The 62,813-nt window shown below is 39.6% G+C and overlaps 2 protein-coding genes across 2 annotated transcripts in view; one reads left to right on the forward strand and one right to left on the reverse strand.

Annotated features, from left to right (window-relative positions):
• GCM1 (glial cells missing transcription factor 1) overlaps nt 1-11,347 on the forward strand; it is a gene marked incomplete at its 5' end in the record, with an annotated part of 13,872 nt that extends 2,525 nt beyond the window's left edge. The window contains 4 exons of the mRNA XM_084228833.1: nt 5,904-6,156; nt 7,425-7,537; nt 8,635-8,763; nt 10,542-11,347. Of these exons, the coding sequence (XP_084084959.1) occupies nt 5,904-6,156; nt 7,425-7,537; nt 8,635-8,763; nt 10,542-11,282 (1,236 nt within the window). The 3' untranslated portion in view covers nt 11,283-11,347. The remainder of the gene's footprint in view (nt 1-5,903; nt 6,157-7,424; nt 7,538-8,634; nt 8,764-10,541) is intronic.
• A 22,319-nt stretch (nt 11,348-33,666) lies between these two features.
• Nucleotides 33,667-59,784, reverse strand: FBXO9 (F-box protein 9; the record flags this gene model as incomplete). The annotated part of the gene is made up of 12 exons (XM_084257484.1): nt 59,698-59,784; nt 57,299-57,454; nt 53,034-53,091; nt 51,587-51,686; nt 49,497-49,627; nt 48,615-48,729; nt 38,644-38,762; nt 38,363-38,453; nt 37,717-37,812; nt 37,314-37,407; nt 35,507-35,658; nt 33,667-33,775 (listed from the first exon to the last, which is right to left on the reverse strand). The coding sequence occupies exons 2-12, from the start codon at nt 57,440-57,442 to the stop codon at nt 33,667-33,669; spliced, it is 1,209 nt and encodes a 402-aa protein (XP_084113610.1). The 5' UTR covers nt 57,443-57,454; nt 59,698-59,784.
• Between the last annotated feature and the right edge of the window lie 3,029 nt (nt 59,785-62,813).

Raw genomic sequence — 62,813 nt, forward strand, 5'->3', positions numbered from 1 at the left:
GGCTTACCAGGCTGGAAAGTGTCATGATCAGATGTAGGGCTAAGAAAGGCCCTGATCCTTCTCATTCTATCTGGCTTCTGTAAATCATCCCTCCCCTGTATTTGTTTCATGTATTTTTCTCCTTTCAGCTGTATATATGTCTTTATAAACTTCATTTCATATGCTTCTGGTCACTCCTCTAACTTGTGGTTATGTTCATGCCATTTCTACCTTAATCCAGCCTCCAGGTAGCTAGCCCAGAACCCCAGGCATTTAACTTATCAAAATCATCACTGATATGTCTCTTTTTGCCCAGGCCAATGTCATATACCCACTTTGCTATCCCTTCCTATTTCTCTTAAATTACATTTGCATTTTAAAAATTCAAATGTGAGTGCTTAGGGTTGAATGGCCCAAGCAGCAAGTGTCTAGTGTTGGTTTTGTCCTATCTTCATTAAATATGTTCATGACATGGCCCCATCAAGTGGTATACTCTCATTAACACGACTGTGATACACGAAAGAGTCTTGAATCCCTAAGAAGTTTCTTTTTCTTTTCTGATTGAAAATTGGGGGAACAAAAATCTTTTTTCTCTTCTCCTAAATAGTACCCATTTCAGCAGAGAGAAGAGAGCACCACTCTACACTAAGCAGACTACTGGCTATTCTGATGGCACCACCACAGATAGACATGCTGAATCATTTTGTTCCTAAGTACAAGTTGCTATCAGACTCAACCTATGAGAAAAACCACACTTGAGTCACTAACTCACAAAATTCTAAGGTCTAAGTACATTATTTTTGTAGAGAAAACATAAAAATATCCATAGGTTAAACATAAAAGCAGACCAACTTAAAACCTGGTTAATCAACCACAAAGAGGTCAAATCTCCAATCAGTTAATTTCCTGGATCATGATTTTAACGAGTAAAATATCCTTTCCTCTGAAGGGCAGTGAACCCCAAGTTATGAGCAAAGGTGAATCTTCAAGCTCTTTCTGCAAATTTCTGTGACTAAATTGTAATCAGAGCGAGTCAGTTGTAGTAATCTGTGTTTTGGTGCTAGGGAACTAACAGGTAAACCAGATTCTGAATTGCTTGTCAATTATTATCTGACTGCATGATCAGGTCACATTGTTGTTGAGTTAACTCCTTAGGCTTAACTCTGGTGTAATGAGGATGAGAGCTTTACTGCATCTGTGGTAGCAGATTCTCTTCTGGGCACCCACTGGCAGGTTCCCTGCTTGTTGGGTGGGGAGAGGGGAAAAAAGAGGTGATAAGAGAGTTTGAAAGCCAAGGTACCCTGGCTCCTCTTAGTGTTGTATGAACAAATAAGAACTTTTTGTCCTTAGTCTTCATCGCTTACCAAAGGTAGCAAACTGCAGGGTTAGCCTAAGGAGTAACTCAAAAGCATTTTGTAGAATTAAATTGTTTTCTTTGATGTCATTTGGAGTTTGGTTTCCAGTTGGGTCAAAAGAGAGATGTACCTGAAAAGCTGTGTGTAAATCAAAATGTTAGTTGAATATTTTTTTCTGTGTTCTATTAGCAACATCTGACTTTTCTTCATCTATTTGATTTACTTAAAGGTGTGCCTGCTTGCTGTCCCTATTTTACTTGGGAGCAAATGTATACAAGAAATTGATGTGCTTTTCTTATTAAGGAGAATCTGGCAGATAATTGCTTTAAATGAGGGTAAACGATATTCCAAATGGAAATCAACTGTAATATAATAACATGATAATGTAGATTTTTAAAATATTTTATTTTTTAGAATTTTTATTTTAATTGATTAATTTTATATAATAGTATATACTTTATTCTTAAGGTAGTTACCCTATTAAAACCTCAAGTAGTTAAATAAATAGAATGAAGTTAGGGTGAGAAGTTTCAAAGATTTTGAGTGAATTCAAGGATAAAGTCTTAGTAAACCATACACACAGAAGTCATAAAAATATTAAACTGCCAGGTCCTCCCCGGTGGCGCAGCGGTTGAGCGCTGGGTTGCGAGGCTGCCCATGGCCTCTGTGGCGCCGGTTCAATCCCCGGCTGCTCCCCGGCCACCAGAGGAGGGTCCCACATGGCGCGCAGACCTCTCCTGCCGCCCGCTGCTCCCCTCAGCAGTGTACTTCGGTCCTTCTGCCTGTTCTGCTCCCCGCTCTGGCTCTGGTGAATTCTCTCACCCTCCCGCGCTTCTGACTGTACCGAGTGCATGTATAAACAAACAAACAAACAAACAAATAAAACATGCCTCTATAAAAAAAAATTTAAACTGCCAATGATGTTACTTATGAGATTATAAAATATAACCTGGTTAGATTTACATCTTGGAAACCGTAAGAGTACTCCCTTTAAATCACAAACTTCTTAACCAAGACAAAAAATAAAGAGTTACTCATGAAAAGTTAGAAATTAAAATAAACAAAAGATCTAAAAAGAAGAAAATATTTTGTGGGGATTCACTAAACAAGATTAAGAAATGATTATTCTTTCTTTTTAAATTTTACCTCCCCAGTGCCTTCAAATTTCAATGTCAAAAAAATCCCACTAAGTATCCAGGACAAATGACTGAGCACAAATAAGACAAGAGAACAGCCCTATGTAAACATATTACTCTTAGTAAATACATTTAGGCCTAGTGGTCTTCTTACTCCATACGTTATCAAAATTATCACTACGTTAGTAACAGCAGTGGAAAACTAGGGTATCAGTGGAAGAGGCTACTGGGGAAAAAAAAAAAGCTGGAAAGACAGTGTAATGTAGAACATATTGTGACCCCCAAATCCATCCCAACAATGTTGAAATAATTGAAAACACAGAGTGCCTTCTCCAACTATGGTGGAATCAAAGTAGAAATTAATAGCAAAAGGCAACAGGAAAGTCTGTGAATATATGGGAACAAGACAAGCTATTTCTAAATAATTCATGGACCAAAGTGGAGGCCTCAAAAAGAGATCAAAACATTCCATTAAATTGAGTGAAAATGAAAGAAGACAGCAGTGCGCATCTCCTCTGCCACAGGCAGAGAGCCTGCTGGAAGCAGAACTTCTTGAGACGCCCTCACAGATACTCCCTTCTTGTGGTTCAAGGGATCGATGTTACTGAATAGCCTTGAACAGATCACTTACATTTAAAACATGAAAATTAGCTTTTTCAAGTCCACTTTACTCTTTGCTCTGCTAGTCTGACTTAATATTTGAATAATTCCAATCCACCAGTAGATTCACAGCCCATATTTTAACATTTTAACCAGCATTTGTATTATTTCCAAGATCAAATATCATGCTTTCTATGGCATTTCTGTGATAGAAAACAAGAGAGCATTGTTTGGAGCTTTAGGTCAGAAGGAAAAGAAGGTGAGAGGAGAAAGTAGGAGGAGGCCTGCCTGCAGTGCCCCACCTGCCTGGATGCTGAGTCTTTTTTTTTTTAAGATTTATTTTATTTATTTATGCATACAATAACTGGAATGTAGGACAGAGTTGTGAGGGGTAAGAGGATTTACCAGAGAGAGTGGGGAACAGAACAGGCAGACTGACTGAAATACACTGCTGAGGGAAGCAGTGGGCGAGACAGGAGAGGTCTGCCTCACCATGTGGGCTAGACCCCCAGCTGGGGATCGAACTGGTGCTGCAGTGGATGCTGATAGCTTCATGGTGTTAAGACTTAACCCCTTGTGCCACCAGGGAGGTCCCCTGGACACTGAATGTTACTGAAGTTTTGGGAGGCAGAAGGAAAGACCTGGAAAAAGCAGACAGCCCCTTGAGCATCTCAGCCTGCCTGATGGAGCAGAGGGACTTCTCCAGATGCCAGCTCCTATGATTTATACCTCTCCATTCACCTCTCCATTCTCTTCTTGGGCACATTCCCCTTCCCATGCCAGTTACTCTGCCATATGTGAGGGGTCAGTCGTCACTGCTCTGAGAAGGAAGGTCATAGAACAAGAGCTGCACACATGAAGTTTTTGTTTTATAGGGACTGGACGCTTGCCGTGCAATTGGCTTGGCAAGGTTTAAAGCATGAAGGGACGGTTTCAGGTTCTTCTCTCTCCTAAAAGCCAATGGCTCTTACAATCGCATTGGCTGGCTATGTGTGTTTCCAGATCTAGTAAAATATTTGGAACCTGCTATGTGCCAGGCACTGATTCAAATACTTTGTGTATGTTAGCTCATTCGACCTTCATAACATCCCAGTGAGGTAGGTACTTCCGTCATCTCCATTTTAAAGAGCTGGATGCAGGCACTGAGAGGTCAAGGAATTTCCTTAAGACCCACACCCAGGTCATCTGCCTCACCAGCTGTGCCCTTCTGCAGGAGTCACCGAATTTTCCATAAAGGGGTAGATGGTAAATATTTTAGTCTTTGTGGGCCATGCAGTCTCTGCCATAACTACTCAGCTTTGCAGAAGTTGTATAAAATTATCCAGACAGCACCCAAATGAACAAAAACGGTTGTGATTTTACCCATGTAATTTGCCTATGTAATTTGCAGATCCCGGCTCCAACTCTGACCCCCCAGCCTTGCAGTTACACAAAATCTCTCATTCATACTTCCTCAGTATCACCTCAGTTCCCATGGCATCCCAATTCAAGCAACAACTATCATTATACAAGATTTCAAGTTTATAGCACATCACTTTGGAGCACTTCTGTGAGGCATGATTTATCAATATCCGTATTTTAGAAAAGAGCAAAGCAAGGCTGCGGAGACAAAGTCATTTGCCCAGAATCTCCTGTTACAAAGTTCTTTAGCTCATTCTAAACTTGAAATCTCAAGAGTTACCAAACTTCCCGTGCTGCCCTTCCATCGTGATGCTGACATTAGCCTTTTTTCCTTCTAAAACGTCTTATCTTTCTTGACTCGAACTCTATGCTGTGTTTTCATGTTGGAGAAACAAAAAAAAAGCACTCTGCCCCTTTTTTGGCCCTTCTAGATTCTTCTATTCTTCTATCTTATTCTAGACCCTTCTAAAATCATCCAGGCAAAAAATGGTCTTATACCATGTCAGGTCTTTGGATGATGTGGGGATGGACACCAACTAAGATTGACTGAGACTGCTGAATTATTCTCCCTCTATGAACTATTCTGTCAAATGCAGCACTTGTACCCCTAAGGACCTCAGGATGTAAGCCACACCATTCATTAGCCACTAACATTTATTGAGAGCTCACTCCATGCCAGGTGTTGTGCAAGTTTACAATATATTTAATTTTCAGAATCGCTCTTAAGATAGGCAGGTCTTATGGCTCCTGTAAAACAGGTGAAAACAGGCGGTATAGATGCTGTAAGGATTGAGTACTGTGTCCCCTGTTAAAGCACACTTTAGTTTAACTAGATGCTCATGTGCAGGGAATAGTATCAATCCTGGGCAAGAACATAGAAACTTCTAGCTAAAGTTAATTCTTCCTGACTCCTCTGCCCTGTCTAAGGTGCATGAATCTGGGAGTAGAGCAAAAGCAAGAGCAGGTCTGCGGGAGAGAAGTGCCTCCCGGAGCCCTCCCACACCAGGCTCTCCAGCTTGCCCACTGTTTATCTCAGTATTCTCAATGAGCTAACCAGAGTGCGCTATGAGGCACAATCTCCACGCCACAATATTTTCCACAGGGGTTGCGCAACGGCACAAAAATATTACTTCACTCTCAAAAATTCCAATGAGAAATGATCGAAGCTCTTATCACCATGAGCTAGAGAAACATCAGTTGGGTGGAACTCGTAGAAACTAACGTACTTTTGGTCCAGGCCGCGCACAGTCCCTAAGCGCAGTCCTGTGGGTGGCGCTGCGCCCTGTTCTCAGCGCGCCCCTTCAGAATGACAGCCAGGCTAGCCTATGCCAAGGGTTCTTGCCCTGCTCTCCAATGGCAAAACAACCCTCACATCTCTGGGCATTGGTATTTTCTAAGCTTAAAATAGAGTAATTGGCTCTGATTCTATCAGGACGTGAAAAAGACCGACTGGTTCCAGGAGTGGCCAGATTCCTACGAGAAGTACATCTACAGCTCAGAGGACAGGAACGCGCAGCGGCACCTGAGCAGCTGGGCCATGCGCAACACCAACAACCACAACTCGCGGATCCTCAAGAAGTCCTGCCTGGGCGTGGTGGTGTGCAGCCTGGACTGCTCCGTGGACGAGGGGCGCAAGATCTACCTGAGACCTGCCATCTGTGACAAAGCCCGGCAGAAGCAGCAGAGTGAGTGGGCTTCCGGGCCCTGGCCCCCCAGGAAGCTCGTGTGCCTTCAGATTGCCCTGCCCAGAAGGGCCACTACTACCCAGCCCATCCCCAGGGCCCAGCTGCTCACTGGCCTGGGATGGCGACTAAGGCCCTTCCTAGGTTGAGCTAGTCCCTCATTTCCAAGTACCTGCCTATGGTTCTGTCATCCCCAGGGCACCTGCCATTAAAGTGACTCCCTTGGGTTCCTGACCCAAGATCCCTCTTTAAAAGGAAGATACACCACTTGGGGAACTCACATTAATTCATCAGGGCATCCACATAAAGTCTAGGAGAAAGATCTTAACAAGTGCTTTGGAGTGGGAGCAATGACACCAAATCTGAGGTTAGACTAAATTCCTTGCTGTGTAGGTTTTATGTCATAATCACATGTTATTTGTGCATTTTGGTGTTGGTTTGTTTTTTTTTTTTATCATATTCATCAGATTGTAAAATAGATACATTCAGCATTTCCTGCACCTGGTCCACTTGAGACCTCAAATTGCTTCATGTTCTTTCCTTGAAATCTGTCCTCAAAACTTGCTCTAGGGCAGGATCTGGTATTAGTCATTTACACTTTGGTGAACATTAGTAACTGTTTTCCCATATGGTTTGTCCCTTAAGCCTTAGTTTTAATTTTTTTTTTAAGAATTATTCTTCTATTGTAGTTGTTTTTTATTTTGTGTGTGTGTGTGAAGAGTTGGGGTGCAGGCCAGAGGTTTGGGAGATGAGAGGATTCACCAGAGACAGTGTGGGGAACAGAACAGGCAGATCGACTGAAATACACTGCTGAGGGGAGCAGGAGAGCTCTGCTGCACCATGTGGGTTAGCTTCCTGGCCGGGGATCAAACTCAGGCCATTGAGGCGATAACACTGAGATTTAACCTGCAGGCCACCAGGAAGGCCTCTTAGTTCTACTCTTAAAGTGAAAGAAGTTAACCCTCTTCTTTATGAAGAATTTTAAGTATCAGTAAATAGGTAGGGAGGAGAGAAACGCTCTCCCATGTCGTGTGATATGTTCCATTCTACAAGTAACCCTTACTCTACGCATGTGTGAGACTAGGCAGGCCCATTATGGTGGCCAGGCCCAGGCTCAGGGGTAATGCCCAGTGCAGGAAATTCACCAAACTGTGCCCAGGTGTATTCCTTACTCTCCTGAACTTCAGGCTAAAACCTTCAGCACCATGTAGACTCGGGAGTCAGCTGGCATTACTCAGCCAGGCTTGGTCACTTTCCTCTGCTTTTTGTAGGGAAACGCTGCCCCAACTGTGACGGGCCACTGAAGCTAATTCCTTGCCGAGGCCACGGGGGCTTCCCGGTCACCAACTTCTGGCGGCATGATGGGCGCTTCATATTTTTCCAGGTTGGTTTTGAAAAAGTTATGATACCATTTTTCTTTAATTTAAAAGACTGTCTGCAGAGCGTGAGGAAGAGTTCTGTACAGGAGATGCACAGGTGGCTGAGGATCCACATAAACCCTGAGGCACACTCTGGATCAGGAGGTGGAAGATGGGAGCTATGCATGCACCCCACACCTCCACAGAGCTGCCTGCTGACTCTACCTCAATCTCCCTTGAGGACACAGTAATCTGGTCATGCTCAGCTTAGCACAGGACTTCAGTAGCCTTCCACAAACCCAGAATTGAATACCAGCTCTGATTTTTAACTAGCTCTTTAAACCTGAATATATTTCCTTACTCCCCCAAGCCTCCGTTTTCTTTGGATGTACTAACTGGGCCAGTGGTGTAAATAGTCATGGAAAGTGGCCTTTGATTGTGGACTGCCTGGGTTTGAATCAGTGGTGTGATAGCAAATCCACTCTTTAAAATGTCCCAATTTGTTGGGTTTGCCCATTTTTGTGATATAACTATTCCCACTGTGGTTGATTTCAAAATACCGGCTGTTTTGTTGTGTTGTTTGTTTTGTTTGTTTGTTTTGTTTTGTTTTGTTTTGTTTTGTTTTTAGCGAAAAAGCTCACAAAATTCCTGAATGTCTAACAATTGGTTCTCAGGGTGGCCAGTTCCAGCACACTTTGAATTCTGGCTCCCCTCACTCACTATTAAGGAACTGACACAGGTGGTATAATTTTTCCATGCCTTAGTTTCCTATTTTGTAAAATGGCATGACAGTAATGTGACTAGGGTTGTGCTGAAGATTAAAGAGATCATGTGTTTATCGCAACCTTTTATATACATACGATAGGCAGCATTTAATAAATGTTATTTGCTATCACCATGAGTATACCAAGTGGGTGAGAGGCTGCATGGGAAGAAGGAACACTATAAATAAGGCAGGCAGGGAGGAAAGTGCATGGCGGGCTTGGAACTTTAGAGGTTTATCCAATCTGGTTACAATAGTCAACTGCAGCTATACCCAGGCATACGGCAGGGCACAAGATAAAATTTTACACACCATGAAGTATAATCTAGTTACTCATTTTACTTCCTCGACTCCTTTAAGTCAAAGGGAGAGCATGATCATCCCAAACCAGAAACCAAATTGGAAGCTGAGGCAAGAAGAGCAATGAAGAAAGCACATGCAGCATCTTCCTCCGCCTCTTTAAAGCTGAAGGGAGGCCGAGAGACAAAGGTAACCTTTTCCACATATGTTTAATATATACAACAACTTAACACCCTTGTGGTCAGAGCAGAAGAGTTCTCCGATCCTTTGCCTACAAAAGTCATACTAACAGACTCATCTACAAGCAAAAATCTGCCAGCAAAACTGAATCTGGGTTTTAGTCATCCATTCGGCCATCTGTGTAGCACGCTGTCAACCATAAACGCCATATAATATTAGATTTTTCTTACCCACTACTATTCAAAACAGAGACTTCAATTAGTACTTATATCTAGGACTCTGTATTTTCGTCTGGCAGAGCCAAAATTAACTGAAACAAATTTCACAAAATATTGACCCTTTATTCCTCCCATACCCCAAATTTCCATTCTTTCCCAGGACAGATTATTTCTTAGCACACTCGACAAGAGGACATAACCAGACAGTTTCTGGAAACAAGGGTCACTCTGGGGATGAGGGATGGAGGTTACTGCCTATAGCCAAACTGTGATGTGAAATCCATGCATTTATTGGCATTATACCATTGATTTGTGTGTGGATTTGCTTGCTTAACAGTGGTTGTAATTCTTACATTTTTTTCTACCATTCAATGCTCTGGATTTCTTCTGAGGAGAACAAAGATGGAGTTGGTCCATCTGTGGAGGCTGTAAATGTACCTTACATGGAAAAATACATGAGTCTGTTATAGGACAATGTAAGCCCTCAAACTCCAATGGCTGTTGCTCATCCCTTCTCCCAGCCATGGGACAAAGCTGAAGGGTATTTTCACCCATTCACTGACCAGGTCACAGTTCCTACCCCATTTCTTATTGGTCAGCAGGTTCACATAAACAAGAGGATAACTTAATTCTCAACCATATCCCTTTGCTATGATTAATTGGAAGAAATCTAGAGGTCCCGTTCAGGATTCAGCAAAATTCCCATGTGTTCCAAGAGGTGTGTTGTGGGGGAAAAAAAAAAACACAACAAACTCTGGTCTATTAGACTCTGAATCCACTAAAAATGGAAAAATCCAGGAGGGAAATGATGAGAGAGAGAGGAGGGTGAGAGGAGCATGATAAGGAGGAAGAGGGCCCCCAAGAGTTATATTGAGTATAATATAAATCTTTAAAGTTGTAACTTGATTTTTCCTAAATAGCCCCTTCCAAGTTTCTCACAGATAGATAAATATCAGGTTTACTTTTTTTTTTTAATTTTTTTTTTTATAGAGGCATGTTTTATTTATTTATTATTTGTTTGTTTGTTTTGTTTATACATGCACTGGGTACAGTCAGAAGCGCGGGAGGGTGAGAGAATTCACCAGAGCCAGAGCGGGGAGCAGAGCAGGCAGAAGGACCCAAGTACACTGCTGAGGGGAGCAGCGGGCGGCAGGAGAGGTCTGCGCGCCATGTGGGACCCTCCTCTGGTGGCCGGGGAGCAGCCGGGGATCGAACCGGCGCCGCAGAGGCCATGGGCAGCTTCGCAACCCAGCGCTCAACCACTGCGCCACCCGGGAGGCCCCAGGTTTACTTTTGATGGTAAAACACTTCAAACACACTAGCTCTCCTCAGAATAAATGGAAAGCCAGCCCTTACTGATTAGTAAGTTTTCAAATGGAAATGGAAGCAGCCTTCTCTTCTTTTGGGTTTTGACTGTTTGTGGTACAGCTGCCCTGTGTGTTGGTGCTTCAAGTATGTGAGGAATGAGGAAACAGAGTACTTATTTGTACAGAGTAACTTGTGGGTGTCTTGGGCAGTTGTGCCCATTAGTTTAACTTATTAACATGAGCATTTCGTTTTCTTTTCCAGTCTCTTCCAGGTGAAATACAAAGTTGGGGGAGTTTACCTTTAACCTGGCCTTCCCAAGAAGGTGTCCAGTTGCCTGGTAGTTATAGTGGACATTTAATAGCTAATGCTCCCCAGCAGAAGTCACTGAATGATTGCTTACCCTTCTCCAAGAGTTATGGTTTTGGGGCAGCCAGTGATCTGGCAGACCCCGCTTCCACCATGGGCCCCGTTAAGCTCTATGAGAAATGCAAATTGTCCAGCAGTAGGATCTACAATAGCAGTGACCTACTCCAACCTTCTGTCTCTGGAGCTTTCTCTGACTACAGTGATCTGCAAACATGGAATAAAAATGCTGCTTTTGGAAGAAACCCTCTCAGTGACAACTGTTGCCCCAGTTATCCGTTTCCTCTGACCGGCTGGCCTTACGACTTCACCCCTTCCCAGAACTCTTCAGAACACTTTTCTCAGCAGATTCCAGTGGAACCCCCTGCAACCAAAACTAGTTGCCACTCATTATGGCCAAATCCAGGGGGTGATCTTTATGAAGAGAAGGTGCATGTGGATTTTAACAGCTACTTCTCATCTACCACATGCCATTCACCCCAGGAAGACCCCTTTCTCCTCACCTATACCTCTCATCCTCACCATCCATATTCACTGCCAGGCAAGAGCAACAAATGGGGTTTTGATGAAGAAATGAGATGCATGGGTTTGGATCACTGCAATAATGAGATGCTTCTAAACCTCTGTCCTTTAAGATGACCCAAATCTGAACCCTATTGGTGGACTGTATCTTGGTGCAGCCTCTATGAAAACACAGTATGGAGAGTCCTCAAAACAAAAAAACAAACAAAAAAAAAAACCCTACCATATGATCCAGCAATTCTACTTAGGGGTGTTTTTTCCCTACAAATTTATTTATTCATGCATACCAGAGTAGGGGTGTACACCAGAGGTGCGGAAGGGGAGAGGGGATGGTTGAAAGGATTCACCAGAGACAAAGCAGGGAGCAGAACATGCAGCTTGACTGAAATACACTGCTGAGGAGACCAGCTCGCCATATGTGTCAACTCTCTGGCCGGGCATCAAACTTGTGCTATAGTGGCTGCGACAGCCTCATGGTGCTGAGACTTAACCCCCTGTGCCACCAGGAAGGTTCTCTACTTCAGGGTATTTATCTGAAGAAAATGAAAACACTAACTCAAAAAGATATGCACCCCAATATTCACGGCAGCATTATTTACAATAACTGAGACAAGGAAAAATGCAAAACACCTAAGTGCCCATTGGCAGACAAATATATAAAGAAAAAAGTGTGTGTGTGTGTGTGTGTGTGTGTGTGTGTGTGTAGTCATGTATCACATAATGATATTTTCTTCAACAACAGACTACATATGTGACTGTGGTCACAGAGGCCACACCATAGAGTGGAGGTGTGTAGTGGGCTGTATCATCTAGGTTTTTGTGTGCACACTCTCTGATGTTCATACAGTAACACACTTGCCTAACAATGTATTTCTCAGAACTTGTCCCTGTCATAAAGCAATGCATAATACACACACACACACACACACACAGAATACTATTTAATCCTATAGAAGAAAGGAATCCTATTATTTGTGATATGATGGGTGACTTTGAAGACATTATGCTTAGTGAAATAAGTCAGACAGAAAGAAAAATGCTGCAGATCTCACTTGTATGTGGAATATATATAGATATATATATAAACTCAGAAATAGCAGTTTTGTGGTTTCCACAGGGGCAGGTGGGTGGTAGGCAATACGTGGTCCAAAGGTATGCATAAACTTGGAATTTTAAAGATCTGGAGATGTAATATTTAACACGGTGTCTATAGTTAAACAATACTATATTGTATATTTGAAAGTTGCTAAGGGAGTAGTTCTTAAAAGTTCTCATCACAAGGAAAAGAATTATGAATTATAACTGTGGTGATGGATGGTACCTAATCTTACTATGGCAATCATTTTGTAGTGTACATGTATATATATTAAATCATTATGTTATAAACCTGAAACCGCACAATATTAATGTCAATTATATTTCAATAAAACCAATAAAAAACTAGAAAACCCAATTCTTTTATCTTTTTCTTAAAGATTTATTTTTTATTTATTTATGCATACAAGAATGGGGGTGAGAGGATTCACCAGAGACAGAGTGGGGAGCAGAACAGGCAGATCTACTGAAATACACTGCTGAGGGGAGCAGCGGGTAAGACAGGAGAGGCATGGTTGGGATCTCCAGCCTCCCTGGTTGGGGATCGAACTTGTACTGCAGTAGCTGCTGATAGCTTCATAGTGCTAAGACTTAACAGCTTGCACCACCTGGGAGGCCCCAGTTTTTTTTTCTATTCTTTCAGAGATTAGAGATTTTCTCTGAATATAAACAGTATCATACTAGATTCATTTCTAACATGACTTGTGTCATTTCAGGACACAATTTGGGCATCAGGTCTTATAAGAATATAAGATGAGAGCTACCTCATTTTTAATGATGCATAATATATTGTGTGACTATATTATAGTAAATTTTGAAAGTCCCTTACTGATAGTCATTTAAATTGGTTTGATCTAATAAATTATTTGTCTACATGTACGAAACTTAAAAATTTGGTTTTGCTGAGTTATAAATACTTATAAAAGTGCTATCCAGTCTGTGAAATAGAATTTACTGGTACTTCTGAAAATCTCCAGATTGTAGCCCCCAATTCCACCCACTCCTGATCACATTCCCCTTCCTGCATCCTGAAAGTGACTGCAAGATTGGCTCTTTATATCTTTATCACCTTTGTATGTATTATTAAACAAAAGTTTGGTTATGACATTTATTGTAAACAATTACTGAAACATAACAAACATACAGAAGCATGCACAAGCCACAGCTCAGTAAATTCTCACAAGAACATACCAGTCTAGTCACCACCTAACTAGTGTACATTCTTTCATAACTTTTCCACTCAACATCAGTCCATAAAAACCATCATATTGAGTATCACTTAATTTTTTGTTATTTTCGTTGCTGCATTAGACTTATTCTCACCCCAACTGTCTTTCTTCCATGGTCTAAGATGCATCTGCTTCTTAAAAAATTTGACGCAAAATTCTAGGACGTAGTTATCTAATGAAATTCAGCTTCTTTTTGAGATCTTCAGGATTTTGTATCTCCTCTCTCTGCATGGTCCTGGAGTATAAATAGCCAATTATAGAACCATGGTTTGAACAAAGTTTAAAGGTCACTTGTGCAAATATCTGGCCCTGGATCGCCCTTACAGTTTTCCCAATAAAACCTTATCTAGCATGTATTAGTTTCTTTGCACAGAATTCCAATTTTTTTCTTCTAGAACATAATCAGGTGTTTTATATTCAGGTCATTTCAAGGATACCTTACTGTTCCCTGTGAACAAGGACTCAGTCTTCACTTGAAAAATATTAAATATCCAAAAAATGGAATTTAGACCAACAACATGGTGAAATAATTTTTGATAAATCTCTCCCCTAAGACCAACCAGAAGGAAACAAATATACACAGAAAATTTCACTGGCTTGTTGCCAGCAATGAGGACTGACCCACAGATAATTTACGGAGGTTAGCTTATTGTGGTAGCAAGGAAAGGAGTTGCAGTTGAGGGGATGACCATTTCAGTCAGCTGAACAAGCTGGGGATTGGGCACAGACAGTGCTGCACAGACCATATATGGGGAAGCTTTTCAGTGAGGATGGCATGCAAACTTTCGTGCATGTGGGAGCTGGGGCCTTTGGTTCAGTGTCAGAGAACCTGGCTGCCAACAATATGAGTAGTGGAGACCCAACCTCCAGCCCTAGGGAAACGAGAGAGACCTGCTACACGCTGCATGGAGGGAGCAGGAAGGAGGTAGGAACCTGGAATCTGGGCTCTGTGCAGCAGTGATCAGCGCTTGCTCTGAGGCTAGGAGAAAAGAGGCATAAACCTGCCTGAAATAGCGCTCCCTCCCAACCAAGACTCACACTGAGCCTTTGGACTCCAGCTTCCCCTCCCTCCTTTGCCTACTGCCAAATTAAACAAAGAAGATAAACAAACAAAACTACAGCTACATTGCCCCAACCAAAAAAAAACCAAATGAGGCAAAATGCTTGTCCAGGAGACAAAGAACGTTTGAACACAAAATGGAAAGAGAAGAATAAAAGACTTATACACTGAAAACTACAGGACACTGCTTAAGAAAATGAAAGGTGCAAAGATATGTAAAGATACCCCATGCTCATGGATTGGAAGAATATATATTGTCAAAATATTGTAAAGATGGCCATATTACGTAAAGCAATTTATAGATTCAATGCCATACCTATTAAAATCTCAAAGAGATTTTTCAAGGAGCTAGAATAAACTATATTAACAGTCATGTGAAATCACGAAATACCCTGAATAGCCAAAGCACTCCAGAGAGAAAAGGAGAAAAATGTAGGTATCACACTTTCTGACTTCAAACTATATACATGTGATAGTAATCAAAACAGTAGAGCAGAATAAGAATAGAATAAGAATGGAATGGAATGGAATGGAATGGAATGGAATGGAATGGAATGGAATGGAATGGAATGGAATGGAATAGAATAGAATAGAATAGAATAGAATAGAATAGAATAGAATAGAATAGAATAGAATAGAATAGAATAGAATAGAATAGAATAGAATAGAATAGAATAGGACAAATCTTTGACAAAGAAGCTTTGACAAAGAAGGAAAGCTTCTTTAACAAATGGTGCTGAGAAACTTGGATACCCAACTGCAAAAAATGAAATTAGATCATCATTTAGCTTCATGAAAATAAGTTAATTCAAATTGGATTAAATATTTGGATGTGAGACCTGAAACCATAAAATACACTGAAGAAAAACAAAGGTGATATACTCCTAGAAACCCACCACAGAGATGTATTTGGGAACCCAACTCCAATGACAAGGGAAACAAAAGCAAAGATAAACAAATGGGACTATACCAAACTAAGAAGTATTTGTACTCCAAAGAAGCCATCACAAAATTAAAAAGGGTGGCACAAGGGATTAAGTCTCAGCACTATCAAGCTATGATAGCCACTGCAGCATGAGTTCAATCCCTGGCCAGGGAGCTAACCCACATGGTGCAGCAGACCTCTCCTGTCTCGCCCGCTGCTCCCCTCAGCAGTGTATTTCAGTCAGTCTGCCTGTTCTATTCCCCATTCTGTCTCTGGCGAATCCTCTCACTCCTTGTACCTCTGCTCTGCACCCCTGTTCTTGTATGCATAAATAAATAAAAATAATTTTAAAAAATTTTAAAGGCAGTCTAAGAGCTAGAAGAAAATATTTGCACACCACTCCCCTGGAGTTAATTTCCAAAATATATAGAGAACTCATACAAATTATCAACAAAACACCACCCAATCAGAAAAATAATAGGCAAAAGACCTAAATAGACACTTTTCCAAAGAAAATATTCAAATGACTTACAGGTTCATGAAAAAATGTCCAGTGGTACTGTTATAAATAAAGGAAATGCAAATCAAAGCCACAATGAGATATCACCTTATTCCTGTGAGAATGACCTATATAAAAACAACAAAACACAACAACAGCCAACAAACAAACCTGGAAACAACAAATATTGGCAAGCGTGTGGAGAAAAGGACCACTTACTCACTTGTGGAGAGAATGTAATTTGGTAAACCCTTATGGAAAACAATATGGAGCAGTATGGAGACTACTCCAAAAAAAAAAAAATACACACACACACACATATATATATATATATGGAAATATCATATGATCTAGCAATGCCACTTTTTGGTATTTACCCAAGAATTTGAAAACACTAATATGGAAAGTTTTATGCACTCCTTTGTTCATAGAAACACTGTTAACAATAGCCAAGACATGAACCAACTTAAACACCTATTGACAAATGACTAAAGAAATTGTGGTCTATATACTCAATGAAATACCACTCTGCTATTGAAAAAGATTAGATAGAGCCTTCTGGGTTAAAATAGATGGATCTTGAGGTGATTATAGTGAGTAAATTAAGTCAGAAAGTGAAAGACAATTACTGGCTAATTTCATTTATTTGTATACCATAAATAACCAAAGACAACAAACTGGCAAGACACAACAAAAATAGCTTAGCATCTGGGGCCTCCCCAGTGGCGCAGCGGTTGAGCGCTGGGTTGCGAAGCTGCCCGCTGTCTCAGTAGCACCGGTTCGACCCCCCCGGGCACCAGGCGAGGGTCCCACATGGCGCGCAGACCTCTCCTGCCGCCCGCTGCTCCCCTCAGCAGTGTACTTGGGTCCTTCTGCCTGCTCTGCTCCCCGCTCTGGCTCTGGTGAATTCTCTCACCCTCCCGCGCTTCTGACTGTACCCAGTGCATGTATAAACAAAACAAACAAACAAATAAATAAAACATGCCTCTATTAAAAAAAAAATAGAAAAAAAAATTTTAGGGTAAATGACAATAAAGAGCATGGGCAGACTGAAGAATTATATGCCTACATAGATGGGAAGCTAGGGCTAATGCACAGCATTATTAACCAGAGCAGAATACACAGGAATGTTCACAGACCCCACCCCATGAATCACCTGGCAACAGTGAGCTTTCAGCATCCCAACTTTATTCAACCCACCAAAAACATCAACCAGGACACAGCATCACCTTAGCAGAGTCTGAAAATGCTATTTAATCAACTGGTGTAGATAGAGAGGAACAGATTAGAAACAAAACACCTAGAAGAGTGTCTAAGCACTATTAGAATATTTAAATTCTGGTGTGTTTGCTTTGGCAGCACATATGCTAAAATTGGAACAATACAGAGAAGATTTGCATAGACTGCTCAAGGATGACACACAAATTCATGAAGCATTCCATATTTGGGGGATAGTTAAGTAGAAGTAAAAAAATAATAATAATTTTAAAAAAGTAAATAATAGACCAACATTTAGGAGAAATAATTGAGCTTGTCTTTTGTCCTGAGAAAAATAAACAAAACCAGACCTAACAGCAAAAAAACAATAATGTAGGAACGAAACCCAAAGCTGTGATATTGCTGCTTTATATACATTTACACTGGAAGTTTGGCCTGTGATTCATATTCTCTCTCTCTCTCTTTCTCTCTCATACGCAAACCAGAGCAGAAAGACAATGCTAAATTATAAATGTGGATGAAGTCATATCCACGCAACATGAAAATGGCGGGGGAGAGGTGATGCAGTAGTTGTTCTCAATAGAACTAAGCAGTCTTAAAAACAGTCCAGGCTGCAACGTAGGAGAGTTCCTTTTTCACCACATCCTCGCCAACATTTGTTGTTGCTTGTTTTTTTGATATGTCCCATTCTCACTGGTGTAAGGTGTGGTTTCAAAGATTTGCACTTCCCTGATGATAAGGGATGTTGAACATTTTTTCATATGCCTGTTGGCATTTCCTCTTTGGAGAAATGTTTTTTAAGTTCTTCTGCCCATTCCTTGACTGGATTGTTTATTTTGTTTTTGTTGCTAGTGGGAGTGCAAACTGGTCCAATCACTGTGGAAAGCTATCTGGAGTTTCCTCAGTCTACTAAAAATGGAGCTATCATATGACCCGGCAATCCCATTCCTAGGGCTCTACCCAGAGGACACAAAAACATTGATTCAATATTACTCAGCATTCAAAAAAGATAAACACATGCAATTTGCAGCAACATGGATGGCGCTGGAAGGGATCATGCTCAGCGAAATAAGCCAAAAAGAAAAAGAAAAATACCGGATGGTCTCACTCATAACAGGAATCTAGAAAACTTAAATAAGGGGCCAGGAAAATGAATAACTATAAGAAAGTGAAAATCAAAATCAACAAAAAACTATGAACCAGAGACACTTTTTGGGGGGTGGGGGGTGGGGGGGGAGGGATTGGGGTCAGAATGGGGGGGGTTGCAACTGTATGGGGAATATAAAAATAAAATTTATTATTTAAAAAAAAAACATTGATTCAAAAGAACACCTGTACACCTATGTTTATTGCAGCACTATTTACAGTAGGTAAAACCTAGAAACAACCCAGATGCCCAAAATTAGATGACTGGATCAAGAAGATGTGCCATATATACACAATGGAATATTATTCAGCAAGCAAAAAAGATAAACTCATGTCATTTGCAGCAACATGAATGGAGCTAGAAGGAATTATGCTCAGTGAAATAAGCCAGAAGGAAAAAGAAAAATCTTGGATGGTTTCACTTATAGCAGGAATATAGGGGAACCAAATAAGACATCAGTGTAAAATAATAACAGTACAAAACACAACAAAGCAAAAACAGACAATTATAAACCAGAGACATCCTACAGGGGAGGAGGAGGGAGAGGGATCAGAGGGAAGGAGGGAGGAGCACAGGGGACTGAGGTGATGGCGCACGGGTGCATTGGGGAAGGAAACTCTATGGGACTACACCTGAGGGGGTGGGGAAGCAAATATTGTTAAAAAATGAACAATGATGTAAAAAAAAAAAAAAAACAGTCCAGGCTGCTAGGTTTGCCAGGACGAGGTACCACAAATCCCAATACCCACCAGTCACCCCTTTCTTCTTCTCCCCCAGGCCACCTGCCTTACTGTAGTCATCACTGATAAGTTGCTGCCTGACTGCCACACAGACTGCTTTGTAGAGTTCCAAGTCTATTCTCATCTTGCTTGGTTTGGTTAGGAGCAGGCGTGTGTGTGAATGTGAGTGTGTGTGTGTGTGTGTGTGTGTGTGTGTGTGTGTGAGAGAGAGAGAGAGAGAGAGAGAGAGAGAGAGAGAGAGAGAGAGAGAGAGAGAGTTTGCTACTTAAGTGGAGCCTGGAAAGTGCAGGGTCTTTTAAATTGGTTTCACCTGATTGTGGATTGATGTTTCCGTCTACCTTGTGATGTGGCTGTGCCTTGAACTCAGTTTCTAAAATGAGAGCAGCGGCCTTCCTCCTCAAGCTCACTCGCTTTCACCGCACAATCACATGGTGACATTTCCACCGGGAGCCCACGGCAGCCACGGCCTGCACACACGCCTGTGTGGGGGACACTGCAGTCTCGGGGCGCTGGTGAATTTGTCATCATCATGTTCAGGAGTCTGTCTAGTTAGACAGAGTTACGACAACCCTCTGGAAGTCAGGCCTCTGCCCCAGAACTCCGGAGCTGCCATGTTTTATTGATATAAACCAAGTTATCAGGAAGTACGTACCTCTCCTCCCACAGGGACACCTTCAGCAAAGAACATACGCGACACACTGATGTTTGGGTTCACAAAGTCATAATAGATGCCAACTGATGCTTGTAGCTTCTAATTGGTCGTGTCCAGGAAGGAGGCACACCAGCAGGGTTGAGCGGGAAGCGGAGCAGCTTCTGGAAGGCGGATATGAGCATGTCCTTGGCGGTGCGCAGGCGGCTGGACATCTTCTGCACCAGCATGGGGTCCAGGTCCACATTCACGCCGTCTGTGGCCTGCTGGGCACCGGCTTCCCCACCTCCTCACTGCCAAGCAGACCCCAGGTGGACACCTGGTATCCCCTCACACACACAGTCCAGTGCCCTGCCTCACACTTCTCCATTGAAGACTTTTAAAATCTGAAAAGAAAATGCTATACAATTCTGTAGCAGCAGGAAGGGACGGAGCAGGATCTCTATGACTGAGCAGACGGGGTAAAGGAGGAGAGTCCTGGAGCCCTTGGTAGCTTTTGCAGACTTTCACTGGGATTTACCAGGTACACGGGAGGCAGGGGTGCGGGGCGGGTAGGGGGGCGGGAAGCTGGAAGGCCTTCCAGCCCCTGGCCAATCTTCACTCTTCCAGGGCTCCCCGGGTTCCCTTGTGGCCTTTGCTTCTCTGATCCACTGGCATCACCGTGACACCGCCCTTATAAGTCCAGTCGCTCAGCCCAGGTGTACCCACTTACATATGCCCACGCCCTACTCCAGGTGCCCGCCATCAGGCATGCATTCAGGACCGCAGGGTTCCAGCATCAATCCTAATGGCGGGAGGGCAGAAAAGCCTGATATCATTTACTTACCCTACAGATTCCTTAATTAACAAGCCAAAATCCACTACAATAAATACACCGTAGGGCCGGCCTCCCTAGTGGTGCAAAGGGTTAAGACGCAACCTATGAAGCGATCCACAGCCACGAGTTCGATCCCCAGCCAGAGGGGTGACCCACATGGTGCAGCAGACCTCTCCTGACTCGCCCGCTGCTCCCCTCACCAGTGTATTTCAGTCAATCTGCCTGTTCTGTTCCCCACTCTCTGGTGGATCCTCTCACCCTCCCACACCTCTGGCCTGTAACCCAGCTCTTGTATAAAAAAAAAAAATAAATAAACCTTAAAAAAAAAAAAGATCTGGGTGATCTTATTTTGGCAGTTCCTAACCCATACGGGTTCCATAAGCAATCCAGAGTGTGTATTTCCAGGGGTTCCTAAGCATAACCCAGGGAAGCCTTCAGCTCATCTGCTTTGGTGTCCGTGTAGGGTAAGGTAAAAGGTATCAGGCTTTTCTGCCCTCCCGTCATCAGGATAGATGAGGGAACCCTGTGATCCTGAATGCATGCCTGATGGCGGGCACCTGAAGTGGGTACACCTGCGCTAAGACTGTGCTTTTTAAGGGCGGCGTCACAGAGACGCCAGAAGCCGAGAAAGCAGCAGCAGAAGCTGAAGAGAAGCCGAGATCACCAGAGAGCCCAGATAGAGTGAGGATTTGCTGGGGGCTGGGAGGCCTGCCAGCCTCCCGGCCCCCCAGCGCCCCTGCCTGCCATATGCCTGGTGAACCCCAATAAAGACCTGCAAAAAGCCACTGAGGACTCTGACTCCTCCTTTACCCATTCTGCTGGATCAGAAAACCTGCACTGTGCCCCTTCCTGCCCTTTACAGTCAGGGACAGTTGGTCACTTTAACAGTGCCCTGAGTGTGGCCTGCTATGTGTCAGCCCATCTACTTAAGGTGTGTGGGAGGAGTTGGCCTACAAATAAGCCACTGTTTGCAGCCCCTGCCACCTTCCCCTGACTTGCTCTGGCCTGTGCTTTCTCTGCTCACTTACACTGATGCTGTCCCTGAGTCTGCTGTGGCATCTCCTGGTCCTTTGTCCAGTCTCTGCCATCCTTCCCTGGACTGAATCTTGGTCAGCACTGCAGGGGTGTGACCTGCCCTCAACCTCTGACACCTTTAGGGTGTGGTACATCCGTCAGCTCTTGGCCACCCTCACCATCTGTTCTAGTCCTTAGCCCTTTCTCTTTCAAAAGGAGCAGAGGCCTCTCCTCACATACAACCTCTCCCAAAGGTGACTCACTGTGACTCACTCCCGAGATGTGCTCTGGGCTAGAAAGCCAGGTTGATGGCAGGGTGGTGGATGGGTTATGCCATGTCCATTCTTTTTTTTTTTTTTTAAGATTTATTTATTTATGCATACGAGAGCTGGGGTGCAGGCCAGAGATGTGGGAGGTGAGAGGATTCACCAGAGACAGAGCAGGGAACAGAACAGGAGGATCGACTAAAATACACTGCTGAAAGAGGCAGCGGCGAGTCAGAAGAGGTCTGATGCACCATGTGGGTAGCAACCTGGCCAGGGATCAAACTCAGTTTTCACACTATCTCCATCAGCTTGTTTCATTAGAATAGTTGTGGTTTCTCCTGTGGGATTTTATTGGTTCTGTGGCAGCAAAAGCTTCCAGGGCTTAATCATAGACTATAGATATGGCACATTCTGGGCAGAAGTGAAGAATTCTGGGCCTAGATGTAGAAATATGCTTCATAAAAGTAGAGGTCAAATGGCAGCTTTAAATGATAGCTTCCTTAGAAATGCTTGGTATGTCTCAGAAACCAGTGAAGTCTGGCATTATTTGCATGCTAAATCGTTGTACTTTAGACAAAACTCTTTGAAGCTGTCTCTATGGCTTTGGAATTACTTTGACTAAGACACATCATCACAATATAGATATGGGCGGCTTGCTTTGGGCTACTGACCCTGAACATTGCTGCTGAGAAACAAATGGAAACACTGGCCATGAAGATCGAGATCTCTGACCTGGCGTCACAAAATAAAGCAAGTTTGAGGGAGGCAGTGGGGCTGATGACAAGGTCAGGTTTGGGTAAAAGAAGCAGATAAGGATTGAGGATTGAGCAAGTGACCTGGGATCAGTGATGACTCAAGAGTCTGGTATCAACAGGTGGACAGGTAGAGAGGGCATGGGACACAGGAGAAGAAAGGGCACAGGCCTGAATGCCAGAAAACTTTGTAGGGAGGAAAACTTTTCCTTTCTCCTCTTGGGTTGGCTTGACTAGTGCCCTGGAAATTAAACTGCCAAAGACAGATTAGAAGGATAAAAAGACTGATTTCATAGTCATTTGAAGGGCCTCACAGAAAGAAAATAAAACCACCTAAGTGGTGTTCAGAACTGGAAGCTTTATGCCAAGGATAATACATTTGTGGACAAGTGACAAGACTTAGAAGAACATTTTTGAGCCTCTAGTGGTGATATTTTCTGAGAAGGTAAATATATGGGGAAACTAACAAAGAAGGTTTTTAGTGCAGTTTATTATGTAGCTTCCTCTAATGCCACCTCTAAACTGATCAGAGTGTACAGTCCTTACAGTCATTCTGTCCTTCTTCTTACAAGGTAGAGCTGAGGGACACCGTCACAATGGGAAATTTATGGCTGGCTCTTAGGAAAATACAGGAAAGATAGCAAGATTTATCTGCAGTTTATTTCTCGTTTGCATTCAGCTCAAAAGATTCCTTAGGCCAAAGTGGCATATTTCAGAGGTTGCATATTCTGTTCCCCTCCAATTTCATATACCTTATTACTCTCATCCTGCTATGTTGGAAGAAAGCTGAGGACAGGGACTGTGGGAAAGGGATTGGAAGAGGAGGATAAGGATTGAAAGCTGGCAGAAGTACCAACACTCAGCTATAGGCACCTGCAGGAAGGTCCACCAAATGTGTGAGACTGGCTGGTACAGTCATTGGTCCTAAATTACTGACATTGTACTGAGGCTGCTGTCAACTTAGTGATGTTGCTTCTACATATCATGAGTTCATAACCTGCACTCAGGTCCCTAAGAATGGAACCATAGTGTTTCAGCATTGTTAACTTAACTCAGGTAGGGTTTCACAGTTATAAAACCCTTCCCCACAACATGTCCATGTCCTAATCCCTGGGACCTGTGACAAAACCCATATTCAGTTAAGGGGACTTTGCAGATATAGTTAAAGACCTAGTAATGGGAAGATGCACCTCAATTGTCCAGGTGCACCCAATCTAGTCACATTGGTGCTTAAAAATAGAGAATCTTGGGGCCTCTCTGGTGGCGCAAGGGGTTAAGATGCAGCACTATGAAGCAATCCACAGCCACTAAGCACGAGTTCAATCCCCAGCCAGGGAGGTGACCCACATGGTGCAGCAGACCTCTCTTGACTCACCTGCTGCTCCCCTCAGCAGTGTATTTCTGTCAATCCATCTGCTCTGTTCCCCACTCTCTCTATGGTGAATCCTCTCACCCCCAACATATCTGGCCTGTACCCCAGTTCTTGTATGCATAAATAAATAAATCTTTAAAAAAATGTAAATCTTTTTCTGTAATGGTAAGAAAGAGGTGCGACTAAGGAAGAGGAGGGCAGTGAATATATGTTGCTGGTTTTGAAAAAGGAGGAAGGTAGCCATGAAAGAAGGAATGTGAGTATCCCCCCAAAACTGGACAAAACAAAGGAATGGATTTTCCCATAGTTTCCAGAAGAAGTACCATCGGCCAACACTTTGATTTTTGCCCAGCAAGACCTCTGTCAATCTTGCCAATCTTCTGACCTCCAGAATTGTAAGGTATACATTTGTGTTGTCTAAAGCCATGTAGTTTGTAGCACTTTGTTGCAACAGTAAAGAAAACTTATACAAGAGCTGAGAATGGAATTGACCAGGATAAAGAAGAGCCATCAACAGGAATGGTCTCAAAAGAAGAAGGTTGAAACTGTGGGAGATCCATGACTGGGCTGGAATTCATCTATGACACTTCAATGACACTGGTGGAGCAGTAGGCTAATTCCAGTCTACAGGTGGCAAAACAAGTTGCAAAAACAATCCTATAAATAAGGAATGTAGGAAGACAGCAAGACAGGACACACACATTTCAGAGTCTTGAGTGTTTGAGTGTTTGTCCAGGTGGTGAAGGAATTTGTCATTGGAGCCAAAGGTCAAAAAACAGGTGTCACATTTATGGAAAGGTGAGCCAAGTTTTAGCAGGGGCTTGATGATTAGTGAATTTGGCTGCCAAAAAGAGGTTGTCCCTGAAACCATCTCTCCAGGTAACACAGTGGTTTTTCAATAGGGCAGAGTAGGGAGGTAGAGGGAGGATTTCATCTCTCAGGTGAAATTTAGCAAGGTCTGGAGAAATTTGCAGTTGTCACAACTGTCAGGGAGCATTACAACTGGCATTTAGTGGGTAGAGACCAAGGATGTTGCTAAACATCCTAAAGCAGAAAGGATATCCTCCTCCCACCCCCAAAGAATTAGCTCCAAATGTCAATAGTGAGAAACCCAAATGGAGAGAAATGGAGAGAAATCGGTTCAAATCCTCATGGCTGGTAGGAGCAACAACCCTGCTTTGCTGGCTCCTCACTGAAGAGCAGCCACCTCTCAGTCACCTGAGTCCTGAGGCCTAGTTGCCTTCTCTGCCCACAAGTAGGACTAACCCCAACTCAAGCATATATGAAAGGCAGTACCTGGGGTAACTAAAAGGATGCAACTGGAAATCTGAGAACCACCAACTACAGAAGAATAGCCTTTCTATCAAATACTGCCTGATCTCCTGGCTGGTATAGCTGCTATTCTCTGGAGGTGGCTGGATTATTTGGACAATATCTTCCCTGGGCCACATCTTCCCAGAACTAAGTAGAGAATTTCGGGGAATATTTCAATGATTAGAAAATAGAGTTCATCTTAGGACAGCCTCTGATTTGCCCTGAGCCCTTTCTCTTTGTATTCCCCCATCACCCCTACACATCAAGGTAGCCAGGCAGTCACTGCCTGACTTAGGCAACAGTGGGGCAGGAGGGTAGAACCAGGGTGACGGTTGAAAGGCACTGTCAGCAAAAGCTCACTGTGTGTGCTGCATTAAGAAGCCTCTGAAATAATTGTTTCATCTCTAGTTCACAGGGGATTTTGCAGTTTAACTGTGTGACACAGAGGCCTCTCTACTGTACAAGTAAGAAAACTGAGTTGTGAAGACAATGTTTCTCCAACTATGCAAGGCAGAGGTTCTACTTGGTGAAACACCTAGCCACCCGCCAAGACACATCAGAGAAGTCAAATCTTCACCAAATGACCGCCTACTCCAACAATTCATGTATTAAAGTTACAGCTTGATCAAAAACACTCATTTTCCATTGCCCCAACTCTCCCCATTGTGGTAACCACTGTCATTGCACCTCACCATCCCAAACTCTGCCAGTGCTGCTCCTGGCAGAGAACTGCAAGAAGACCCTAACAGCATCTTCCAAATATGCCCCTGTCCCCCAGCATGTGGGCACAAGGATAGCTAGAGCACCCGTCAGTCAGTGAGAGACATTAGGCTGGCAAATGCAAACAGCTTTCCATCTCTGATGAAGGTTTACAGGTGAATGCCAATTTCATTGAATGCCTCTTTACATTTTCCAAAATGGGTATATTAATTCTATAATCAAAGTTTTGAAATACATATTCCCTAGATAAAATAGTATAGGAAAGCAGTAAGTCTAGAACCTACATCTTTTCAAATGGTGCCAGGTTCAGCAAATTCTACTTTTCAGCAAGGCTTGCCAAAAAGTTTGGAATGTTCACAGGGCTTCTCAGTGTCTGTATCATTGGAAAATACAGGAAGAAAAGGCGAAGGAATATTGCCTGTCCTGGAAAGATCAGGGAGTGGACTGTGCTCCCTCCAAGGAAGCTGACCCTGAGTACAAACAACATGGCAGCCACATGGGCGACTGTCCTCACATGAGGAGAAACCTCACCAGTGACAGTCTCAGAAGAAAAACCTGTACCAAAACTTATTCCTTTTAAAACAGAACAACTTTATATTTCTCCTGACTCTTCTGAGTTATTCAACATTATTTCGTCCTAACTCAGGTCTGCTCTGAGACTATTTATTCCTGCTTCAAATGCTGCTACTTGTTGTTCAGTTTGGGATACAGAGGGACAGGACTAAGGCCAGGATTTGCTATTTATAGTCTCCATGACCCTTTGAAAGGTCATCTTTTGTAGTCTTATCAGTAAGGAAGAACCAGGCTGCATTTACTCTTACTCAACTCTTCTCAAAATTAAAGGCCTCAGAATAGGTGTATTACAACATCATTCAGAACTTAGAGCAGGGCTGTAGATTGTAGAAGAGGCACTAAATTTAAAGACATTCAAGGCTTGGTTGTTCTTGACTATTTTGGCTATTTATCACTTGTATTTCTTTTTAAAATTGTATTTGTTGAGGTAATATTGGTTTATAACACTATATATGTTTTAGGGGTATTGGTTCACACCCCTACAAATGTGTGTTATTACATCACTTGCACCACCAAAGCCTCACTAACCCTCCACCATAGTTCATCAGCCCCCCCCCCCCCGCACCCCTTTCTGGTAACTTCAGTTCTTCAGCCGTATTTTGGATTTCAAGGAGGTCCCTTTTAGTTTGACATATTTGTTCCTTTGCTTTGTTTATTTATATTTCACATGAGTGAAATCACCCTGTGTTTCTCTTTCTCTTTCAGGTTTACTTCTCTTAGCATTATCCTCTCCATTTCCACCCATCTTATCACAAATGGCATGATTTCATATCTTTTTGGTAGCTGACTAGTATTCCAATATGTATATAAAACATATCTTCTTTCTTTTTCATATCCAAAAAGTTTAGGTTTATTAGAAGAAAGGAAGGAAGAAGATGCTTGCACAGACACAAGCAAGCAGAAAGAGCTGCCCTGTAAGGCAATGGGTTCATTTAAGAGACACCTGCGCAGACACAGGTGGGCAGTCTTGGGACAAGAGCTGTATATCACATCCTCTTTAAGCATCTGTCACTGGGCACCTAGGTTTTTTCCACAGCTTGGCTACTGTAAACAGTGCTGCCAAGAACATAGGAGTGCCTACATTCCTTCAAATCAGTGTTTTTGTATCCTTCAGGTAGGTATTGATGAGTAGAATTGCTGGATCTTATGGTAGACCTATTTGTAATGTTTTGAGAAACCTCCATACTGTTTTCCAGTATGGAAAACTGAATAGAGACTGTATAGAGACGGAACCAATCTGTGTTCCTACCAACATTGTAACGAGGGCTCCGTTTTCTCTACACCCTTGCCAATACTTGTTTCTGGTCTTTTTGAGGTGGGTCATTATGACAGGTGTGAGGTATTATGATGGTTTTGATTTGCATTTCTTTTTTTTTTTTTTAAAGATTTATTTATGCATACAAGGACTGGGATACAGACCAGAGGTGCGTGGGTGAGAGGATTCACCAGAGACAGAGTGGGGAGCAGAACAGGCAGATTGACTGAGATACACTGCTGAGGGGAGCAGCGGGTAAGACAGGAGAAGTCTGCTGCACCATGAGGGTCACTTCCTTGGCCGGGGATTGAACTCGTGTGCTGCAGTAGCTGCAGATTGCTTCATAGTGCTGACGTTTAACCCCTTGCGCCACCAGGGAGGCCCTGATTTTCATTTCTTGATAAGTGATAATGGGTTTTTTTTATGTGCCTATTGGCCAAACATATGACTTTTTTGGAGAAGTGTCTATTTTGCTCTTCTGCCTATTTTTAATCAGGTTATCTGTAAACTTGTGCTTCTCAACAAATGTTCCCAAGGACAAGATAGGACATTTGCTTTAATTTTATGTTGTGTTCTTGTGTGTTCTTGTGTTCTCCCCCTCCTCTTGCTCTTTAACTTGGATCTACGGACTTTTTAAGGCCTCCCAACTTTTTTAGACCCTTCCAAGTAATTTCTCAGGCTCTTCTGACCATCCCTTCTGGGGTACCCATGAGTACAATTAGGAAAACATTGAAGTTTTCCCATCATACCACCAAGGATTTCCCAGGATCTTCCATATCTTCCTTTTGTATCAGTCTTTGAAATATCACCGTCTCCCTTTTACTACCCCTAAGTTACCTGAAGTCAGCTCTAGACTCCTAGCTTGATGCTTATATCAAGGGCAGTCTTATGTATCAGCTGGTAAGGATCAGAGACAGATGCCCAGAATAGACAACACTAATTAATCAGACATGATAAGCTTCCCTACTGAGTTCATACTCAGCAAGAGAAGCTTTCTGAAGCAGCTCTTCAGGTAACCAATACTTACTGATCAAGCTCTATGGTTGATCTGACATAAGATTACTTAATGTAAGAGGATTTCTGGCATAAACTACCCAGTTGAAACAGGTTACAAGAGCAGTAGTAAGATTTTTGTTTTGTTTTCAAGATTTATGATGTTAAATCTTCTGTCTGGGGGCTCTCGGACATAGAGCTATCTTCATCACTAACATAAACATTTCCATTCTTTCAGATAATCCTACATAGTAAGTTTCCATACACAGCAATCTGCAGCTAGTTAATGTCCCTAGTTTAGAAATAAGGTTCCAGATGATAAGTGACCGTGGCCAAGATAATAAGTGCTGGTCAGGGTGAGAGTTCAAACTCAGAGCTATCTATCTACTCAGTTAAGGTCTTTGCACTTTTTTCTGCTCTTTCCCTACTTCTCCCTTCAAGGCCTGACCTAGGGAAAAACCTTATTCTTTCTTGTTTTTTTTTGGGGGGGGGCGAAGATCCTCTCTTTCTTATGTAGCAACCAGGGAGTCAAAGGGATTATGTTTAAGATTTGAAAGACGCATAACTGGAAAACCCTTAATCTACAGAATCCCTGTGTTTATTTATACCTATCATTTGCCTTGTACAGTACCAGCATCTATTATGACAGGCTTGAACCAGAGGTAAACAGGCCAGGACCCTTTCTCTGACACCTTGTTGAGAGGCCACAGAGGCCTCTCTTCCAATACAAGGGGTAAATAAGATGGTCTAATTATAACAAAGTAAAAATCAAAATCAACAAGGAACTATAAACCAGAGACACACAATGGGGGATGGGGAGAGAAGAGAAGGAGGGATTAGGGTCAAAATAAGGGGGGGGTGGGAATTGTATGGGGAATATAACCAAGATAAAAATGCATACATTGTGCAAAAATGAAAAATGATGTAAAAATATATAAAATAAAGATGGTCTGATTGGAAATCAATTTTCATTTATTGAACATCTATGTGCTGAGCTTTGAGCTCATGCCTTTTGATCCAATTTGTGGTCTTTGTGCCACACTTCACATCACTAATCAATCAGTCTTCACATCACAGTGCTCCCCCAAACCCACCCATTATGTGATCATGCTTGCGGTGTTCCAGAAGGGATAAGGTAGGATGGGAAACTTTGCTTCTAGCCATATACTTCAAGACAATGTGAGTTGTAAGCAAAGGGAAACTATCCTTTGGCAATTTTCCTACATTAACCTGGAGTTATAGGTCCAAGTCTGCAAGAAATTAACCAGGCAGAAAATAAATCATCTCTGAAATCAAGGACAGACATGAGCACAATAGAAACTGACAAACAGTTTCAGCATTTTAGCATGCTGCTAGTGATTTCTGGTACCAGTCTGTCAGCCAACTGCAAATGCTGGTGAGTACTCTCAGGAGAAGGAACTGTGTGCCCAGAGACAGTCACTCTTTGTATGTGAGGATCACCAACGACATTTTCTTCTTTTTTTTTTATTAGGAGGAGGAAAAATCATCAGAACAGAACAAATAACCGTCATAGCAAGTTAATCAGATGGCAAACTGGTTGTAGGGCACTGGAAATGCATGGTATGTAGACTGATTCGTTATCCCATTTTTCTGGTACTTGTTGTTCTGGTATAATTACAAACACACTCCTCTTTCACTAAAAGGTGTTCTGATTTTGATAATAAATTGACTTGATGCTCACCTTGCTTATACCGCAGGTTTCAACCTACTGCTCCTTTGGCATGCACACAACTGATTGAGTATATCCAATTTGTGGTCTTCACTTTGTCAGAGGATAGGTTAGTCTGCACAGAAAATCATTCTGTTAGAAAAAAAAGACTGTGATGTTGATGAAATTTCCATGCTATCCCCTCTCAATCTGCTGCACACATATGTGTGCATACACACACACACACACAATCTGGTGTCAGCAAGTTAGAACAGTGTTGCATGCTTTTGTGAATACCAAATCCATAATAAAATGTCTATTGGATTCTCAGGAAGAAGGTGCAATTATGGAAGCTTTGAATAAATTTTAGTGACTCACCAAATCTCTGCACTGGGTGGAAGACTGGGAAGAGGGGCTCTGTCCTACCAAGTATAATGTCACAAATCAGGTCATTTGCTTGTCAAATGGAGACAGGTTGGCTGCTTGCTGCCCTTTTCCTTTACAACTATGCCCCTGTACCCATGACTCATCCCAGTTCCCAGACCCATTTATTTCATATTCAGTTTCTTCAAATAGCCAGGATGAACTGGCCAGATAAAAACTGGCCAAAAATTTGGGATTCCTTGGCTGGATACTGAGGAAGGAGTTCAGCACAACAGAATTGGTATTTCATTATGCATATACACCTAAGTCTTAGGTCCTATCATTTGCAATTTTGAGGGTCAATCAGAATTGGTGGTGCTCCTGTTTTCTCGAGAATATGAAAACCAGCTCCTCCTGCACTCCCCACATGTGCAACAATAAAAAACCAAAAGTAAAAAGGTGGGACAAGAGTGTCACCTAGTGGCAAATGCATGTTTGTTAATCTTGCTCAATAACAAGTTAGTATGGAGAGTCCATGGGATGTGTCCAACACTTCCTAGGGATTTTTTTAATTTAAAGTTCACAAATTAAAGAATTTAAAGTCAAGAATTTAGAAGAAATGGTCTCTGTTCTCAATGAATCTAGAATTGGGTGGAGGGACATTAACATGTAAAACAACATTAGAATAGTGTGATTGAGTTCATAGGGTGGATTTTAGAAACATAAATAAGGGGCTCATTCTGGTGGAGTCAAGTAATGTGTTACAGGGACACTGAGCTGAAGATTAAGGGGAATTAATGACCTCCACACTTGGCTTACCTGTCCCTATGACCAGCTGAATAAGGAGAGAAACCATGAAGGTTGAACTTAGTACACATCATCCATTTCCTCTTGTTTTCTTGCATAGACTAAAATAGCAAAAGATAATGAACACTGTAAGGTTGAGGGTGGTTACTATAGAGCCAAGGGGATGAAGGCTAAAGCTAAGCCCTGCAGATGTAATTAAAGTCCACACCCTCAGCCCCGATGGTCCCAAGCACCTCTACCTTGCCCTCTAGGGTGTAAGAAGAGACTGGGGAGGAAAATGCAACAAAGAGGTGATTCAACCAACATGTTAGTGATTAGACCAGATTCCCAATGAGGACATCTGAGCACAGGTAGTTCAAGCATGGTATGAAATGCAATTTTTGGAAACATATTTTGTTGTTTTTAAGTTAGTCTGATATTAGTCAGCTTTCTGTAGTATTGGTTTCTATAATGTGCAAAGAAGAGCAAAGGAAGGAATTCCTCAAGTTAAAAGACTTGCAGCAGGATTTGCAGAGAATAGAAGAGAGGTCACACAGCAAAAATTCCTTGTTTAGTTCTTTTGGGTGTTAGGATTATTTTTTGGTTCTCTATGTTCTGATTTTCTGAGGATAAATGTATACTGCCTTTGTATTTTTTTTTAAACATATAGAAAATGTAATCTGAATGGAGTTCTTTTAAGCTTCACACTGAAGAAGTGAAAGATGCATTGGTCACTGGGGAAGCTTTGCACTGGTCTCCACTGGCTCTCTGCAATGTCATCTAATCTAGGGGTGGGTGGAAAACAAAATAATCTTCAAATTCCTGTTCCCTGAGGAAAATATTTTTCTAACTCTATTTAACTATGTCATAATCAGATATTCTACTAACTTACATATCAAAAATAATAGTCACAGCACGAAAACACATTAGGCATGTCGCTTCATTCGTCCTCTTTTCCAATGTGAGGAAAATATTTCTGTTTGTTGCAAAAAAGTAAAACCAGGTAGGATTCTTTTTCCTGTACGCACACTGGAGCGGTGTTTTTCATCTTTGTGTGAGCTTTTTTAAAGGTCTGAACATAGTTTAGTGCAACATGACCTTGAAAGCCCCAGTGGCTGCAGATGTTGCTTTCCGCAAGAACCCAGGTACCAGTCTGTAGAACAGATCTGAACGTGGCAGAGGACTGCCGGGCACCAACTCTGAGGTTCAATAACAGTAGTAGTGATACTAGGGAAGGAACACATGGTTTACTTGGTGGCTGGCTCTCTCCCAATTTTAATTCTGGAACTTTAGTCCCAAATCTTTATGCTCCTCTACTGCTCTTTTAGGGATGAAGATGATCAGTTGAGCTAGAGTTCCAGTCCCAAGGAATCACTTTTTCTCACCTACTGTCTTATTTGTAAGGTGCCTAGATGAGGCTGGAGTGTAAATACCTATAGTCTGTGGCTGCAATGATGAGATGTGGCAGTGATTCTTAAATCACTAGCTGGCCTAGGACCATTTATTGTTCTGACATTTAAAAAAAAAAAGCCATCCAAATACATTTTCTTGAAAGAAACATTTATTTATGATCTTTATTGGTCAAACAGTTTCAAACAAATCCAGAACAGGTTTTCACATTTTGAGCCTTTAGTGCAAAGACACAACATCATGCGTGAAATAAATGCCTATCCAGTGAAGCTTCCCTGACGCATTTAAATACTGAGAATGATCAGGCAGAAGAAGACTGATGTGACAGAAATCTGCTCAGAAATCTGCTTGAAAAAGGACATGATTAAAACCCCAGATTAAGGTTTTTCACAACATAAATATGCTTAAACAACTAGTAATCTCAACTTCTAATTTTAAACAAACACCCCAAGAAACAACTATATCCCTTTAAATAAAAAAAATAATCAATTTATACTCTTCTTAAAAGAACTCCAACAATGCAAAATAAGTTCCAATTCCATATATAGATATATATGTACTTTTATAACTTAAGTACTCTTTTGCTCTATATACTTTAATTCATGCAACAGTGACAGAGGACTGGATATGAGGCTCTACAGAGGCCTTTCTGAGAAAGTAGTGTAGCTCCTCACTCTGGCGAAGAACAAGGGGGTATACATCTTGTCAATCTCAAAAGCAGTGACTGCAGTCTCACCAGTTGATCTGGAAAAAAAATACTCATGAAATAGCCAGTTACAAGAAATTTCAACTCACTTAGAAGCCTTGTGTGTTTTGGGGGAGAGTATTGTTTCATGCCTTAACCTTAACCTCTTTAAATTTTAATTCACCTCAGTAAATCCTAAATAATATATCGTAGAAAATTTGAAAAATTTTAAAAAGCACAAAAAGGCTCATGCAAATTCCTCCTTCAGTCATATTAAGAATTTTCTTCCAGTGTTTTTCCTGAGCACCTTAACCTCTATGCAACTATACTACTGAAATCAGACTTTATTAGTAATCCTGATTTTTTTTTTGATTTAGCATTAAGATACACGGATATCCTCATATCACTAAATACTCTTCAGAAGCTATATTTAATAGCTGCATACTATTTCACTGTCTGCTTGTATCACCATTTATTTATTTATTTTGCACCACAATTCAAAGATTACAGTTTTGTTGGAGATTTAGGTGGTTTTCTATATTTGCCGATGAAAAATCATGTTGTGATGGTTTTTATTATGTTCTTTAAGATTCCTAAGGGTAGAGTTTCTAAGTCAAAGGTTATAAATAAGTCAATACTCTTATTTAATAAGAGTATATTTAAAGAATTTTTAAAGAGTACATTTAAAGAATAAGTGTATGTTTAAAGAATCAGTCCTAAGATAGAATTTAATGACTTAATATTTGCATGATCAATAGCATAATTACAGGTGGGAGAAGTGAGGCAGGTGGCAAGTTATACTACCACAGCCTTTTATTTTCTCCTAAAAAAATGAGAAATACACAAAAGTAGAAAATTCAATTGACTTCATAAATAAAAGGAAGTCAATGCACTTACAAATGATGCCTCTTATAATATCTTATACCCCCTAAAATATACTTTACATTTTCATTTCTTTGGTCCGACTTCTGGATTTGGTTTCTGTTTTTGAAAAGGAAAAAAAAGTCCACTTCACAGATTACTGAAGGACGCAAAATGAAGACTGTAGGACTGGTAGGTAAGGGAGAAAAGAAAGAAAAAAGCTCTTTCTCCGTTATCAGGACCTTCCAAATGAGTGGGGGAAAGTAAGGTAGCCATGTGACCAAGAAAATCGTTAACGGGTCACCTTAAAACCTGGATTCAATTAGGTTGGAGAGTCATCAGTTATACTAATATTCTTTCAAACCCAACAACAGTGAACTTCAATATCACACGAATTGATATTTCACTTTCCCATTTTTTTAATTTTTATTTCTGTACCCTTCCTCAATCATTTCACACAGGCTAAATCCTAATTCATAGAACAAAGAGCTTTAAATAGGAATCACATATTAGATTTAGCTTCAAAACACATGACACCCTTTCTATCTGCCTTGTTTTTATAAAAAATTCGTTTTTATTAAAATGAGTATGTAAACCCTAAGGATAAACTAGGTGGAAATAAAGTGAAAGATGCTGTGCTATGAGTGAAACATGGGAGAAGAAAAATGTGGTAGTGTTTTACAATTGCCTTGGATAAGTCAGAGAGTAAGTTGGCCACTTACTTGGAGTTCTGGATATTCCATATCCTGGATGATCTTTATATTTTTCATTTTGGCCATTTTCTTGATTTGTAGGAACAGTATACCAAGGTTTACCCTGGTAATGCAATGTTAACTTTGAAGGATTCAAGACATACCTGAAGTTTCCTAAGTCTGACATAAAATACACGTTTATTCTGTAACCTTGTTATTTTTACTGCATTCACCTACTTGTAAGTAATGTGACAAGAATGATGTATCCAGATGAGTTTGTTGAACCTCTGGTGGCCACTGGAACACAGTTGTAACCCCACATGAAAACTTTGATCTGCTTCTTGTACAGGGACACGACGGAAATATCTGTACTTATAGTCAAGTGGTTTCTGTAAAAGAAAGGGTACAAAGTTATAATGAAACCTCACTTCACTGGTTTTATATAAATACAAATATATATGACTATGAATATTCATAATATATGAATATTTATAGGACTATATAATGCAAGACTGACAATAGAAATAACATATCGGCATACAGTAGAGAGGTGTCTTGGGTATCAAAAGAGAATGTATGTAAGTGTCTTAAAAAATGTCCAGCACTCTAAAAATTTAAGGTTTTATTCCCTAGCCTTGAATCCATTCATCATCACAATAAGCCCATGTGCTAAATATGGCTGCATTACTACTATGTAATGGCTAAAGGAATGAAGACCGAGGCAGTTCCAGTGAGCTAACCAAAGCTATTAAGCAGTTTAAGAGGTGAAAATTAAAATTTCACTCTCTTATCTCAAAGTCTAGACTTTGTTTCTATTTGAAAATAGTTGGTAATGTTTAAAAGGGAAAGCGACCAACTGGTGAAGGCTGCAGAAAAGCCAAGGATCTTGCAATGCCAGCGAAATAAGTCAATGCAGAAATAGATATGAAAAGGATCATTAGAATCACGCTTCTCTAAAAACTGCCAGTAAAAACACAAGAATATCAATGCTATGTATGGTTTGATTGTATCATATATTCTGGAGAGAAAACTGATACTGCAAGTGGAAGTTCCTAAACTCTTTTTTATTAGATAAAAATCTAAACAACTAGGCCCTCATAATGTCTCAATTTCAGCTTCAGGAAACTCATGGCCATAGTCACAGTCCTAGCAACTATCTCTGTTCCTCAGCTGGCTGGCCCAGATTCTAGCGTCTACCAAAGGAAGGTGGAGAAGCCGGCCAAAGCTGTCCAGAAGGTGATAGGACTCACAGAGGAAACCAGACTGAATTATCTCAACACATGATGCTAGGGAAGAGAGGATGGTTTAGTACTAGGAGACATTCTTTCAAACGCCACACTAATTTATACTAATTTATTTTATTAATAAATACAATTATGTTTAGTACTAATTTATTAAAAAGTTCTATCAAGACCTATACTGATTTATAATTTATTTAGGTGAGTATACTCATATATGACTTCTTGATTTTTAACCAGGATTGAAAAAAATGCACATTGAGAAAGGTTGTGGGAAAAAATTAGGCATTCAAACTGTTGTGTTGAGAGATTATGGACCTCTAGAATGTAACAATTCAACAATCATATTTGCTTGGTGTATTTTTCCTTTTGTAAGAACAGGAAGAAGAAAATTATCTTTCATTAGATTATTTCCAGTAGAAACTGAAATTCTCTATAAGAAGATCCTTGTGAAAGAATTATCTACATGAGTGAATTTAAGGAAAATCCTCTATGATTCAAAATGAGAAAAGCCAAAAAAGCAGAGTCAGGTATAATTTTACTAGCCATCACACAGGACATTTGGGTTTTATATTTTCTGGAGCAGAATAGGAAACCATCTAGAGAAAAACAAGCTGATCCAATTTAAAAAATAACATTTTAGAAAACACTTTAATTCATTTAAAAGATGCTAGAAGCCAATATACATTTTGTATAGTAGTTTAAACAATGAAACAGTATTTTTTTATACTTTCCAATAAAGAATGCTTGAATGAGCATAGCAATAAAATAAAGAGAAAACTGCCAATTCTGCCTTATATACTTACTTCTTCTTTTTTCTTAGTTATCACAGCAAATACTTTGGTCTGATTGTCTGTATCTTGTGACAAGCGATAATGACCCAGTAGAACTGCATCAGTTCTAAAAATTAAAAAATACACTTTAAATCTAAGGCTATTACAGTTATTTTGTATTTTTAAGTAATCTAGAAAGAAATGGGTTACAAAAGTGTTTATTCAATTTGTCTGACAAGAACCTGCTCGGATATGAGTTATCCTAATTGCCAAGGCCCCAGACACCTATATTCTGCAGAGAGGCCCAGGAGTTGGTGTTTTTCCTAAGAGCCTCCTGTGACCAGTTTTCTATCATTAAGGAAACAGAAGGGTGCATTAACCTGCAACTAACCATAGAAAACATGGACTGGATAAAAAAACTACAGAAAAATAATACCTGGCATTCCGATTTCTTAAACGAGGAACAATGGACAGAGGCTCCTCAGGGGTTGTCAACATCATCACATGGCCATCAGGAAAGAATCTTATATACCTATGTAAATAATAAAAGGACACCAAAGACACCACACACACATAAAGTATAACACAGGTCCTTATTTACTTGTACCTAAGCCTATTCATACCTATCATAGGAAAAATACCCTGGGCAAAAGAACTGGTAAAACACCATTGAAATAAACATGACTGTCAACTTGTGAATCTAGCAACAGAAAGCTAAAGGCATTTGATTGTTTTTCTCAGAGAACTTTTGAAATCTTAGTTTCATTCACTGAATAAAAAATCATTAAACATCTCTCTATTAAAGTTCTGTGTGTTGCCCCTAAAACACAATCAACAGCAAACAAATCTGAGCTCTAGAGGTAATACACAGCTACTAACATAAGTCTACTTATTTTTCAGAGACAGAAATATCTGATGACAGTAATATCTTATTCAGCAGTTCCCGTTATAACACAGAACAAAAATACCAAGGACGATTCTGTAGATAAATGCACAAGCCACAAAGAACAGATGTCCAATAACTAATAAACTATACTCGGAGAGAGAGAATTTTTCACTCACTCAGTTTACTACAGTTGTACCTGTAATATTCCACGTGGTGCCAGGCTCTATAGAAACCATCAAGAGACTGCTCCCCTTGACGAATATATGTTGTTTTACTGATATACACACCTATGAATAATGTAATGAAAAACATTTAAAATTACAATCACATAATACATTTCCAACTTTATTTTTACTGTAGTTTCCTTTAAATATCTTCATAGTACTTAGGTTTGCTACAGAAGATTAAGATTGTATATTTATCAAAATCAGAATGCTAGTTCACCATTTATCCTGAGTCCGAAGGCGTTCATCTTACCATCAAACCGAACACGAGGCCTTTCTAGAAACATCTCTCTCCAGGATGTGTATGGAACAAGTTTAATGCAACTTCTGCCCCAAACTTTCAAGCAGGCCAAACGCCATATTTCAGGGTCTCTAGGAAATAAAAACACAATATTATATACATATAACATATTGATTGATAAATATCAGTTAGAACCATCATTATATATAAAAGGTTTATAAGTCCCAATAGACAGATCTTGGAAATATCTTTGCGACTAGCCATCCTTTGTTCAGCAAATATTTGCTGAGTCCTGCCAGGCACTATATTATTGGCCACTGGAGAGACACTGAAGAAGGCAGAGGCCTTGCTCTTTTAATGATGGGGAAAAAAAACAAAATTCAGAAAACAGAGAAAAGTTTCAGGTAGTGTGCTCAGTGCAAAAAAGTGCAGAGTAAAGAGACCAGGACAATAGCGTTGGGGAAACATAGTATTTCAGATTCATGTGGCTGCAGCAAAGTGAGCAAGGTGAAGTACAGAGTATGTGATTTGAGAGATGCAATCGGGAGTGGGTGAGGTAGTGGCTTGCAGGTGGGAGTGGTTATTTAAATGAGATGGATGCCACTACAGGGTTGTGAGCATGACTTGTGTCCTTAAAATGATCATGCAGGGGAGATGGGTGGAGCAACATGGCGGTGAGGAGACGCTGCGAGTAAGATCTCCCATTAAAAGAAGTTAATAGGGAGGAAAAGCGGCAGGTCCCAGTGAGAACTGGGACACGGAAGATAAACGGGTGACTCCAGCAAACTACCCGAAGAAGAAAGTGGCCATAAAAGAGGACTAGAAGGGAGGGAAGCGCAGAACTCTGCTCCCCTCCCCCGCCCAGAGAGTCGGCACTCTCTGACCAGCAGAGAGGAGGGGAAAAAACGAACTAAAACGACCAACAAGAACAAACTACGCAGCAAGCGGGACTGTGAGTGGAAAGGAACTATTTCAGCCACCACACCCTGTGAACGGGAGCTGTGGAGAATCCTGCAGGATCCGCTGCGGAGGTGAGCTCCAGGCGCCATTAAAGAGAGACTCCGCCCCCCAGGAGGAGGCCAGCACCAGCACACAGCCCCGGGCCGCCCGGTAAGCTTGCACGGAAAAGCTGCGCGCTGGAAAAGCAGACGCGGCTCGGGATCGGGATTGTGTGGAAAAGCAGTGCGGTTGAAAAGCAAACGCGGATCCAAATCGCAGCTGCCCAGGTCCCCGCGCCTGCGACCTAGGCTTGCGGGGAGACACACGGAGGCCCTCCCTGAGTGAGCAGGAATCAGGCGCCCAGGCACGGGAGCGGGATTCAAAAGGCGCCATTCCCGCGCCACTGTACTGGGCTACAGCCTGCGTCCTGGAACTGAGGGCTTTGGAACTGAGACCCGGGGCACGAAATTAGGGGCGTGGGTTCCCCATGACGGTGGGGCACAAGGCAGACACAGCACCCCAAAGCCGTTGAGGTTTACCCTACCATTCCCGCTCTGTTCCCTGTCCCACGGGGTGGAAAATCAGCTCCCCAAGGGCTCTAGGAGAGATCTCTGGCGCCACCTAGCGACTTGAAGCCAGCAGAGGCTCCTGGAGGAGCCAGTGGCCAGCTGGGGAGTTAGCCCACACCCGGCCCCTTCCGAACAAGTAGTCTGAGCCCACAGGGAGAGCGAGCACCCACAGCCGGGGCAGACCAGGCACGCAGAAGAGTGTGCCTGAGACCGGACGCGCAGGGAGTGTGTCCCACATTACCATTTTAGAACAGGGACATTTTTTCAGTAAAGACTACATTTCTTCAGTAAAGAAGGCTTCCTCAGGAGCCAGAGGTGAGCGGGGGAAGTTCGCCCACGCCAGACCCCCTCTGGCCTGCAGTCCAAGCCCAGAGGGGGAGCAGGAACCCACCGTTGGGGCAGACCAGGCACACAGGGGAGTGTGTCCCCACATCGGCATTTTAGAACAGGGACCTTTCTCCAGTAAAGACTGCTTGAAACTGACATATGGCTCCTGGAGGAACCAGAGGGGAGCAGAGAAGCTCACCCAAGATGCCGGCCAGTCCCAACAACACAGTGTCCCAACGCATACGGCAAATTAGAAAACAGACAGTAGGGAGTAGAAGAACCACACGCAACCTAGCAACTCCCCAGGGAAAAAGCACACCACAAAAAGAAAAACAGCCCCCAGATTGCAACGACAGTAACTTGGAAGAACTTCTGAGCCTTCCAGAAAGAGAATTTAAAATTGCCGTGATTAAAAAACTGACAGAAGTCATAAAGGAAAACAATGATAAGGGGAAAATAATCAACGATCAGAAGAATGCAATTGAGTCCCTAGAGAGGGAAAACAATGGTCAGAAGAATGAAATTGAGTCCCTAAAGAGGGAAGTAAAAGAAATGCAGGAGATCAAAGAATTAGTGGAAGAACTAAAGAATTCTGGGAAAAGCAATGAAAGCAGAATAGATGAAATGGAAGAACGAATAAGTACTCTTGAAGACACAGAAATAAAAAGAACCAAAACAGAAAAGGAAAGAGAAGTACGAAGGAAAAAGAATGAAAAAAGACTTCGGGAACTATCTGACTCCATGAGGAAAGGAAATATAAGAGTTATAGGAATACCAGAAGGAGAGGAAAGAGATGTAGGAACAGAGAAAATATTCAAAGAGATAATTAAAGAGAACTTCCCAAATGTGAAGAAGGAGCTGAAAATTGATATACAAGAAGCAAGAAGAACACCAAACTTCCACGACAAAAGGAAAAATACAGCAAGACACATAATAGTAAAACTCCCAAGAATCCAGGAAAAGGAAAAAATAATGAAGCTGGCAAGAGGGAAGAAACAGATAACATTCAAAGGAAAGCCAATCAGGCTGACATCAGACTTCTCTGAAGAAACACTACGGGCAAGGAGAGAGTGGAGGGACATAGTCAACAGACTCCAAGAAAACAGATGCCAACCAAGAATACTCTATCCCGCAAAGCTCTCCTTCCTCTTTGAAGAAAGAATATGGACCTTCCCAGACAAACAGAAACTCCGGAATTTCATTACAACTAAACCCCCACTCCAAAAAATACTACAAGGAGTCCTAAAGCCAGAACATCAGAGGGACGAATAACAATGAAAGAAGGCCAAAAAAAAAAAAAGTTATTAAAAGAATAAATAAATAAAATCAAAGGAAAGACAAACACAATGGCAAATACAGATGCTAACATATCAATATTAACTCTAAATGTAAATGGACTAACTCTTCAATAAAAAGACACAGAGTTGCAGCCTGGATTAAGAAACAAAACCCAACCTTTTGCTGTCTCCAGGAAACACATTTAGCTACAAAAGATAAAAATAGGCTCAAAGTTAAAGGATGGAAAACAATCCTACAAGCAAATGGACCAAAAAAGAAAGCAGAAACAGCTATACTTATATCAGATAAAACAGATTTCAAACTCAAAAAGATAAAAAGAGACCCCAATGGTCACTACATTATGATCAAGGGGACAATACTTCAAGAAGAAATAACACTCATTAACATATACTCACCAAACGAAGGAGCACCAAAATATATCAGACAACTGTTGTCCTCTCTGAAAACAGACATCAGAGAAAACACATACGTAGTGGGAGACTTCAACACACCACTATCAACAATGGATAGATCAACAAGACAAAAAATAAGTAAAGAAACCAAAGCTCTAAATAAGGACCTAGAGCAATTGGGCTTAACAGACATCTATAGAACACTAAACCCCCAAAAAACAGAGTACACATTTTTCTCAAGCGCACACGGATCATTCTCCAGGATCGATCACATACTGGGGCACAAGACAAACATCAACAGATACACCAAGATTGAAATCATATCAACCATCTTTTCTGACCATGAAGGCATCAAACTAGAAATAAACCATAAAAAGAAGGCAAGGAACTTTCCTACCTCATGGAGATTAAAAACCACACTACTGGAAGACCACTGGACTAATGAGGAGATCAAAGAAGAAATTAAAAAATTCTTTGAATTGAACGGCAAGGAGGACACCAATATCCTAAATGTATGGGATGCAGCAAAAGCAGTAATAAGAGGAAAATATATAGCAACAGAAGCTCACATCAAGAAACAAGAAAGAACGCAAAGAAACAACCTAATCTCGAAGCTCAAAGATCTAGAAAAAGAACAACAAAAAAACCCCAAAACCAGTAGAAGAAAAGAAATAATAAAAACCAAAGCAGAAATAAATGAAATTGAAACTAAAAAAACAATCCAAAAGATCAATGAAACCAAGAGCTGGTTCTTTGAAAAAATCAATAAAATAGACAAACCCCTAGCCAGGCTCACAAAGGAAAAAAGGGAGAAAGCACAAATAAACAGGATCATCAATGAAAGAGGAGAAATCACAACGGACACAGCAGAAATCAAAAGAATAATCAGTAACTACCATGAACAGTTATATGGAAACAAGTTTAACAATCTAGAGGAGATGGACAAATTCCTACAACTCTACAATCACCCAAAGCTAGATAAAGAAGAAATAGAACACCTAAACAGACAAATTACAAGCAGCGAAATTGAAATGGTAATCAAAAACCTCCCCAAAAACAAAAGCCCAGGACCTGATGGATTTACAAATGAATTCTACCAAACATTCAGAGACGAATTAGTGCCTATACTTCACAAACTCTTCCAAAAAATTGAGAAGGAAGGGACAATACCAAACACGTTCTATGAAGCCAACATTACACTAATACCAAAACCGAACAAGGACAACACAAAAAAGGAAAACTACAGGCCAATCACCCTAATGAACACTGATGCAAAAATCCTGAATAAAATTTTAGCTATCAGAATCCAACAATGTATCCATAAGATAATTCACCACGACCAAGTAGGATTCATTCCAAGGACACAAGGATGGTTTAACATCTGAAAATCAATCAACGTTATCCAACACATCAACAAAAAGAAATATAAAAACCATATGATAATATCAATAGATGCTGAGAAAGCTTTCGACAAAGTGCAACACCCATTCATGATAAAAGCCCTTGAAATTCTTGGGATACAAGGAACATACCTCAACATCATAAAGGCCATCTATGACAAGCCAACAGCCAGTATCATTCTCAATGGTGAAAAGCTGAAAGCAATTCCATTAAGATCTGGAACAAGACAAGGATGTCCACTCTCACCACTGCTTTTCAATATAATACTGGAAGTCCTAGCCAGAGCAATAAGACAAGAGAAAGACATCCAAGGAATCCAAATAGGAAAAGAAGAAGTCAAGCTATCACTATTTGCAGATGATATGATAATATACATAGAGAACCCCAAAAACTCCACAGAAAAACTAATTCAACTCATCAATCAGTTCAGTAAAGTGGCAGGATACAAAATCAACACGCAAAAGTCAGTAGCCTTCCTATATACAAACAATAAATCTGAAGAAGAAGAAATCAAAAAAACCATCCCTTTTATTATCGAAACAAAAAAAATCAAATATTTGGGAATAAATCTAACAAAAGAGGTAAAGGACCTATACAAAGAAAACTATAAAACACTGTTAAAAGAAATAGAAGAAGACACAAAGAAATGGAAAGACATCCCCTGCTCATGGATTGGAAGAATAAACATTATTAAAATGGCCATCCTTCCAAAAGCAATATACAGATTCAATGCTATTCCAATCAAAATTTCAATGTCATTCTTCAAAGAAATAGAACAATTATTGATGAAATTCATATGGAATCACAAAAAACCCCAAATAGCCAAAGCTCTCCTGAAAAAAAAAGAAGGGAATGGAGGCATCACACTCCCAGACTTCAAACTATACTACAAAGCCATAATCATCAAAACTGCATGGTATTGGAACAAGAACAGACATACAGACCAATGGAATCGAATAGAAAATCCAGAAATAAACCCACAGATTTATGGTCAACTAATCTTTGACAAAGGAGCAAAGAATATGCATTGGAGCAAAGAAAGTTTGTTCAATAAATGGTGCTGGGAAAACTGGGTCGCTACATACAAAAGAATGAAGCTTGACCACTACCTCACACCATACACAAAAATGAACTCAAAATGGATTAAAGAACTAGACATAAGACCTGAAACCATAAAATATATAGAAGGAAATATAGGCAAAACACTACGTGATTTGCACATCAAAGACATCTTTACAGACACATCACCCAAAGCAATGATAGTGAAGGCAAAGATAAACAGCTGGGACTACATCAAATTAAAGAGCTTTTGCACAGCAAAAGACACAATAACAAAAACAAAGAGAAACCCCACCAACTGGGAGAACATTTTTGCACCCAACACTAATGATAAAGGACTGATCACAAAAATCTGCAAAGAGCTGATCAGACTCAACAACAGCAAAGAAAATAATCCAGTCAAAAAATGGGCAGAAGAGCTAAAAAGAAACTTCTCTGAAGAGGAAATGCAAATGGCCAACAGACATATGAAAAAATGTTCAACATCACTTGTCATCAGGGAAATGCAAATCAAAACTACCATGAGATACCATCTTACACCAGTGAGAATGGCACATATTAAAAAAACTAGCAACAACAAATGTTGGCGAGGGTGTGGAGAAAAAGGAACTCTTCTGCACTGTTGGTGGGAGTGCAAACTGGTCCAACCACTGTGGAGAGCTGTGTGGAGATTTCTGGACCTACTAAACATAGAGCTTCCATATGATCCAGCAATTCCACTCCTAGGTATTTACCCAAAGGACACAGAAACATCAATTCCAAAGAACACCTGCACCCCTATGTTTATAGCAGCACTGTTTACAATAACTAAGCTTTAGAAACAACCCAAATGCCCAAAAATAGATGACTGGATCAAGAAGATGTGGTACATATATACCATGGAATATTACTCAGCATTCAAAAAAGATAAACACATGCAATTTGCAGCAACATGGATGGCGCTGGAAGGGATCATGCTCAGCGAAATAAGCCAAAAAGAAAAAGAAAAATACCGGATGGTCTCACTCATAGCAGGAATCTAGAAAACGTAAATAAGGGACCAGGAAAATGAATAACTATAAGAAAGTGAAAATCAAAATCAACAAAAAACTATGAACCAGAGACACTTTTAGGGGGGCCGGAGGGGAGGGACTGGGGTCAGAATGGGGGGGCTGCAATTGTATGGGGAATATAACAATAAAATTTATAAAAAAAAAAAATAAATGGATTAAAGAACTAGACATAAGACCTGAAACCATAAAATATACAGAAGGAAATATAGGCGAAACACTACGTGATTTGCACATCAAAGACATCTTTACAGACACATCACCCAAAGCAGTGATAGTGAAGGCAAAGATAAACAGCTGGGACTACATCAAATTAAAGAGCTTCTGCACAGCAAAAGACACAATAACAAAAACAAAGAGAAACCCCACCAACTGGGAGAACATTTTTGCACCCAACACTAATGATAAAGGACTGATCACAAAAATCTGCAAAGAGCTGATCAGACTCAACAACAACAAAGAAAATAATCCAGTCAAAAAATGGGCAGAAGAGCTAAAAAGAAACTTCTCTGAAGAGGAAATGCAAATGGCCAACAGGCATATGAAAAAATATTCAACATCACTTGTCATCAGGGAAATGCAAATCAAAACTACCATGAGATACCATCTTACACCAGTGAGAATGGCACATATTAAAAAAACTAGCAACAACAAATGTTGGCGAGGGTGTGGAGAAAAAGGAACTCTTCTGCACTGTTGGTGGGAGTGCAAACTGGTCCAACCACTGTGGAGAGCTGTGTGGAGATTTCTGGACCTACTAAACATAGAGCTTCCATATGATCCAGCAATTCCACTCCTAGGTATTTACCCAAAGGACACAGAAACATCAATTCCAAAGAACACCTGCACCCCTATGTTTATAGCAGCACTGTTTACAATAACTAAGCTTTAGAAACAACCCAAATGCCCAAAAATAGATGACTGGATCAAGAAGATGTGGTACATATATACCATGGAATATTACTCAGCATTCAAAAAAGATAAACACATGCAATTTGCAGCAACATGGATGGCGCTGGAAGGGATCATGCTCAGCGAAATAAGCCAGAAAGAAAAAGAAAAATACCGGATGGTCTCACTCATAGCAGGAATCTAGAAAACTTAAATAAGGGACCAGGAAAATGAATAACTATAAGAAAGTGAAAATCAAAATCAACAAAAAACTATGAACCAGAGACACTTTTAGGGGGGCGGGGGCGGGAGGGGAGGGATTGGGGTCAGAATGGGGGGGGCTGCAATTGTATGGGGAATATAAAAATAAAATTTATTATTTAAAAAAAGAAATGATCATGCAGGGCCTCCCCTGGTGGCACAGCGGTTGAGCGGTGGGCTGCGAGACTGCTTGCAGCCTCTGCAGCACCGGTTTGTTCCCAGGCCGCTGGTGAGGGTCCCACAAAAAAAAAAAAAAAAAAAAATCATGCAGAGGTTTATGGAGAATATGTTCTAAGGGTATGTGGAAACAGAGAGGTCATGTAGGATGTCACTGCCATAATCCAGACCAGGCATCATGGTGGCTGAACCAGAATGACACTTAAAGAACACTGAAATGGTCAGGCTGGTCATATCTTTTGAAGATAGCACCAAGATATTAAGGGATTAGTGCAAAAAGTGAAGGAAAAGATTCACTGAAAATGGACATGATTCTAATACAGTTCAAAACATATCCATTTATAACTTAAAACATTCCTTTTTAACATGCAAAAACTATATTGGAGCAAGACTGTCAGAAAAGAACCTCCCTCCCAATTTTATATTGGAATGTTTCTTTTGAATTTCTTTTAATGATTTATAACACATGACACTTTACCCCTGTAAATTTATTTTCAGATCAATTCCTTCTTTATAATGTTTTCTCACATATAATTAAAAGTTAACAGAGTAACAATGCTAGAAATCCCAATTGTAAAAGCTTGGTGGCAATTCACCGAGTATTTAACAAGTACTTACTAGGTACTTATTAAATTGCATGAGGAATCACCAAAAAGCAAAAGCTTCAAGCAATTCAAAAGTTTACCCAAAATATAAGATTCCAACTTGAAATTAGGTTAAAAGTAACGCATCAAATATAAAAGTTATCATTAAAAAAATGCAACTGAATTATAAGAACTAAAATTTATATAAAAGTTCTAGATATTAAAGACTAAGTATATATTTTTGACGTAAGATACCCATGAGAGATATTCAAGGTAATTACTCAGTCTCAAACGATGTTATACTAAACTGTCATTATTTTTCATATATGAAGATGCTAAAAGTATGGGATAATTTTTATGAAAGTTCAGTACACTCTAACTTTAAGTCACTACCACTTAATAGGTTTAGAGTTACCATGAAAATGAATTGAATCAGCTAAGCTAGCATGAAAACTATCCTGTGGAAGCAACATGTGTGACTACATTTGTTCCATATATTATTTTATATCCTGTACTAGCCTTTAAACATTAAGTTATCTGAGAAAATCACATACAGTTTAGCTAAACTGATCATTCTAAGCTTTTGCCCAGAGTATCAATAAAAATTCTTTAATCAAAACTGCAAAAGACTCATACTTTTTTTCCCCACTACCTGAGTTATTTAAAAAAAAAAGAAATAAGGGCCTCCCAAGTGGCAGGGGTTAAAATCCCAGCGCTATCAAGCTATCACCAGCCACTGCGGCATGAGTTCTGAGTTCTATCTCCAGCCAGGGAGCTAAGCCACATGGTGAAGCAGACTTCTCCTGTCTCCCCCACTGTTTCCCTCAGCAATGTATTTCAGTACAGCCACCTGTTCTGCTCCCTACTTTGTCTCCAGGAAATACTCTTAACCTGTACCTCTGGCCTGTACCCCACTTCTTGTGTGCATAAATAAGTAAAAATTAAAAAAATATATATGTAAATAAAATTTGTAACAAGTATTAACTTATAATCAGATCAAAAAACCCCAAAAAGCCCACAAATAAACTTAAGTACCTGGCACAGATATAGAATCCTCTGCACACCTGTGACAGCTGTTCTAACGATCTGAGGTCCAAGTCACTGGACACCACCCACCGGAAGATGTACATCAGGACCTCCATTGGAAGCACTGCAAAATAAAAACGTTACTGTCATATATGTCATTCTACTGCTAAGTTCCCATGCAGATATCTTTTGTATTCCTAGAAATTTACAAATCACACCCTCAGTAGTGCTCAGAGCTACAGCCTAAGTTATTAAAGTTCCCCAAAGTTATAACCATTCCTAACATCAAGACATAAAATTTTCACTCCTTTTTAAATATAGAACAGATCTAAAACTGCTTTTATAAAGTACCCCTTTCTCTTGGTAGGTCATTTATCACCAAGATATATTAAAATAAATGTGTTAGAAAAAGTGCTATACGTACATGATCTATATTGGATTTGCTAACACTAAAAAGTTATTTTCATTTCCTTGAAATTTTTCAATTGTCCTCTTGTGAAAAATCCCATAAATAAACAATATTTAACATATGAAAGGAAAAGAAACACACTGACTTTTAAACATTCAGCCTAGCTCAGAATTAGTAACTTGGCAAAAACATCTGATACCAATATTCTTCCAATTTTCTTAGAGCTGGCCCAAATCTGACACTTACTGTCTTAGATCTTCACTGAAAAAAGCATGGAATCCTAAAACAACTGTACTGTACAAACTCTGCTCTGCCTCAGATTTTGAAGAGCTTATTAGTATATATAGACAATAATTATAACCAGATATTCCACCATATTTTGAACTAACTTACTGGCAAATGATCTGAACTACTAAGTTTAGAAAACTTAACTCTAAGATGAAAGTATTTCTCATGGAGTTATAACAAGCATGAATTCACACCTGATATGTGAGTCTGACTGCTCTCAAGTTCAGGCTGACACAGTTTGAGCACAGACTCCTGAAATGTGAGCTGCTGCTGGAAGTAGGACAAGAGATCTGCCATCTTGCTATCATCGTCATTATCTTCCATGCTGAAAAAAGAGGGACGTGAATAAAAAAAAAAAAATGCCTGTCTACAAGCACAAAGCTTAGAAACTGATTTTTTTCATAGTACTTTCAAATCTGCTTTAGAAAGTCATCAAAAAGTAAACTGTGAAAAGTTTATCTTTATCATGCCTCAGAAAAAGGTGTCATGACAAGTCATCCCAAGAAAAAAAACTTTCATAATTTTAATTTCCACCCAGAAAGAGTTAGAACTTTTGAGGACAAGTATTAAGATTTAATTAGTTTTATTGTAGAGATTTCATGAGTTAGTGAAAAAGGTATTTAAAATGATTTTAAAACTCTTAAAAGTCTTTTAATTTTCCATAATCCATTCTAATTGGATAAAAATCAAATATACGGATGTCATTTGAGGTACTCACTACCAAGGGTATTCTAATAGTGCCTTACTGTAATTTTAAAAATCTTAGCAGGATCCCTAAATTACTGACCAATATAAACAAATATGTAGTAATAAGAGTTCTAGGAAAATATCTATCCTTTCATTTTTGTTGAAATTAATCTTAAAAACAAAGACTAACAAAAAAAGCTTAGATGAGAATGAAGTTAGATAACTAGGAAGGGCTTAATACAATATAAGAAAGGGCAAGCATGGGCAAGGCTAGATGAACTCAATGTTTACTAACATTTTACAGAGGGCAAAAACCAGCAAAGAGACTTTTAGGATTTATCAAATCTGATATGAAAAAAACAACTGTACACTTAAAGAGTTTTCACAGCATTGTATTAAAGGATGGGATAGAAAAGAAAAGTTTCTTTAATGTTTTGATCAAATGATTTTAACAGCACCTAGGAGCTATTTATAAAACTGGCTAAAAGCTGGGTCTAAGTGACTCGATGCAAATTTAAAGAAGGTTTAGAATAGCTCAAAAGATTTGTTTTGAATATCAGCTACCTCACACTGCTGAATATAATTTAGTGAACAATATTAATAAACAAAAAGTTCAAACATGGAATGTTATTCAAAGCTTAAGCACTAATGATGTAAGTTTAAAACCCTGGCAATAAGCATGTTATCAATAAAGTTAATTATTAAATTATTTCATAATTATTACTTAATAACATCTAATATAAACATAGAAATGTAATGTCTCACTGCCAAAACTTTATTTTTGTATGTCTTGCTCATTTTAAATATCACATTCCCTCTTGGGGACAGAATCCCTCTCCTCTATTATCAGCAAAACTGAGCTTTTGGAGATAGAGTGCTTATATCAAAACAATTTTATAATTTCCTTACAAATAACCTCAAGAGCATTGGCTTAAAAATACATTCTCCTGACCTTTGTCCATATGAAACTATCAATGCCATTTCATGACTTCAATGCAAGCAGCATCTATCCAAACCAACATGGTTTCTTTTAGGGATGCTTGTATCCTATACCCGTGCTTTTAAACAATTGTGCCACAAATAAACCATAATAAGTCTTAATAACACTCTACCTACATACCTTGAAAGAATAAAGTATTGTTATAGTTCATCATTTTCCTAACACTATGCAGTCTTTTGAAAAAAAAGTAGTTTCAAACATAAAGGAAAGAAAGGCTAGTGTGATGAAACCCCATGTACTCGTCGCCCAATTTCAACCACTACATTTTGTCAACTTCAATAGTTTTAACTTTAAATAGGCTCCAGAAAGTTGAAATGTGTCTATTAATTTCTACTCGTTTCAATAATCACTGCTTTTATTTAAAAAGTCACCTCTGTCACTTAATCTTTGTTGTATCTGTTTAGAATATGCATTTCTACGTTTTAATCTTAAAAATTCTCCTAACTAAAATTTTCTATAGCTTTATAAACAAGTCTTTACACTGAAGACCACATAACTTAACAAAAGGAGCACCGTCTTCTAAAATGAAGAATCAACAGGGCAAAGACACTTAACTTAAACAACTATGTATTACTGTCTATCAAATTATATACGCACTAGCTGTTTCCAACGCCATCACCATCTGGAGACCGGGTATAAGTAATCTTGAACTCTATATCAGGTACAAGCTGCATAGCCCTACGATAAAACTTGATGGCTAAAAGAAGAAATAAAGCTAAATTAGCTATGGCCACACATTTTGTCATTTCCTTTGATTACCCTTAACTGTGGTTTAATTTGGTAACATTCTTTACAGTCAAATTCCCTTTTTCTACACGCAACAAGAGTTCAGTGAACAAACTTATTTCCAAATCAACTGCTCATAATCTCTTTTCTCAAGGTAGAAGCTTAAGATGTTGTACTTGACTCTTTTAGTCCTTCCCATCTTTTGCCTCACCCTCTTATGTGCTGGCAGGAGCGATCTCATGGGGTAGTTTTCTTCAGGCCTTGAAAATGCAATTGTTATAGTCCCAACAAAAACACTTATTTTAAGGAGTCATTTCTTTTGAGAATGCAGAGTTGAATAAAATCAATTGTTTCCTACTTAGTGGAATAAAGACAAGAATTTCTCAGAATTTATCCTTCAAATTCAACTTCCTTTAACCAAGCTGCCTCTTATTTTGCTATACAACTCTGAAAACCTTTTTTTATTTTTTAATTTCCTGGCCAGTTGGTTTAGAACTATAATATTTAATAATCTCTCACACAGAGCTGTACCAATAGAACTGCAGAGGCCAATTAATTCTTTTCCCCTAAGATGAAGATTAGTCACTTCAATACACTCTGCCATGCTTTATTACTCAGTGAATTATAATATACTAAAGACTAATATACTGAAGACTAGAGGGATTTGCTTATTTGGGTCATTTTAATATTTTGGAGTAAAAATACCACTAGAAGAAACTTTCAAATAAATACTGCAATTCTGAAAGTGTTATTTTGGGGGGTATTTTCAAATGATTAAAGCACAAGCATTTTTCCCATGCCCCAATTATTAGCTTTACTATCACAAAAGGAAAGCATAACTACAAATAGCCCCACTACTTTGGTTATTTATGCAAATCTACTAGGTGAATAAAAGGGACAAAGCTGAGGGTATTCTTTTTAGTAAAATATAAATTATAATTTAGAAAATATATGTATCTTGTACTCAGCCTATCCTTTATATTTCCCTCCTATGAAGTAATTTTCACTTATAAAAGGAACATATCTTATTTCTAAATAACAGTATTTTTAAGACTTTACTAATAAAGAATAAATAGTAAAACCTAACTGTAGAAAAAGGTTATTTTACTCATTCTATGATGATGTTTCCTAGCAATATTTTTTTGAAAGACATAAAATTATACAAAGATTTTTTTTCTAATTTTTAAAAAAGCAACTTCAAATATTGGGAGATTGATGTTCTATACCAAATATATTCTAATTTAAAAAAAATGGATCAATAACAAAGAACTGTTATTTAGCAATGTTATGAGAATATAATCTCAGGATGAGTTTTTACCTTCATAAAGAGCTCCATTCTGTTCTTCTTCTACTGCTTTTAGAAAAAGTTCTCGAGCCTATAAAAATAAACAATAAAAAACAATTTTTGAAAACCTGTATTAAAAATGAGTACGAATAGTGAAATCATCTTAACAAATGGTGCTGGGACAGCTGGACATCCAATAGGCAAAAAACAATGAGCCTCAACCTAAACTTAACATCTTACATAAAAATTAACTAGAGAATGAATCATAGACTTAATGTAAATCACAGACCTAAAGGTAAAACTTTTAGGAAAAAAAATCTTGGAGACTGAGGACTAGCCAAAAAATTATTGAATCAGATACCAAAAGCACAACCCATAAAAGGAAAACTTGATAAACTGGATTCATCAAAATGAAAAACTTTTGCTCTGTGAAACACCTTAAGAGAAATGAAAAGACAAGCTACAAACTGAAAGTTTTTATATGTCACATATTCAATAAAGGACTAGTATTTAGAATACACAGAACTCTTAAAACTCAACTGTGAAAACATAGACAAACATATCTCAGAAAGGATATAAAGATGGAAAATGGCACAGATAAAGACATTGTGTTATCCCTGGGAAAACACAAAGTGAAATTACAATGAAGTAACACTAGATACCTATTTGGAATGTTTAAAATTAAAAGGTAGTAATAACATCAGATGCTGATGAGAATGCAGAGACATTGAGTCACTCATACATGGCTGAAGGGAACATTGGTGGTACAGATACTCTGGAAAGCAGTTTGAGAATTACTCTGAACTGAACATACATCCCAGCACATGCACTCTTAGGCATTTATCTTAGAGAAATGAAAACTTATGTTCATGCAAAAAACTACATGTAAATAGTCATAGTAGGTTACTCATAATAGCCAAACCAAGAAACAACCTAAATGTCCTTCAACTTGTGAATAATTTTTAAAATGGGGTTCAAATTCATCAAAAGGATATAACTTATTAATATTTATGCATCTAACACAAGGGCACTTGGTTATATAAAGGACTATTAAACATCCAAAACAAAATATTGATAAAAATACAATGATTGTGAGAGACCTCAACACACCACTGACATGAAGGGATAGATCATTTAGACAGAAAATTAAAGAAATAAATGCCTTACATGAAGAGTTAGGCCAGATGGATCTAATGGACAGTTTTCCATCCCCAAAGAAATAAATATACTTTCTTCTTAAGTATAAGAATAGATCATATACTGGGACACAAAAAATGTCTCAGAAAATACATGAAAATAGAAATTTTACCAAGCATATTCACAAATTACAATAGATAAAGCTAAGTATTAACCATAAAAAGAATCTTCAAATAAACCAAAACATGTGGAGACTAAACATGTTTGACACAAAATTGACGAGCTCTTAGTTAGACTTATGAAGAAAAAAGGAGAGAAAACCCAAATAAAATCAGAAATGAAAGAGATGACACTACAACAGATGCTGCCGAAATAAAGTCATGGCCATGCAATGGAAAAAGGAAAGCTTCTTTAACAAACGGTGCTGGGAAACATGAAAAGCCATAGGCAAAAAAATGAAACTAGATCCATACTTAACTCCATACACAAAAATTAATTCAAAATGGATTAAAGATCTGAATATCAAAACCAAAACCATAAAAAGAAACATTAAAAAAAAACACAGGGAACATACTACAGGAGATTCACCCTGAAGATGTATTTGGGAACTCAATTCCAATGGCTAGTAAAAATGAAACCAAAAAGAAACAAGTGGGACTACATCAAACTAAAACTTTTTTGTACCTCAAAAGAAACAATCACCAAAACAAACAAACAAACAAACAAAAAGGAAACCTACAAAATGGAAACCAATTTGCAAATCACCCCTCTGACAAGAGGCCAGTTTCCAAAACATACAAAGCCATCATATGGATCCAACAAGAAAAGAGACAACCCTATCAAAAAAATGGGCAAAAGACCAAAACAGACATTTTTCTAAAAATATTCAGACTATAATTGTCCAACATCACTTATTGTAAAGGAAATGCATATCACAACCACAATGAGGTATATCACCTCAACCTTGTGAAAATAGCTCATGTCGAAAAGAATGAAAACAAATGTTGGCAAGGATGTGTTGAAAAACAACTCTCATCCACTGCTGGCGGGAATGCACGTTGGTGCTATCTCTATGGAAAATGATATGAAGATGTCTTAAGAAAATAAACATGGAAATTCCTTATATTCAGCAATACCTCTAGTAGGTTATTTATCCTAAAAATATGAAAACTAATATGAAGAGATTTATGTAGTCGTATGTTCTTAGTAGCAATGTCTACAAAATGCCAAGTCATGGAACCAACCCAATTGCCCATCAATAGACCAATGATAAAAAAAATTGTGAACAATATACTCTATCAAACACTACACAGCTATTTAAAAAGATGAAGTAGTGTTTCGTGGGACAAAATGGAATGACCTCACAGTGATTATGTTAAATGAAATTAAGTCAGAAATCGAAAGGCAGATAATGGACGATTTCGCTTATTTGTGAGATATAACCAACAATAATACACGGACAAAACAGAGCAAATCTTGGACTTAGTAAAAAAAATTTAATGGTTACCAGAAAGAAGGGGGAAAGAGAGACATAATGGGGCACTGGCATGATAATGCAGGCTGACTGGAACATGTACATATGGTGGAGTAAAAAATGTAACCTTAAAATTAAAATTAAAAAAAAAAAAAAATTAAAAAAAATTAAGGAGGGCCTCCCCGGTGGCGCAGCGGTTGAGCACTGGGTTTCGAAGCTGCCCGCAGCCTCTGCAGCGCCGGTTCGATCCCCAGCTGCCCCCCGGCCACCGGAGGAGGGTCCCATATGGCGCGCAGACCTCTCCTGCCGCCCGCTGCTCCCCTCAGCAGTGTACTTCGGTCCTTCTGCCTGCTCTGCTCCCCTCTCTGGCTCGGGTGAATTCTCTCACCCTCCTGTGCTTCTGACTGTACCCAGTACTTGTATAAATAAATAAAAAAAAAAAAGAAAAGAAAAAAGAACTATTTTTAAAAATAAAAAAAAAAATTAAGGAAATGTTTTTTAAAAAAATTGTTATTTATCACACCATAAACACTACTGAGCAATAAAAAGGAGCAAACTATTAATACACAATTTGGATAGACCTCAAAGGAATTATGCTAACTCAAAAGGTTACATACTATATAAGTTCAGAAATACAACACTTTTGGAATATCAAAATTACAGAAACAGATTAGTAGTTGCCAGTGAACTGTGAGAGGATATAACTATAAAGGTATACAGGAAGAGGGAGCCTTGTGGTGAAAAATATAGATCTTAACTGTGGTGGTGGTTACATGAAGCTACTACACATGCCATTCAATTGCATAGAATGTTATAAACATATGCACATAAAAGCGTTGTTGAGTTTGAGGACTGTGAATAAGTTCTGAGGAGTGTATCAATGTCTAGTTCCAAGTTTTGGATAGCACACTACAGCTATGCAGGTTGTCACCACAGAAGGAGCATGTGTGAAGGTTGCACAGGACTTCCCTGTATCTGTGACTCTGTAATTGTTTCAATATAAAAATTAAGACAAAATGAACATGGAAAGTTTTAGTTATCATGGATAATGTAAATTATTAAACAGCAAATTATTTGTGAACAAAAACTGGGATCTAACGGTGTAAAGTTGATGGCCTCTACAGAAGTGGAGAAAAATGAAAAGCGCATTGGTGTACTGTGTCTACTTCACGTGAATAGCAGCAAAGAGGTGAACAATCAGATAGCAGGCACAATTTTTCAGTATAAATACTTTCAAAATTTTCCAGAATAAGGAAGTGATTGATACATCATTTTTAATTTGTTCAGTGCAAATGTAACAAAATACTACATTAAATCTTTGGAAAGGTGTTAACATTTGAAGAACGTTTTTTCCCTTTTGGGCTTCTGTTAATAAATTCAGAGGCATCAATCTTTTAGTGAATCTCACGGTCATATAAATTACCAATACAGTTCCTACAGAAAGTTTTTCCTACAAGAAAGAAGACAATAAGGAGTTATGGTATCATCCAAAACCACTAGAAGTAGTGAGGGATAACTGAACTGATAAACTTGTCAAATTTTTTTCCACATGAAGAAAAATTTTATAGTATAACTTATGTCCTCATGTCACCAGAATAGTTATAATCATTACTTATGTCAGTGAAATTTTTTATGTGTTTCCCCTCCCCTCCTAAAAGTTATTTAGTACAATGTCCATAATACTTAACTTTTCTTCTTTTGCTACTTCTTGCTTTCCTTTGGTGTCTGCTGCTTTCAGCAAAGAGCCTCTTGCTGCTCTGGAAGGTCGAGTATCTAAATTGCTAGAGCTTACACCTGGGCCAAGTTCAAACATCCACTGAGCTCGGAACATCTGGAGTTGTGCCTATAGGGAGAAAAATATATTAGGACTTATCAAGGAAGAGCAGTTCACTCTTGAAACAATGTGTCACTAGCCTAACATAAATTTTCATAATTTAAATATATTTAAGACTAGAAAACACTCTTTAAATCACTAAATTGACACTCATTAAGCACGTATTACCTAATTTTTTGTTTAAAACTTTAAAGAAATTCACCTAAGTTTGTACAGGAAAAATCTAATGGTATTGAAAACCAAATTTTAATTTGAACTGAATTTTAATTTGGCTTATTTTTAAATAAGCCATTACTTAGGGACTGAACTTAGACACTTTGAAACATTTCTTTATTCGGTATATAACATATAGCAATGTTAAAGAGCGAGGCTAAAAAAAAAATCGGTGAGCCCAAAGTCTTTCTGTTAGTAACCATTCTTAAAAAAAGGTTTAAAAAAGAAATTTTTGTTCCTAATACATATCATGTGAAAATTTTTAGATATAGACAAAGTGAAGTCCACTGTGTGGTGGACCAGGCTGTACTGCCCAGATGCCCTGCAGGAATAAAGTACCAATGACCCCCAGCTATTGAAAAGTGCTACCAAAAACCATCTTGCTGTCAGCCCTTTTGGATATTGTCTCAGCAAGTTCACGCCCCCTTCTGAGGAGATCCAATGATCAATGGACCAGATCAATGACTGATAAAGGCCTATCTCTGAAAGGTTATTCCATCCTCAGCACCTGCCCAGGATTGGGTAAGGCAATTCATTGAGACAGCACAGCAGTTAAATTTTTTTCCATGCCCATTCCAAATTCCCTTCCTTCTACAACTATCGGTCCCACAAACACTCCCTAATAAACCTCCTTCAAAGTAATCTCTACCTAACAGTCACCTTTCCAGGGAACCCAACCTGAGAGGCCCTTTTTGCCCAAGAAGGTTACTGCCACTAGGACTGTATACATTATTCCTGGCTTTTTTAAAAAAGGAATCTATAAAATACGTTAACTTTAAAAAAATCTTTTTCTCAATATTCTGCGTGCATTGCTTTGTCTCCAACCTTTCTGCTAACACATAACACAAACCTCTGACCTAAAGAGTCTTTAGCAGCACTCCCAATAGCTACTTGAGGATGCACTCCAAACAAATAAGTATTTATTGTGATCCAATTGCTAGACTGCCCTCCAAAAAGTTGCAGCAATTTACACTTTCATGTATAATACATGAGAGTTCTCCTAGTCTGGACAGCAATGGGTATTATTCACCGATCTAATTGGTTAAAAAAAAAAAAAAAAAGCATCTCATTGTAGATTTATTTAATTTGTATATTTTAAACTATGAATGAGACTAATTATCTCTCCAAATAGCCATTTATATTTTCTTTTCCATTAGTTGTCCATTCATATTTTTTTATCCTGTGTTTCTTTTACCGATTTGTAAGAATGTTCTATATACTGAGACTATCAATCCTCTGCCTGTTGTGATAAACAGTTTTTCCAGCTGATTATTTCCCTAGATTTATATTTTTTGCTCTATATAGGTTTTATTTTTATTTATTTATTTATTTATTTTTAAATAGAGGCATGCTTTATTTATTTATTTGTTTGTTTGGTTATACAAGCACTGGGTACAGTCAGGAGCGTGGGAGGGTGAGAGAACTCACCAGAGCCAGAGCGGGGAGCAGAGCAGGCAGAAGGACCGAAGTACACTGCTGAGGGGAGCAGCGGGCGGCAGGAGAGGTCTGCGCGCCATGCGGGACCCTCCTCCGGTGGCCGGGGAGCAGCCAGGGATCGAACCGGCGCCGCAAAGGCCGCGGGCAGCTTCGCAACCCAGCGCTCAACCACTGCGCCGCCACCGGGAGGCCCTCTATATAGGTTTTAAACTCTTAGGTGGTCAAACTTATCATTTATTTATTTATTTATTTATTTATTTGTTTGTTTGTTTTTGTGAGACCCTCGCCGGTGGCCGGGGATCGAGCTGGCGCTACAGAGGCTACAGGCAGCCTTACAACCCAGCGCTCAACCGCTGTGCCACCAGGGGAGGCCCAAATTTATCAACTTTTTTCTTTAAATATACTGAGTCACACTTGAGCCTTGGTTTCAATATTTTAAATCCACAAATAGATTTACAAAGCAGCAATTATTGATCTTTTTTAACAGAAAAAGATATTCAATGCAAAATAAGCACTTGCAAATTTTCACAATAATGACCAACTTCTGTTTATGCATGGAAAACAATGGAATAAGAATTAAATATACAACTGAAGAAACCTGCCTGCAGATCTGTTTCAGCAGTACTTTCTTTTTTTTCATCATCTCCTGCTCTGACAGTATCAGAATGACAATCTTCCTCAGCTTCTGCCTGAGGGGAAAGAAAAAACAAACAATCAGGAATATGCAAACATCATTTTCCCTTTGTAATCTATTATACATCTTCTATTCAGTTACATGCCCAATGAAATACATAATTGCTTCTCCTTCTGTATCTTCTTCATAGCTAAGTTTAGTTATTCCAGTAGGTAAAATTTGATCCTTTAATTTTTTAGCACTGTATGACAAATATCTTTACTGGTAGGTGTTTGGTAGATGGTTAGAGAGAACAACTTTGCTTTAGAAAACAGGACCATATAGTCCTATATAAATGTTCCTTCTTTTACACAACTGGCATGTTAATATCCAAATATAATTTTTGTTTGCTTATTAACATTTTAGATGCTGGGAAAGCTCATTAAAAATGTTATAGGGCAGCCCCGATATTGAACGGGAAGCCTGTATGGAATTAGCTTTAGGACATCCTTTTCCCCCTAACAAAAATATTTAATAGTGAATGTTTTTGTAAAGTAATGTCTTCTATTTTTATATGTTTTATACATCCAGATTTTTTATATACTGGATTTGAATAAAGCTGATTAAAATTACTGTGTATGGCTTGGGGCTTAAAAGAGGTCTCAGGTCGGATTACTTCCATTTTATTTATTTTCAATAATTGTTTGCTAAATTAAACTGAACTCCACCTTCCAGTGAAAATCAAAGTGCTGCTTCAGGTCAGTCGGTTAGTTAATGTATTTATTAGCAAATGGAACTTACTCAACACTTAGGGTGTTCAATCCTACATGTGGCAATCAGGGAAATGATGTTGAAGGTTAGAAACAAAAGTATCAAAAATTACTTAATTTTATTTGTTCCAAAGACAGTAAGTGTTACAATTGCAAATTTTACTAATAATTTGTTTCCAGGAAGGACAAAAACATCTGTATTAACTACAATTTTTTAACACGTTACCCAGATATACTTGCATTACTTTATAGCTCAGCATCAATAAGCCTTGCTTTCTATCTTATCTCTGGTAACCAGGCTCAAAACATAACTTCCTTGAGAAAGAGACAACCCCACAGTCAGAGGTGAGCTGAAATCCCGCACAAACCAGGCCCGCCACTGGCTACCGGTTGGAGCCCAGAGGGAGATCCAGCCCCCAGCGCAGACTGAGGGCACAGGGAAGTACCTCCAGATGCACCATATTAAGACAAGGAACTCTGCCTCTGGGCCTCACCAAAGCTGTGTGGAACTGAGAAAGGGCTGACCCCACAGAGTCCAGCTGAAATCCCCGCACAAGCCAGGCCCGGCCACTGGCTGCCAGATGGAACCCAGTGGGTGATCCAGCCACCACCATGGCAGACCAAGGGCACAGGGAAGTGCCTCCCAGCAGCACTTTATCTAAGACAGGGAGCCTGGCGTCTGGACCTCACCAAAACTGTGTGGAACTGAGAAAGGGCTGTCCCCACAGTCAGAGGTGAGCTGAAAGCCCACAGAAGCCAGGCCCTTCGACTGGCTGCTGACTGGCTGCTGACTGGCTGCCGGCTGGAGCCCAGAGGGGGATCCAGCCACCACCCGGGGCAGTCTGAAGGAGCAGGAAGTGCCTCCCAGACGAAGCATCCTTAAGACTGGGAGTTTTGAGTCCGGACCTCACCAAAACTGTGTGGAACTGAGAAAGGGCTATCCCCAGAGTCAGCGGTAAGCCGAAAAGCGTGCACAAGCCAGGCCCCATGTCTGGTCCTGAGTAGGAACGGAACCCAGAAGGGGATCCAGCAATTAGGTGCCCAGGCGTGATCCAGCCACCGCCAGGGCAGTCTGAGGGACCTCAAAACCCAAAGTATAAGTTCCTTTAAGACTTGAACTAGATAGTATATGGTAAAGTGCTTGACACTATGTAAAAGCTAAGCCAGTGAAGAAACAATTAAGAAAAGCCATGTGCCGAATGAATTTCCAGAAAACTAGAAAATTGAAGGATGAATGCACTGTCAAAAATAAATACATATTATGAGTTGCTTTTAAGCTGAGAACTTTTCCAACTGAGCACATCACTAATAGGAAAATACATTATAAAGGACTCCGAATTTAGAGATCTCACTGAGAAGTATATTTCTCTACTTCTCAAATAAGAGTCCGCTTTATTACTGCAAACTCTAAGTACAACTAATGGAAGGAGACTTGCGTTTCCTAGGGTATCCTTTCAATAATTCAGCCTTTTATCTCTTGCCTGGGTATCATTCTAAAATGACTTCATTTCCAGAGCTTCCCCTGCTCTCTCCAGTTCTGTGCTCTTGCATATACTGCTTGCTCTCTCCTTCTGGAATGACTTCTCCCTTACTAGCTACTTCCACTCATCATCTAAGATTCCGGTATCATCCCAGTGGGAAGCATTTTCTGATCACTTGATTTACCTCTTTTGCTTTCCATAATACTTGTGCCTGCATCTCACCACTTAAGACTTAAATTGAAATTATATTTGTCTCCCTCAGTAATTAGTGCCCAACACACTCTTGATTCATAGTAAAAGCCTGTCCAGGCCACAGCTATCTTATCTATAAAGAATGCTGATTCTGATGGCCTTTGAGTTCCCTTTTCATAAGCAACATTCTGCAATTAAAAGTTGACCTTTTGTAGCTAACAGGTAATATTATACCAGGGTCTATCACTATGACAAGTTCATAATGGGTCCTCAGAAAAATAATAAACTGGTTGAGTTAACAAATAAAACAACGTATAGATCCATAATGCATATCTTAAGATGAGGAAAGGAACAGGAAATCTATAATACAGCATCTTTCTTCTCCCCTGTGCTTTTGTGTCACAATACAGTTCTACTCCATCATTACTTTGATTTTGACAGTATGGTAACAAAAACAAAAAACTATCCAATTGGGCGTTTTATTACTACATTTTGTCAACTCATATACCACTTGAAATAAGTAGGTACTAAGCTGTCACCCTATGATTTTCACCTTTTTCATTTTTTTAATTTTTTACACTATATTTGACCTGTGTCATCACCTGTGACTTGAGTAGCTAGCATGTTCACTTGAGTTGCTCATGTTTTCATTTTATTCCTTT

This window comes from Talpa europaea (assembly GCF_964194135.1).
Source record: "Talpa europaea genome assembly, chromosome: 2".
Taxonomy (NCBI): Eukaryota; Metazoa; Chordata; class Mammalia; order Eulipotyphla; family Talpidae; genus Talpa; species Talpa europaea.